We start from the raw sequence: 60,948 nt of genomic DNA on the forward strand, positions 1-60,948 counted from the left end.
TAAAATGAAAAAAGCCCAAATAATAAAGGTGGTTACAGTGTTTGACCCTTAAGTGTCAAGGAGGGGATTTTCTGGGTTGATATAATGTCCCTAGTCTTTCAGAGACATAAAAGGAGGTAATCCTCTGTGGATCTGGGAAAAAAATATACATTCTCTTGGTGCAGTCAAAGTCATTAAACTTGACCTAAACAACTCCAGCCTTTCTCCCTCCATTGCCCAGTTGTGGGGTTTTCAGTCTCCCTTCCCAGGTTAGCCATGTGCCAGGCCAGCTGCCTGATCCTATCCACCACAGTAGTCCTTGCTTACCATATTTTTGAGTCGCCACTGGAGCCCTGATCATTCACGCAAGACAAAGTTTGAAGAATTGCTCTAAACAAATCAACAAATGAAATGTAGGTACAAATACACACTTACTATTGAAGATGTATACATACATGAAAGCTGATGATGTATAGGCTCTATAGTAGAAAATAAATCATTTGCTTTTGGCATTTTCATGCAGAGATCAGGTTTAAAATCAGCATTACATTATGGGGCAGCTTCAAGTTCTATAGCAATTCTAATCTAGTTGCATTTTTTGGACCCAATAATTGGGGATCAAAAAGGCCCTGAGGACATGGCTCCACATCAAAGTTAAAAAAAAGACTTACATTCAGATAAGGTGGGAAAATATGAATTTGAGGTCAGCATTACACTGACAATTCAGTAGCTTGTTCTCTTTTACATGAGGTATGCCAACACAGTCTCAGCGCCTGTTGACCTTGCTGAGCTGATGGGATGCCTCCATGATTTATCACATCTTCTTTGTCTAGTTTAACACCCGTTTGCTGGTTATTCAATTTTATTCCCAAACTTCATTTACTTTGAGAATTGAATTGCTTGTAAAAGCTGTGCTCTCACAGGCTGATCTATTTGAAAAGATACACCCACACAGGTATATGATTATACCTTTCATCTAGTAAAACCGGCCATGTTGAACTTCTTTGTATGTAACATAGACTTTATACATTTGCAGGATTATTTTTGATTCCTTTCTGTGCTGAGCCAACAATTCTACAAATAACATAAATATATTAAACAATAATTTATTATTTCTTGCATTTTACAATACCTCAAATCGTTTGGCTAACTAGGGATTTGTAAAGCTTTTATTCTGTTCAATACAATACACCATAAGAAAGGGAAAAGGCTACAAGATTTGCTTCAATAAGCACATATTCTAATATTTCAAAGTGATAAACATCCTTCTCTAATGTTATGTACATAAACAATAACATAACCATACATCTTTACTGAAATTCGCAAAAGATGGTAAATGACTGAAAATATAACTGTAAGACAACTGCAAAAAGTGTTTTGTAACTTACAAATGTCCTTTTCAAAAGCATTATGTGTTATACCTTGTAGGAAAATAGTACTGTTTCCATGAAAGCAGCATAACTGAGAAAAGTTATATAGTACAAAAAAACATGTAAAGTAATGGAAATGCTTAATTTTTAGGGGGAATATTGTGTTTTTGTTTCAGAAATTATTTGACAGATAAGTACAAATGTAGAAAAAGTTATTGAACAAAATTGAAAACAGGTTTTGGAACATATTCCCAGAGCAGTGACCAAGTCATTTCACGTTCAACGATCATCTGAAGGACCTTCTTTTCACCAAAGTGGTGGAAAACGATTGTCCAGAAAAACGTTGCCACATTGAACAAGGCAGTATAGGCTACCTGAAATTGAAGTGCCTCTGGTAAATCACACTCCAGTACTTCCTCCTCTGACTGGTCTTCCTTCTAAACTCACACCAGGACTTACACGGTGGTCACAGACAGGAGCGAGTTGTAAGACCTTGTACCATCTGGTGACTTCGTACCATGGGTCAGCAGTTCCTGGATGGTCATCCAGTTGTCAAATATTTTCTTATTCCTCTTTTTCATCAACTTTTTGTGGCTGAGTTCAATGATGTTGGGCTCCTTTTTTTCCTCCAGACCTTGTGTCTCCTTTAGACAATCCGCCCGGCTCTGTTTCATGAACTCGCGGCGTTGTCTCTGCTGTTTGGCGCGAACTGCATGTTGCTTCCTTTCCTCCTTGCTCCAGTAGCGGCCCATCTTGAGCTCACTTATAGCGTCATCATCTGTGGTCAAACCACTGCGCTCTTCATGAATGCGCAGCGCACGCTCTCGGAGCAACTTGTCCCGGACAGGTCGTTTGGTGATGTAGCGCGTGCCATCGCTGCGGACCTTCACCTTCCATTCCATTTTAGGGTCCAAGTCACTTGGGATGATGGAGTCGCGGCATATGCTGACCAGACTCAACTGGCTCTGGGCATACTCCACGGCTGATTTCTGCTGGATCAACTGCATGTAGCTCTGATAGTGCTGGGCATGGGCAGGGATGTGGGCGTGCTTGTAAAGTGAATGTGGCTGAGAGAAGTTTTGCCTTGGCTTACTGGACTCTGCATGTTTCCTCTCCCCACTCTCTGCCTGCAGTGCTCCATCTGAATCCTTGGAGGAATCTCTGCTCCTGCTAGGGCCAGAGGCTTCCTGAAGAGGGGACAGGAGAGGTTTGAGCACCCCGCTGTTGGAGCCGGTGGAGCCGGTGGAGCCGGTGGAGCCCGACGCCCCAGCTGGACCCTGAGTCCCCGCTCCTCGATGTAGCGAGTTGTCTGGTGACAGCTCCAATGTCAGCGGCGTACTGCGGCAGCTCTCGCCAGTGTTGTAAGCACTGGAACTGTCTTTGTCTGATTTCTCCGGCAGCTCTGTAATGTCTGAAAGCTCGTGTCGACGTGCGTCAATGCTGGTATTGTAGTTGCGGAAACCGCTGTTGTGAAGCATCCAGGACTCGTGGCACTGCTCTCTCAGCAGTTGCATTTTGTGAGCACGGACAATATTCAGGCACTCCAGTTCGATGATGCGCAGCTCCTCATTCAGCAGCTCCAGTTCTTTGTCCACACTTTCTTGTTCCTTGGCAACTGCAACGCCATCAGTCTGGCCGTATGGAGCTCTAGTGTTCCTCATCTGGCATTTCAGCTCCAGGAGTTCTCTGAAACGCTCACACTCATCAGCTGTTATTCCAAGGAGGTCGGTGTCAGTGTAGTCTGGAGAGATGAACGATTCACAGCTTAAGGGTAGGTCAGCGCTGCCTAGAGTGTCCTGGCTGTATGTCAGCTTTCCTGAGCTACCGAGTGTGTTGGACGCCGTGGTCTGGTCATCGCCCAGGTTTTCCTGCTCTGAGCTCTCATCATTTCGCGTACTCTCATCTGTGCGACCAAGACCACTGTCCTTCTCGTGGTGGTTGGACAGCAGAGTGGCTGTGTCTGTGCTGCCTTCTTCCTCTTCTTGCTTTTTCTGTAAAAATAGACGACAGAATAACAAACTCTGAATCCTGAAAGTCAGAAAGTGCATTGATTTTAATTATGAACAACACGATCAACGTTATCTTTTTTTATAGTGTTGTAAAAATAAAACATTGGAGAGTATATTTTCTTTTTCTTGCCTTTTCAGCTAATGGAATGCTGCTGATCTTGTTAAATTGTGTGAAATACAATTGTTGATAAAAATGTAATAAAACTTAAACAACATTTTATGACATAGAACAAATTAGATAAAATAATCCCAACTCAAAAACAACAGAAAAACAAATCAAAAAAATGATTCTTGCAGCTTTTTAATTTAAAATGGAACTACAACAAGGCGTAGCGAGCTGTGAGCCTGTATGTCCTAAGAAGCGTGTGTACCTGCTGCAAAATGCTTGCCGTAAACTGCATGGCCTGATGGTGCTGCTGCTCAAGCATATCCATATGGAGGTCATCCAGGAAGTCATTCCTGTCGTCATCCATCCAGCCCTCATCCAGCTGAGATCCGGTGGGGAGAAGAGATGCAAATATTGATTTTTTTAGTTTTTAAGTTTTACTTAAAAAAATGAAAATAACCAAGACTGCTATAGAAAGATTTACTTTGGTTTGAGGGCATGCAAATAGGACAACAAGACATTTCGTGTTAAAACCTTACTTGGTCACTTTGGGAAACAAATATGTCTGTTAAATTAAAACCTAAGCTTTTGGTTTGTACCAAAGAAGACTTCTGAATTACCTGGGTCTCTGGCCTGGCCACCAGCAAAAAGATATTCTGGCTCCCCTCACTGGTCAGCAGTGCTACAGCACCCTCCCGGTTTTGGATCTCAACACCATTGATCTTGATGGACAGAAGGAAATATTGAGACACATGATCTTATTTAAACACTTACAATCTTTACATTTCTGTTAATAATTTCTTGACAGCCACTTGTAGAAATCATCTACCCAAGTTATTTACATTTCCAAAACTGATAATTGATTTAAAAACAATTAATAGTAGAAAACTACATTAAATGAGTAGCAAGGAGATGAGTTAGAGTGCTGTGATTGCAGTGAGCGAACCTGAATGATTTTGTCCCCTTCTCTAATTCTACCATCCTTTGCAGCAATGCTGTTTGGATCAATCTAAAGACCAAAGGAAAAGAGTAACAGATTAAAAGCTGGCATTCATTTACTACAGAGGGAGGTTTGTAATCCTACCAGAGCTGCATACCTCACTGATGTAGATTCCAGTCTCGTCCTCATCATCAGTCCTGTAACAGATAGTCAGACCAAGCTTGTCCTGGATGTTTGCTCTGTACAGATGAACTTCCTGTAAAGACACATGCACAAATAAATATTTCATCATACAAGTGAAATGATATATCGACATTATACATTTGAAATTATATTTGTATCTCTGCAGTATTTTAAAAAATGTGTGTATTGTCTTTCGCTTGTTTGTTTGTTTGTGGACATCCTAATTAAAATAGGTACGTAAATGGGGTCAAAGAGCAATGATGCTCCATTAATCCATGTACTGACTCTTTCAGCTGGATGCAGAGCAGCCATATTCTTTCTCAGAGGTCGACTGATAGAATGTGAGATAATGCTGTGGACTGCATATGGACCTGCCTCGTCAACACCTTTTATCTCAAAGATAATAAGAAAGATAACTTTATGACAAGACTATTAAGCAAATAAAATGAAATAAATGTTTCACAATGTTCGGGATGATAGGGAAAAATAGGGTTCTACTTATTTTTTCGTCCTTATATTTATGTTTTGTAAACTACTTTGGACTGGTTTTCATGGGGTTACAATGAATGGGTTTAAGCTGTGTTTTATTCTGGGTTGTCCGTTAGTCTTAAATGCACCATTCTTGAGGAGCGCACATAGCGGTGCTGTGTCGCCTCTAATATCAAGTAATCAAGCTACTAGACTCGATAGCTGACACAAACCCATGAACTTGTTGTAAAACCAGCGATGTATCTTCTTACGGGATCCAAATACAACCAAAAATGATATCTCATAGAAAAAGCCTGGGAACATCATTCATCACAATGCCGTCCAGTGCGATCAAGGCACGCCAGTGGCCTGGCAGACCGGCGTGTAGGTGAGCTGACCCTGCCTTATGTTTTCCCTGTTGTGAGAACCAGTACTTTCTGTCACAGTCATCTCTTCACCTCTATGTCACACTTCCAAGTTTTGTTTCATTTATATGTGTAGCTGGTGATAGCTCGTAACACACAGTTAGTATGATTTATAGAGTTTAAATTGTGAGCAAAATTTCTGACCATTCTAAAAAACAACCTTTTGTAATTTAAAACTTTTACATCATTATTCAACAGTAATTAGACCCAGTGTTAGTTAGCGAACTGACCTTTGCCTTCCTCTCACTCTTGATGCAAACAGATACATCAGTAAGGCTCAGTAAGCTGCAGTTAACCTTTGCAGTAATTGGATGTAAAAAAATGTATGACATTTATAACCACAAACCTATTCAACTTAAATAATGCATGGGTCTTCACTAAGCACATTTGCAATTTTATTAGACTCAGAAGTAACTCCATAACTAGGTAACAAACAGCTATACCTTTTGCTGTAATTTTTCAAAATGTTTCACAAAAGTAAAAAAAAAAAAAAAAAAGCTGATTTGAAAGGGAGGACAGAATATTATGGTACAGTTCTTTATTTTATTTATTATTTTTTGACCTCAATTTGAGGAATAAATGAGAGTCGTTCTATTTCAGTATTCTTTTTCACCACTTAATTTTCTTTCCTTTGGAAGAAACACTACAAACGTTTGTTTAGTGTCTTGAAATTATATTTATTGTCTAAATTACTAAATAAATCTAATTTCAAGACTCTAAACAAGTGCTTTCTGCATCCCCCGATATTTTTTTACTTATAACTTATTATTTTTATATTTAAAATAAGATGTTCATCCGGACTTGTGAATTGAACATGGCTTATAGGGAGTGTTATACAATGGTGGCTTGGATTTAATGATAAGGGGGGTGGGTGGGTGGGGAACTAATAATAAACCCCTCTAATTAGGGGGGTGTCCCTAGAGATAGGTGCAGGAGCACAACAGTAACCTACACAACACCTAACCCTAAATAACTGTTTTATTATCAAGACTTGTGGTCAATAGTAAGAGTATTGGACCGGAGAAACAGAGTGGTTGGACTCACAAAAGAACACTGCTGTCAACGTGTAGGATTAATTAATGAAAAAAACTTTATGTTAACCTCATATTCCAGCTCCTCTCGCTCTATGTCCTGCTGCATGACCTCGAGGAAGTCATTTGAATCAAAGTACTCGTGTCCTGGAGGATGCCTGAGAGAAGATGTAAGACAAATTAAAAATGTGGACTATAAATATAACAACCATAAATTCAAAAGGAGAGAAAACATGTATTAACATATGAAAGCAGATACGGCTACTGAAAAAAGTTGATCTATTTATTAACTTTGACATTTAAATACTCTGACTTTAAACTCAGAATTCTGATTTTAGTCTCAAATCCTGGTGAAAAGAAAAACGAGACTTCTGACTGTAATTTCACATTTCTAATAAAAATAATGTCTGAATTATGAAAAAAGGCTGTACTCATTACATTTGAGGAGTTTGATTTTCTTATTACAAGAAATAATTGGCAATAATTAGAATTAAATGTAGAAATCATGCTTGTATCAGATCTAAGTAAAGTAACCCCCAGACATAAAATACATCAAAATGTTATTAATTTCATTCAGAAATATTTATTCATAAAGGCATACTGTCCATCTGATTTTAACCAATCAGTATTTTGAAAAAAAAATAAAAATCCAGCAACCAGTATATTTTCATTTTTTTTGGCTGGAGATATATTTAACTGTAAGGCCTTGACTGTTCTTCTAAACTGGACAAAATCTGGGTCAATTGAAATAGTTGTCAAACCGAGCAGGCTTACTCCTCTGGAAGAAGGAATTCATCCAGCTCTGTCATCGGGAGTGACGAAGGTAGGTTTGTAAGGGCCACTATGTGCTGCAGGGTGATGTCGGTCTGAGTGCTGACGTCTAAGATCTGGGAATCATCAGCCTGGCTGACCAGTTTGCCGCTTGGGGTCCGGCGCAGAACCTGGACCACAACGGGCTCCTTCGCGGTGCAGAAGGTCTCAACTGCCTGATCATGGGTGGACTTGGAGAGATCCTTGCCATTGACCTTTGAGAATAGACAAAGAACCAGGAACAAATCAAAAGGATGCATGACAGATACAATTATTTCCCATTAGGTGAAGCGATATTCTTGTCGAGAAATAACACATCAGTCACATCTTATTTTTTTAGGGTTACAGTCAGGCAAGGTAGAATAAGACCTTAATTAGGAAGAGACTCTCTTTAAATATTAAGGTCAATAGCTGAGGTTATAAAAGGGGCCCCTCAGCAGAGGACATGTTTGACCTATTGTCATAGAGGATGGAGTAAGTGTCTCATGCTAACCTCCAAAAATTATTTTAAGCAAAGGGCCACAGCAGAAAATAGACTTATTTTGTTTGGTTGAGCCAATTGATGCCTGCTCTTAGTAGAATGTGTTAATGAACTGATTGCACAGACCAATGAGACTTTACTTGACTTGTCCTTTTGAGCAGAAATCCACCACAGTAGTCCTACTCTTTTATTTGCTGACTTTATTTTGCTAAAGTCGTGCTAAACTAAAATGTATTTCCAATGAAAGGCATAGATCAAAACACTCTGCCTGAAGTCCTCCGTTATTCATTATTTATTAAAGGCACAACATGTCCATGATCAACAATAACAACAGTGATTCAACTTCAGAAAGAGTAACCCCACGACCTGTTCTACTGAAGCATCATATGAGACATGTACCTGTCTCAGAGAGAGAAAGAGAAACAAAACCTGGAAGTTGAAGGCAAAGTCTCGGCTTGAGTACAGACACAGGTAACAGTATTTTCCTTAGACCATTTATATTGTATTCATTATTTCTTATCAGCCTTATAAGCATATAATTCACTCATACGATAGTAACACATGTTTATATCACAACCAGAGTTGATCAGCTTTCTTTTAAAGCAAACAACATTTATTTAATTTAAACAATGTTTATTTTATTAACAACCATCCATTACTATAGTAAAAATAGGGTAATGTAAGAGCTGGGATACACGGAGGTGTTAGTTTAAATAAGTTTATGTGACATGCAACTTATATCGTTAAATATTCATAGAGAATTATGTCAACTTCCTGAAATTATTTGGGTTTATTACACACTTAGATTTCATCATTTTTGTATTTTTGATAAAAATTTGTGTACAAAAATAAAAATCTTCCTTTTTTATTTACTCTCAGCTCCATCCAACCATCTGCATAGACGGGCTGCAGGGGTCCTTCTCTGAATATAGCCTTGGGGGATACTACAGCTTTTATGTGGCTGGAGGCACTTTCTGAAGTGTGTTTCATAAATAAAATTATTTGTTTAAGTGAATTAAAAAAAACTGATTGAAGCCAGAAAGATTAGGAAAAGTCATGAACATGTATTTGAAATACCTTTATATTAGACTATATGAGGTCTAATTAAATGTATTTAATTTAAAAAAATATATAATTACATATCCAATGAAATTGAAACTAATGATATATCGCCCTAAATGTTTTCTTTTTGTTATCAAGATATATTTTTCTTTCATTATACAATAGCTAAAAACAAAATCTATAATCTGCTTGATAAAAGTCAATGTTAACAAATAAATGAGCATATAGATGAATTCAATCAGCACTGATAGAGATAATACCCAGGTAATGTTTCAAAGAGACATAGAAAGATAAAAGCTCAACTGTTCTTACTCTAGTAAGCACAGTCTTCGTGTTAATGATGCATTTTTAACACACCTGCTACACACCACTTTTCTTCTGAAGCAAAAATGCGCAAAACAAGCACAGGACTGTTAAACATTAATTCTACTGAAAGTCAAGGGTTTCCTTTGACGGAAACCTCAGTGTCAGCATTCAGGTGAGAATGAGTAAGTGGGCAGCGATTTACAGACATTAGCAGAAAAAGTATTAGCCCTAAATCACCTTAAAAATGCTTTTTTTTTGTGTTTTCAAAAAGCATACATGGTTCGAAAATCAATTAATCTGAGGGTGGTGACAAACCACAACAGCATTGATGCTGTAAAATCAGTAGCGCTAATCTCACATTCCCGTGTAATGGTGGTTCATCTACTTGAAGGATACTCGACCAAGTTTACTTCCACTTTTGATAAATATTAATTGTTTTAGGTAAGATGCACACGGCAACTTCTTCTTCTAGTTGGAGCCCAGCAATAACAAGTCCTCAAATCCCTTCCTGCAATCAAACCCCCTATACACAGAACGCTACTCAACTGCTACAGGATTGCAGGATAAACGACTTCACAACATTGCTCCTGGATTCCATGCTCGTACCTTTTATACAATACAACACACCTGAAGAATCGCACAACATTCCTGCCCGTAACAGACTAAAAGATCGACTGAGAGAGCTTAACTAGTTTGTTCACAGTACCTGACATACTTGGTAGAGTAGTTTATAATGCTCCTCAGGCTTCTGCAAGGTACAGAGGCTGCATCCCATTGTGGACAGATTACACCATCAAGACTCTCCGAACAGCAGCTTAGAGAGAAGCACCATATATTGTTTTTCCTTTACCTCTCTGAATGCAGTCCCTGTCATCTCTACGTCTGTCAAACAAACATTTTTGACTGAAAAGATTGACTTCTGCCAAGGTTTTGGCTGTATCTCTGCACTCAGCCTTCCCTCTCTCTCCCACACCCCTTCTCGACTCACATTCTCCCTCCTTCTCTGACGCTCTTTCAGCCGTTTGCTGAGCTTACTGAGGTCAGTGCCAGGGTTTGGCTATCGGGTTCATAAAGAGCTACTCATTGATTATGCATGTTTACAGCCTTCTGGTCAGCGTGACGACAAGAGATTCATCTGTGACAACAGATCAAACCGTAAATATTCGGGACTAATGCTTCCAAAGCTGTGCACTACTTTGTTAAAGCATATCCTTTCTATACTTCCAATGAAATTAACTCATGGCTCCAGCAGGAAGACACACTGAACATTCTTTCCTCGTATATCTATCTTAAAATACAAGTTCTCCACACTTTTCTTGTTCAGTATTTATCGGAGAATGCTGGATTAGTAGTGTGGTTCAAAAGCTTCTATCAAGCAATTTTTATTTTTCTCTTATGCCACAACAACAAAATGTGAAGCCTGAGGTCCCATAATAAAAGGTCAAGCTTACATTGAATGCTTGTTTGACAGCATGTAACAATATTCTCATTAATGCATAGATTTGTTTTTTTTTTCAGGGGAAATGTATGTTTGGGCAAAAAACACTGATGCTTTAGGCAAAGTTTTTGTAATTTTCCTATAATTGTTCTTTCTATTAGGCTTCCCATCTCTTAAAATCATTGAATCACTTGGAGGGGAATGAGGCTAATGAGATTTCTCTTTTTTTATTTAATCTCTGTATTTGTTTTCAGTCCTATACATTTTTATTACATAGCTGTTTTCTTCAACAAACAAAAAAAGAAGTGAGAATTCAAATGAAGTCCCTGAAGGTGGAAGAAGAAGAGGCAATTTTTGAAGGTTTCTGTGAACTCACAATCATTCATAAACCCCCCCTGGCCTTACATGAGCTAGGCTCAAACTTTCATCCTTCAGCATTAGGACATTTTTTAAACTCACATTAACTGTACTGCTCTGCCTGGGGCTGGGATCAGTGGGGAGTTTTAGCCTGCGTTTTTGCCAAGCTAATCTTTCTTTAACTCTTAGATAATCCCTTTCACAAAATACAAGGAAGAAAGCACTCTTATATAAACAATTGCAATAAAGGGTTAGGATTCGTTTGTAAAGACAAGAAACGTTACCGCCTTCTATCCCCAATTCATTGTGGTACTTGGATGCTGTGGATTTGATCTATCCTGGGCTATATCATTCATATTCATAGAGCCAACTTCATGTTGTTTCTGCATTCTAATGGGACCATTGTGAAGTCATGGCTTTAACTCCAGCCACAATGGAATCAGGTGGTGATTGCTGTAGCATTAAAAACACTTGAGTTTTAACATATCTCCTTCCTTCTCTGTAAAGTCTTCATGCTCCCTCGTACAAATTATGACATCTACAAGCTAAACTGCAGTTACAAGACGGGCTGAGAATAATAACTATTTTCCTTTTTTTCCTTTTAATATAATATATACTAATAAAAGATTTATTACAGAAATGTTGACTCCAAAATCAAAGCTCCTCCCCAAGATCAGTAAGGCTAACAGGTGAAATATTACACATACTAACTTAGACACATGTGGGCTGATGCAAGGAGCCTGATTACTGTTACATGATTTTAATGTGTTATGACATGATGGGTAAATCATGGTTCATGTGTTCCTTACTAAACATATCAGTGGTATTGTCATTAGTGAAGCGCTTATTTGTAATTCTGACTACTGTCATGTCTTGGTGTGCAGATCATATTAAAAAAGATGCAGAGGTGATCTGAAATTGCAACATGCATAATATCAGTAGCTGTAATTACTGTTACACTGTGGCCTTTAGATAGAATCAGGTTGAGGGTATGTCCTTGTTTATGTGTGGGCGCCCAATTACATCACAAATCTGTCCTGAGCCCCTGTCCTCTGCCAATACATGCACCAGAGATTTGGATTGTAGAATCCTGGCTCATGGCATACACACAAATTCACACACGTGTTAGAAAGCACATTTAAAGACATTCTAACACTGATGCGGACACAACAATCTTCTTTCCCTCAATAAGAATAATAATAATAATAATAACTTGGATTTATATAGCGCCTTTCAAGGAACCCAAGGCCGCTTTACAATGGTAGAAAGGAGACGGCAAAAAGCACACACACACACACACTCGATGGGGAGGGGGATGGGTATTAGCTAGGCCTCAGATCCGACGTGGCCGAATAGGAGGTACGGTCCAGGAATGAGGCAGACGAGGGTTCAGTGACCACAGACTGAAAGTTGTGCGAGAGCCAAACAGCTGATCGGCGACGAGCAGCTAACTGATTTTGAGTAGCTGTCTGACTACACAGAGTGAAAACAGCAACAACGTGTATCTGTTTGCAGACTCATTTAGTAGTGGATTAAGTAGAAGGGAGAGGCAAAAGTAGCACAAGAAACACGATTTTTGTCACGGGTTGCGAAGCGGCGACATACACGCCAGTGTCCTCGCTCACCCTTGAAAAACAAATATGATAAGAAAACCATGCAGAGGTAGACGCAGGACCAGTAAGAGTACAGCTACAGTTTAGCAGTCATACTGTTTGAGACAGACAAAACAACCCTTTGCAAGCTGTGATCATATGACCATCTCTAGTTAAGAGACGTCATGCTATATGAAAGCTAGAGAAGGAGATGTCAAACTTAGGATGAAGTTACATGGTCATTTCACAGATGGGGAAAAAAGATAGAACCTTTATGAGAAATAATTAATAATATAAGTATGCCACTCACACAGACTCTTCAATCTTGTCAACTTCATCCAAAATATATTTCACTGGGATATGTAAACCCACATATCCCAGTGAAATATATCTTTACAGGCTTTACTTCAAGTAACTTTTTTTACTAGATGCCATGGGATAGGCTGGATTTCTGAATCTGAATTAAAATGTTTATACTGCAAGTATTATATCCCTGTGACATACAGTTTGCTCAAGGTACATAAATCTCTCACCAACCCTCTATAGGATGTCCTTCATTGGCACAGACAAACTCCCTTTGGTCTCCATTGTATACATTTGTGGATTTTTTTTTTTAAATTAGGCACTATGTCCAAATTAGGTATATGCACTTTAATGGTTAAAGTTCTATTAATAAATATATAATATTTGGCCATATGAAAATACATCATATTATGAATTAACCTTAAAGCCAAAATTTTAAACACATAATCCTAAAATAAAAAGAAACAACTCATATTAATTAACTTTCAAAAGAGAAACGGCAAACCAGCTGCAAACATGGAGTCCATCATGTTAACGTTTGGGAACAAAAAGAGGAAGGCCTTCTCCTGACCTCTATTTAAAAAGTTGGAAGTACTACCCAGTACCCCTAACCACTGCATGCTGTCTCCTGGTGGGGTAGATGGGAATTAGCCAGCAGTTTCTTATAACTCTCGACATCACATGCCTCTACACTACACGAGCATACTCCATGACGGTGGGTTAAAGGGTTTAGATTTATTTACAAGACTGCAAAAGCAAATTCAATCCTCTTTACCAAAAGATCTTTGATCTGGCTTAATTTGTTGTGAAATAAAAATAGTCCAGCTGTGAAAAGGATATCTATTTGCTGGTTTTACGCACGAGTATGGGCACTGTTTGAATAACATTTTTTCTTTAATCCAGCCAATAACACACACTCGGAGAAAAAAATTACAAGACAAACTCCAAGGCGCTCTCTTTTTAACAATTAAAATGCCTTTATTTTCCCAGCGTGGTCATGTGGATGTTAAAAAACACACTGCGTGGTTCAGCATCACGCCTTCATCAGAAAGTCAAACAATAACACACATTGTCTGAGATTATAAAATGATACAGATTCATATATGACAACTTCTGCATTCATTGTGGAAATTCTGAAACACTCAGATTTCCTCTGTTGAAGATTTAATAGTAACTAGAGTTTACATCCAAGTACAGCGACGATAGAGTGAACCCATGTCGTGTCCTAGACATGGGTTATGAAGGAATAATGGCTCCAAAGGATACAGACAACAACTTAATGCTCTCTTCAAGTTTTCCCCCTATTTCCCTTTAATAAAAGCCTTCCCATAGCCAGTTATTTAATTTGTGGAGGATCTAATCTACGGAGGACTCTAAAACTGTATTTATGAAAAATAGATTTGCAAAACGAGGGGAACCCATCACTGTGGAATAATCAAGCATATTAACTCTGGCCCTCATAAAAGAGTGTGAAAAAGGAAAACAAATTCTCTGCAACATGTAGGCCTATCACTCAACCCTCTACCCAGTCAAGCACAATATGACAATATGATATGTTTTTAAAAAAAAAAACACCAGCATGTCTTAAAGTCAGATAGTAAACCCTCTTGTATTTAACAAAAACTTCTCTGCTAGAAGTTAACAGAGTGAAAAACATAAAGGTGAACTCAGTCATGACAACAACATGCCACTTTTTTATCACAATGAGGAATCCTGGCAGGACACACAGAGTCTGTGTTCTTCCTTCATTTTTTCAACTTATTAAGCTTTCATTTTAAATCATTTCCAATTAAGATATTGAGTGACCTTTTATAGTGAACTGACAGCTGTAATCTTTACTGTTGCTGACCTAGAAACTAGTATTTATATTTGGTTGGGAGACATATCAGAAAGTGGTGAATGTGGGAGTCACTGAACTGTTTTAAGTCTGGCAGCCTTAAATTGACTTGCCTATTCTTATCAAGTTGATTTCTCATTGTGCATTGCATGTATTTTTTTTTTGTATGAAGTTCCCTTCTCGCCCAACTTAATGTGTCTTTTCATATTTTTTGGGAAACACTTAACTATGGCAAGTGGCAATCAAATTGAATTTGTTGTATATTTACTGAAAAACCTTCTGTTCTGCAGAGTGGAATACTCATTCAGCGAACACGCAATGTCGTCATTCAGTGTTTCATCGACCATCTGGGAGAAGATGCACGTGCCTTGATCAAGGACATAGAGGGTAGTAGACAAATGTTAGGAGAATATGCTGTGTATATATATGGAGCATGGAGTATATGTTAGTTCTGAAGTTATATCATGTTTCCCACAGATTTAATGTTATGTAAATTAAAAGGCTGGTGGGGTACTTTAAAGTAGATTTTTTACATTATTCTTTTACGATTTATCATGCAGGTATCCTACCACAAGGCCATCTGTGTCTGGTCAACTGGAAACATTTCAAAGAACTATTAAATTAGATTATTTTGTATTTCAACAGTTCTTTTTTTCTGTCCCCTTATCAGAACCTCCCAAACAAGTTTGTAGTCGTGTTTGGATGTTTCAGAGGCCCAGGTGGTCATTTTGGCAGAGAGAGAAAAGTGAGGAGGAATAAGAGGCAAGGGAGCTAGGGGAGCCTGAGCCATGGCTCCAGTATAGCGTGACTTAGTCTTCATGCATCCATGCCCCTGGGGAAAACAGATATGTACCAAAACACATTTATTTGAGTGTTCAGATGCTCACTTTCCCCTTTTTAACAAGCATGTCCGTGTATTTCAGCCAAGCTGCTCAGAGAGGTAAGAACAGCAATGAAAGGTGGGCAACTGGAAGGGCATTAGTGCGGTGTCTGTTTAGGCTTTCCTGTGAAGAGAAAGTTTAGATTAAATATCTCTGCTAGACTGCTTCCAAGCAAGAATGCGACGCCCAGGAGAGAGCACAGACTGGAGGACATAAGAAAGGCCAGAGTGTTGACAGTCCTGGAGGGGAAAACCCACCTGTTCAAACAGCCTGCACTATCCCGAGGAAATTAAAACTTCCATCTCTGCAGGCAGAGCAGTGCACATCCTCAAATCCCTTTCACTTCCTCTCTGGCTCAATCACTATCTTCTGTTTCCACAGCTGGCTCCAGGTCTCTTTCCTGCCTATTAACCAATCTTCATCCAACACAGAACCAAATACCAATACCAATTAGAGTCTTTCATTTGACATTTTTTCTTTAAGCACACAGTCGCCTGACTATATACATTATGGTGCAAGACAACTTAAAGCAGTCGCCCCAATGACACCATTTTCATTCACCAACTCTGGAACACAAACGACAAAAGGTCCTATGCGGTACATGACCTTTGTTGAGAAGCTTGAATATCTGTGGTCCAGCAGAGGTGAAATCCTGAATTGAGTGGAAGACAGGGAATTGATGAACTGTCACTGACCTTGACTTGTCACTGCTTACCCCAAGGCGTAGCATGACAGAAAGGGGTCAAGTCGATAACGATCATTCTGACCTTATAATGCATAAAAAATATGCATAATGTGTCACTGTCAAAAATGTTCAATCCTTTCTTCAGAGGACACAAAGAAAAGAGGCTCTCTGTTTTATGCTTCAGATGATACACTCAAATTGACTTGACTAAAATTGTTTATTATTATTATTATTATTATTATAATTATTATAATTATTATAATTATTATTATCTGTTGGTGTTTTTCCTGACCTGGTCTAATAGTGTCTGATAACACCAATCCATAAAAATAGAGATAAATGTGTCCATAATAATTATTGTGGTATCTGTGTAAATAGTAGCCTGGGGAAAACTCTCTGTGACATCCATAAGAGGATTCTCAGCTTTATCACAAAACACCATATTTTACATTAATTTGCAGATTTCGGACCACAGATCACATCTTCACCCTCCACACTCTGATAGAACAGGAGTTAGATAAGAAGAAAGGAAAGGCAGGCTACATTGATTTAAGAAAGCCTTTGATAAAAAAAAAAAAGGCATGAGGGCCTTTTTTACACTCTCTTCCAGAGTCTGTGTCATCTGAGGAAAAACACATGATGTGGTTAAATCTACGATATACAGATAGTGAATGTGCTGTTAAACTCTATCTCAGGGTTGAGGGGGGAGGCAAGGATGTAACATCAGTCAAATCCTTTTCAATTAACATATCAATGAATTCACAAACCGATTAGACCAATCCACTTCACCTGGCCTCACCCTGAACAAGACAGAAATCAAAGGTCTCCTCTATGATGATGACTCTGCGACAAAAAGGGTCTACTCTCCTAAATCAGTTCATTCAGACCGAGGCCATGACTGTAAACCCAGGGAAAATGAAAATTATGACTTTCTGGAAGCAGTCCAGCAGCCAAGAAAACATTTATCATTCAGCACCTCTAAATTACAACTCACGAAAAATTACACATATCTCAGCCTTAACATCGGCTTCACAGGAAGGATGTGAGAGGCAAAGCAAGAAGAGCTTATTATGCAATCAGAAGAAATATTACATTTGACATTCCAATGAAAATCTGGCTTTAACTTTTCAATTTGTTTTAGAACCAATTATTCTGTACGGCAGTCAAATCTGGGGACAAAAATTAAATCAGGACTTTGTCAAATGGGACAAAACAATAATGGAATAATTTCACGGCTGTAAGAATCTCTAACATGTTCTCAGAAAGATTGTTTAATATATATATATGATTATTACTCTTCTTGTTACATCATTACTGATAATAGATATTGTTACAATTGAATCATGAATTACACTAATCATTATTGTACTTTGGTTATAATATGCTTTGTCAATATTTTCACATTCATGCCAATAAAGCTTTTTTAATTCAACTGAATTGAATTGATAAAGAGAATATATAAAAACATCTCTCTCTGTGAACTCTTCACTTCAACCACAGGTTAACCTAAAACGATGGGCATCAGAGGGGGAGCAAATGAACACAGCATGCTCCCTGCATGATTTGACAACTACGAAACACTTTCATACAAGCTTGTGTGTGAAAGTGGACAGCAATTAAAATATTCCAATCAACCACCAGTGACATGCTCCCTTCACCTGAACTTATCATTTTTACATACTTAAATGAGTAAAATGGCCCTGAAGCGGTAAGCACACACTATGACCACCAGGGGTCACTCAACGCCTCGAGATGTGTGTTTAAAATACAAGTGAAAAGACCAGCTGCACCAGAGTAAAGAATGATCTTCATACAAAAGTGCTTCTATCCAGATACAAAACCAAACCTGTATGTAGGTCAGTCTGCAGTCTAATTAGCCAAACTCCACAACAGAGCTCATAAAATAACATAAAAACTCAAATTAATTATTTTAGGGCACATTTACAAACTTGTATCTAATCTCTTTTGTAAAAATCTGCCAAAACTATTTATTTTTTCAGTCTGTCTTTTATGTTTTATATATGATATATATTTTTTATATATGGAGGACCCTTTAAAAACAGCTGTCGCCCCATGTATGGAGGCAGTAGTCCTCGGAGCGTGTGGCCCAGGTTCAAATCCGACCTGTGACTCCTTTTACGCATGTCATTCCCCACTCTCTCGCTAGAAACGCACAAAAATAAACCTTAAAAAAAAAAGACTGAGAGACATGCAAAATTAGATGAAAAGTATGAAAAGTCATTGTAACGGGCCACATAAAATGATATGACAAATATAGAGTACTCTACATCTCAAATGTATCTCTGTAGAAAACAGAAGTACAGCAAAAAAATGTCAAAAAGGGTAAAAGAATATCAAGAGAGAGAAAAAAAAAACAGTTGTAATCTGAGGAAACGTTGCATCAGTGCGAGCCTCCTGACTATGCGCGTCATGAGCACACTTAAACTTTTCATGGAGGCAGACAGGAAAGCACCTTTGGTGAAGAAGAAGTATGGGGGTTCCAAGCCCCAACCAATGCAACACATCATCATCTGGATGATGGATCCTGTGCAAGTTTTAAAGCTCAAAAGAGAACTCCATCTGCCTGTGTGTAAACAAGCATCCATCCTTTGTATGCAGTAGAGTCACATGCTTTCTTTTTACTTCAACCCTCAGGAACAGAAAAAACAAAGAAAATATTTAATTTTGTTAAACTGTTGGCTCTGAGACGTGAATATTTTCATTAAAACGTTTTTCAAACTACATTTTTATGCTGAGATTATATTGAAATCCATACTTTTGTGCAAATAGAAATGAGAGAAATCAAACTGCGGGATGGATGCAACTGATAACTCTGCGTTGAACTAGTACTAGTAAGCACTGGGTTGCTCTGCAGGTTGCATTTTGGTGACTGTGTGGCCGGAGGGCATGAGACAGTTGACAGGGGCAAGTTGTGCAAAGAAAACAGTAAGTTCTTGTAGTGAGGCTGACAAACTGTTTGAATTGCTCGTCGTCACCATGAGGACGAACAGAGAGTTACAGAAATGGTTTAAAGGGTTAAATGGCGAGGGGAAGGCACTGGAATAGAGTGAACAATTCAAAACGTTCACATTGATCTATATCTATTACAGATTCCCAGTGAAAGAATAATACATAGAACAGGCCCTGGGCAAGGAGTGTAGTTCAAACCAGTTAAGCACTCTAAAGCTGCTTCTTGATATATTCCCTGTTCCAGAGGTCATAGGCAAATCTTAGATACTGACGAAGAGCCAGAGGGATAAAAAAAAAGAAAGAAGTAAGCATAAATAGACATAAATGTTGTAGTTCTATCTCATGCACCTATGCCTCTGACCTAATTTGTTTAAAGACATAGTTCATGTGGGATACTAGATCCATCCTTAAGTATTCCGAACCCAGGCTATAAACAGGGGAAAAAAAAAACGTATTGAGGGAAATGTAAATGTTTCCTTCTCCATTCTAGCCAAACCGAAACATTGTTTTTTGCTTCTGTTGATTATTCTGATGAGTTTCTTCTTACCCTTCCCTTTACCTGATATAGGCCACAGCCAATTGGTGCCTGTTTTTTTGCCTTGACAAGTGAAAACTACTTGGGTATGTCATTCTTTAAAAGAGCTTCAACTGATTAGTGCAGTGCTGAAGGGCGATGGACAGTTATTCTTGATCCCTTGGCAACCACTCATGGACTACCTCCCCGCGGAGAGTCTTATTGTCAAAAGGATTCTCTTACCTGAATTGGAAACCCTCTGGACTGAATACGGGCACTGGACATTCCCATTCAGGCTGAGGCCGGATTTAAATTAAACCTTGCAGTGAGCATGATGAGGAAATGGGGTATTTTATGGTCCTACTTTATTTGCCTTTTCTGGTTTTAATTTTGGTTTGTTTTTTGCAGCTGTTGATTTCAGTCCTTTTGGTTGTCTTTGTACATGTCTTCTAACTGTTACATTGGTTGGAAATTTCAATAAAATTGTTATTGAAAAAACAAAAACAAAGAGCTTCAACTAACCATAGTTTGAGTTACTCGTTAACTTTGAGTAACTGGTTACAAATGTATGTGAATGATAAAAGAGATATTCTGTTAAACATTTCCTGTCTTCTTTTAATAATTCCCACAGGGAGCCAAAAGTTGGAAAAAAATCCCCCACAAATGATCCCTGCCTTTCCTCTAACCTTGCTTGTTGACAAATTACCATTCTTTCGAAATTATCCAGGCTTGGGTAGCAGTGCCGGAGCAGAAATCCAGTCTATGGATTAAGGCTCTTTTATACTGTATCCAGATTACACAGCTCACTGTAATAGAGGGTGTGGAAGGGAATGCCTTGAGACATTCAGAGGGGGGAGGGGCATCAGGTGTGCTCTCACAGATTAGCAATAACTCCTGGTAATGAAAGAATGGATGACCACTGATCCTCGCATTACCTTTAAAGTTCGACCAGGACGAAAAGTCTTCATGCTCTTTAAACCAAAAATGTAATTGAATTTCTCACATTGACACAAAACCACTGACAACTGCCAAAGGTGAAGACTGAAACTTTGTTCTTCTTCATTTTCGTTCTTCATTTAGTTTCAAGTTACACATCTTACGCATCTTCTGCTGAACTTTGGTAGCACTGCTTTTATAGAATCAGAATAAAAGGCATTTGCAGAGGGCATTTGATGAAGGGACATTTTTTTTTTTCAAGATTTATTTTTGGGTGTTTTGTGCCTTTCCTGTAGAGATAGTGGATTGAGTCAGAAATCAGGGAGCGAGAGAGTGGGGAATGACATGTGGGAAAGGAGGCACAGGTGGGATTCGAACCCAGGCTGCCAGCTCGGAGGACCACAGCCCCCACATTTTCGAGGGGGAAGTGGGATAAAGGGAAGCTAACCTGAAGAAAAAGCCGGAGAAGTGGGAATAAGGAGGTAAACGGTATGAAAGGTGAAATTTGGATCGCAGATTGGCTTAGGACTTACCTAATGAACATCAAGGGGGGATAATGATATCCAACATTGTACTAACAAGCAGCCCATGTAGTTTAAAGCACAAATATACTGAACCACGTACACATGGGCAAACAGAATACACGGCACACAGACGAACATTTCTAGTAAACAGAAATGACTGATATCTAAAGATCACAAAATTGGGTTGGATTGATGACCATATTTGGGCTTGTGAGCACTCCATATCCACCCCCTGCTTGATAACACAGAGACTGGTCTCATAGAGTTAAGAGTGATGTCCCACTAGGAATGCATCAGATCACAAAACTCACAATCCTGATCATTTCAATTTTGAGTCATGGATCTGCTGAAACAAAAAAAAGTATATTTCTTGCCATGATTTTTCAAACACAAAGAAAGCGATGACAATTTTAACAAAACACTGATTTGCAATGCATTCTCATGCTTCTTTATAAAGTATTGAATTCTAATTTGTTATACTGCACATTTTGCACACGATAACAATAAGAAATAGTAGCAGTAAGATAAACCTAAACTCTCTTTTTTCATTATAGGATTTTTAAAATGAAAGAGAGGAGCTGTTTGATCAAGATCCACATGTCCGGACTTCTCCAGGTAAAAGTCACATTTAAATACACGTACTAGTAGTAGATGTAACTTTCTGGGCTAAACTTATTGTTTTTCATTGATGCCTTTTTGACTTGACAATCAATAGCAGAATTAGATCTTGGAACAGGCATGCTGCATGCTTATTGGCTCACTGATGCTGATGAGATTTACTCGTCATCTCTACTACCTCTTTTAACTAAAGGGTGCTTGATCGATGACAGTGGGAACTTCTTAAGGACTGCCATGTAAGTATTATCTTAATGCAAGGTCCATGGCTGATTTAAAGCAGTAGATGGCAATATTGAGACATTTTTAACCCGTGAAATAACAATTGTTAGACATTTTGTAAAGAAAATTATATATTAACACCAGCAGTAGAGTAATGAAACTGGATCGGAGCCGTACTATTTTTTGCCTTTAATGGTCGGTCTGTTTTTGTGACTTCCTAGGGGGCTGCAATAGCTGACATCCTGGAGGATCTTGGAGTCTCCCCGATGAAGATTTATGTATCATGTTTGTTTTCAGTACACATTACAACGTAAAACATTAATTTTAAGTAAGTTGGATTAAAAAAAATTGGGCACTAAAGCCAGAATTTTTTCAGTAAAATAAAACTGATTATATTTATTCCCCCTTACTTAAATCATACATGTAAATCAAAAGAGATAAAATTAAGTAAATCCAAAACAAATATTGAAAATTGTGTTGCCTTTAATTAAAAATTAATTATTGGATTTACTCAATACAATTAAGTTGGAGTTATTGAGTAGCATTACACATTTAATTAACCTGTACTTAAATTTTGTGATTATATTAAAATATATTAATTTGAATTCATTTTAATTAAAAAATGTATATGTTGATTTTAATTCCAAAAATTGGCGCAAACGATTGCCAAAATATTTTTTAATTAAAATGGAAGTATTACTTTTAACAGTGTATGTACAGGGGGACAGTCCAACATGACATGATTATAGTTATTTGTTGTGTTGAGTGTGCAGGATGAGCACATGTCTGAGCCATTTTGTACATATATATATTTTGAGTTGGGTAAGATGAGCTCTATGTAATACCGTGTATTGAATTCATTGTAAGTTAGTATTTTTGGACATTGTGAAAGTGTTCTGACAGATACAAAACCAGTATTTGGCATTTGGGCTGATTAGCAGGTCATTCTGCCATTTTTGAATGGAAGTGATATTGTTGTGTCTAAATTTAATAAGAATTTATATAGTTTAGATAATACTTTTTTGTGCCTTCAATCTGTAAGTTATTGCTTGTGATATTGATTTTTGATTTAAGAACAGATTTTAACTGGAGATATTGAAGGTACAGGTCAGTCATAATGCCATCAATTCTGACAAGGTTGTCAAACGAGATGAGGTTGTTTTCGTGGAAGATGTGGTCTAGGTGTCTGATTCCCTTTTCTTTCCAAGTGATAAAACTGAGAGGTGAATTGTTTAGTGTGAGGTTGGTTTTCTGCCAGATATGGGTGTATTTACAGGGAGTCAGTGTAGATTTGGTGATTTTGTTGATTCTCCATCAAAACTGTCAAAGTTGTAGAAATGGAATTAATTTTAAAGCAATTGTGACATTTTAGGCTGGTGTTCCAGAATAGTAAGTGTAGTAGTATAGATAGTGAGATATCTTTACGTTGTGATTGTTCTATTTCTGTCCATGAATAGTTTGTGTTTTATGGTTAATCCGTTTGGTGGTATACTGTTATTGGTTTACGAAGAAGTAAAACTGAAAATTAGGTGCCTCCTGTGGTTTTACTTTTTTGCAGTGCGGTGAGTTTAATCCTCAGTTTTTTATTTTTCCAATAGAGCTTATTTATTTTGAAGTCCAGCAATTGGAACCAGTTGGTGGTGGATTGGGTTGGGATCATTGAGAAGAGATAATTTATTTTTGGTAATATGATCATTTTGACTGCTGCTATTCTACCTATAACATCCAACGTGTTAGGTCGCTCTCTAAGTTTTAAAACAGTGGGTTTAAATGTAATTTTAAGATAAGGGAGCTGGTATATTTTGGGATGAAGCAGTCCAGCCCCGTCCACATAATGGGACAATTGTGGATTTTGTCCAAATTATTGAGTAGTCTGATATCTTTGCAACCGGGTTGAAGAGTTTAGTGGATTCTTGTAGTGAGTTGGATGTGGATTGGAGATATAGTAAATAATCATCTGCATAAAGACTTATTTTGTGATTGCTGTTGGAGATGTGGACACCTTGGATATTATAAATCTGGCGGATAGCAGCGGCAAGAGGTTCAATGTCTTGTTCCCCTATGCAAAGTAAATGGTGTTGAGGTTATGTCATTGGTTATGACTGTAGCCATGGCTGAAGTGTATAATGTCTTGATCCAGTGTATAAACGGTTCTCCAAAGCCACATTTTTTAAGTGTTGCGAATAGGAATGTGCGGTTTACTCTGTCAAAGGCTTTTTCAGCATCAAGGGAGGAAATTATGGTCTTAGAATTGTTTAATTTTGAGATATTTATTAGGTTAGAAAGTCTGCACATGTTGTCGGAGGAATGCCAACCTTTAATGAAACCAGTTTGATCAGGGTGTATTATGAGAGGGATTTTCTTTTTGATGCGAATGGATAGAGCTTTACTTATTATTTTAATATCGATAGGAGTGTGCTGTAACTTTAAAAACAACTACACCATGTTTAGAAATGTTTGCATTAATTTGCGGTTCACATAATCATGATTAAACTGTGATCAGTTCCACCAACAGCCCCATTTGAGAAAAGATGGTGTTAAACACTGTTGATGCTGCTGCAGATTATTTACAACTTACTGATACTTCAGTATTCGGGTCCTTTGTCTTTTATTGCTGATTTTTTATTAATTATTACACTGCTATCTTTTGATTTTTTTTTTTAAATAATCATTAAAAATTAACAGTGCATGTCTGTAATGTACAACCCCAATTCATATGAAGTTTGGACGTTGTGTATAATGTAAATAAAAACAGAAATTGATTATTTGCAAAACACTGAAATTCCATATCCAATAAAAAATATTTTGAAAAAAACACAATGTTGAAACTAATGTTTTTGGGAAATGATGTGTCCATTTTGAACATAACTCCTGCAACACGTTTCAAAATAGTTGGGAGAGGGTCATGTTTACCTCTGTGTTGCATCACTTTTTCATATAACAACACTTTGTTAGGGTTTTCAAACTGAGGAGACCAATTTATGTATTTTTGAAAGTCAAATGTTTTAACATTCTTGCTTTATGTTTGCATTCAGCTGTTCAACAACCCAGGGTCTTCTTTGTATTATTTCATACTTCTTAATGCTCCAAACATTTTTCTATGGGTTAAGGGACAGGATTGTGAAAGGCCTGTCCATTAACCCATAGCAGACTACTACAGAGCCGTAGTTGTAATACATCCAGAATGTGGTTGGGTATTGTCTTGCCAAACCACAATAAGCAAGGCAAAAGTGCAGGTTACCCATGGGACCTTAGGACCGTCTTCCACTATGGCTCAGTCAATTTTTTTGTAGATTGAGGGCACTGGGGAAAGATGCATCAGGTTGACTAATGACTTCATGTTCTGTGACCCAGGATTGGTTGATATGTGGTCGTCTTGTGTCCCTGTCTTGGCCAGAACACTCTTGTAAAAGAGATTCTTGATCTCAACAAGGCAGTTCGTGGTTGAAAAAAAAAAAGTAGAGTTTAATCTAGCATTTGGGAATGCAGCAATGACAACAATGGTTTTTGCAAGTGTTCCTAAGCCCTAGCTGAGTTTTAATGAAGGGCCGTGAAGGGAAATGCTCTTTTTATACACAAAAGAGAAGGTCCTTTCATGTCTACAGCAACTCCAATGGGTGTTTCTATATTTTAGAGCTGATTTCTTTCTTTTTTGGCTTGTTACTTTTGTGAATTGTTACACTATCCCAGCCCTGCCTGCCTGCATCTCTTTAGTAGCAGAGCAGCTTTAAACCAACAGTTCACTACATACCCTGCACCAAACAGCCAGATGAATCTAGTGCATCTAGCAATTATCCCCTAAAGATCCAGTTACTTCCCTCAGGATTTCTTGGAGGCTGGATACAAAGCCAAAAGAAGAGAAACATTGTGAGAAATATGTCCTTAAATGAATGCTGATACTGTGTGTATATTCTGGATCTGTAAACAGGCCACTTCATGCTGAAAGTTTAGTTTTGCGAACATTATAGGCTAAGAAGATAACCTGTCAATGTTGAGTTTGTATCTTTGCACCGCCCCCAATTGCAAATAAATAAATTACACACTAGGGCTGGGAAATGAATCGAAACAGACATTCAGAACCTCTAACCGACGTAATCTTGCCCATGACGATTATTTTGAATATTTTCAGGCGACACGTCCAATCCACGACATGGAAGCAATGTCCGTTGTTTGGACACATTTTATCTTTAGGGAAAACAACACCGAACAAAAAGAAGTCAAATGTAAACACTGCGGAAAAAACTGTTAGCAAGGAATGCAAGTTATTGATTTTCTTCTGTTTTAGAGAAGTTCATTTCAATTTTAAAACTAAAATGTGTCATTTTCATTTCAAGCGATGCTTTGATTTCAGTTCGAAATATTAAATAAATAACCACACAATAGTTCATCAGATATGCACTCTTTCATTAGTAAAAAGATCCCAGCTTTAATAGTTTACAGTAGAGACCATGTCAGTGAACTATGAGGGCAAAAAACAAATAATTGATCATTAATCGTAATCGAGGAAAAATGTTCAATTAATCATGATATTGATTTGAGGTCATATTTCCCAGCCCTATTTGGTATCTATTTACTTTCAATGCTAATATTAACAAAACAAACAATATGATACACTTAATTATGTTGCTGAAACATATCAGAATCATCTTGAAATACCTGCTTATTTGTGAATTTGAATGTTAATTGAGATATCAAAAAAAAATGTTAATACTGCTTCTGTTAATGATGGAAACAATTTAATAAACAAACTAAAATAAAAGCTCTAAACATGGGAACTGTCTGGTTCCAGTATACCAGGCACAAAATTTGTAGAAGACACATAGAAAGGGGATGGGCGTTCTCTTAGTTCTCGGCCTAATTACCCGTCCCCGACCCACTCCAGGTCAGACCCTGCAGGTCCCAATCTAATCTCCTTAGCCCACATCAAAGGGTCCTAATTACAGGGGAAAGGACAATGAAGCAACAGACAGGAAGAGGAAAGAAATGAAAGATAGAGGGATGAAAGAGAAGGATGGAGCACAGAAGAGTGGATTGAGCCAGAATGGAAACATATCTTGTCTGTCTCTGAACTATCTGCCTTGTGAGGTCTGTTTAGTTCCCTTCTTAGGATTTTTAGTGGGCTTTTCAGCACATGCACTCAAAGCTCTTTTTCCACTGTCACATTCACAGCAGGCTGATGCAGCATGACAAAAGTGCTCTTGTAAGAAGATCTGCCTTTGTTTTTGCGCTTCTTCCAATTTTCCAATGCAACTGTCTAAATTCTCCAATCTATGACATGATTTAGGGAGCAAACACTACAGAGGAGATACTTATTTTATCATAACAAAAACAAACAAAGGTCCTGTGTCTACCATGGTTGGTTGAGGTCAGATGAAATGTGAGTTAATAATTGTTAAATGTCGATGTCTGTGGTTGAACTTGTATAGCGCTTTTCTAGTCTTCAGACTACTCAAAGCGCTTTTACACCGCATGTCACACCTACCCATTCACACACTAAGCACAGAGGTTGCTATGTAAAGTGACCATCGGAAGTAACCAATCCCATTCATGCACATCCATACACCACTGATGAAGCAGCAGGAGCAACTTGGGGTTAGGTGATCAAACTCCTGACCTTCTAGTTGAAAGACGGCCGACTACCAGCTGCCCTGTGCTGCTTTGGTTCATCTTATCATGTACATCTTATCAGGTATCATCTTGGTGTCCAACATTTATTTTTTCAGAGAACGGACCATCACTATTGTTCTTTGTTATTTTATTTCTGTGAAACTTAAAATGCCTCAGATTAAGTGTGAGATGAGAAAACATCCCGCCACTATAAATGCAGAGGAAAACTGTTTTTTTATTTATATAGAAGGACTGTTGGACAAATGACCAACAGGGAACCGTGCACAGCCAATCTATTGTTCAGCTATCAGTCAGTTGCAGGAACATATAGGAGATGCCTAGCAATGGTAGAATCCATATTAATGGTAGCCTTAATTGGTAGCCTCTTGTTTCGTTTGGCCTACATACAGTACATCAGGCCATGTGGTCATTTTAAGGTGTACAGAGGCAGTTAATACATTACTTTGTGTTATATTTATTTCCTGAATGAGGATAAAGAAATATCCGAGTATGGAGAGTGTTGGTAACAGTGTGCACATCTGCAGTAACCATGCACTTGTTCAGAAAGCCAATTGGTCTGTGTAGGTTCCTTATACAGAAAGCTGAATGTTCCTGCCTCTCCTGCAGCAGGAGAGAGACTTGAAGAGGTGACTTTCTAGGATTTTCAATGTTTATTTAATATTTGTTTGACTTGCTTAGACGCTGTAGAATAGTGAGGGTGAACTCCCAATAGGCAATACTGTGCCTAACAATCGTAAGCACAGTATGGGACAATGGGCCCTCAGACACAGAAGTAGTTATATTTCAAGTGTGTAAATGGGTTTAATATTTATCCCTGTCTCTTCTTTCGGAAAGACTTTTGAGTTGGATCTATTAGCATCTGGAATAAGCCAAATGTATTTGTTAAAACTTGTTGATAGTTTGTTTGAAATGGAAACACTTCATAGCCAAAAGACAGTTTTAAAAGCATTGAATGGTCAGTAAATCTTGCTGGTACTTTGCATTCAGCTCTACCCTTAAACATACTTATTTTCACCCACTCCTGCAGAGACTGGAGGCTGCAGAGACTGATCAAATGTAGTTTCAAAGCAGGAGGTTAAAGAAGGAACAAGGGAGAAAACAGACGAGTGGAGTGAAAGAGAGGAGTGGAGGGAGTAAGAGGACAGACTTAAAAGGCCCGAAGCGTAGTCTCTTTCTCTCTCTCCATGCCATAGATGATCAACCGCCGGAATGAAGCTGGCCACTGGCTAGACTTGTCTGTCCACAGGTTTAAATTTAGGCTGGGTCAGACACAATGCCTCAGTCCTCGTCCTTACAGCCTGCCAGCCAGCCAGCAGGGGCGTCGTAGTGGGGGGGGGGGGGGGGGGGAGTGGGACTGACTACCCAGGGCCCCAGGGCGCTTTTTTCTCTTAGTTATAACCACAATAAGATCACTAAAATTGTCTGAATAAATAAACAAACATTCAGAATTCCTTGTTGGAAAAATGTGGAGTCTGTCTCAAAGGCCCCTCTCACCCCTTCTGAATGCGCAGAATGGTTTAGTCCGCCCCCGCACCTCTCGCCTGGATTGATCTGACGGCGGTCAGTCGAGTCAAGAGTGAGAGATGTGGCACGCTGCAGATTAAACCAGATTACGCCAAGAATATCGTTTGGATCATATTTGTGTGTTATGCATAAATTCATCATATGAATCCCCTTCATAGATACGACTTCATATGACCCTATTTTGTAAAAAAAATATTACATTCCGGTAAAAAAAAAAGAGTCCACTTTGGAGCGATATTTAGAACAGATTCTTTGTAAATTCGTATGATATCAATGTTGTCGCGCTAGAATCAAAACTGAGTCCGCTACTTCAGCCCAAAAAACAACGTCAGGTGAGACAAATGGTAATGCAGTGTACGAAGAAGTGAAGTCAGAACTATTACTAATTAACTATTATTAATTTGACTCTATCTCTGGTGCCACAGGTATTGTGTGCCACAATATCTTCAAGTTAAAACATTATTTTATTGTGGGAAGTTTTTACACTCAGACCAACAGTGTAGGAAAACGGCTTCTGTTGCTTCGCCTACACTTTCGTTCTTTTTTACATCATGTCTTTCCTCAGGAGACCCCCCCCCCCACACACACACACCCCCCTCCTGTCTGACAGGGATAGTCCGCTGCTGTGAGGTCCATTTGTGAACAGCTAGGTCAAGAGAATTTCAGGAGCAGTCCTCCTGAAATTATCTCGATCATTTCAGGAGTGCGTATGTGAAAACAGCTTAACCTAGCCGACAGCCAGGGCTTGTGCCTCGGCTGCAGCACCCAAGGCACAAGACATGCCTGTCAGCAGCAGCCGCCTCATCGGTATACTGCGGCTCGTAGAGATAGCCACGAACATCCGATTCGAGCACAAGAACTTCAAAATCCCCTTCATCCATATCAGTTTGAAGTTTAAACATACTTTCATCGTACTGTCGTTCTTCTCAACTTTCTCCACAGAGTCTGTAGCATAGTTTCCAAGAAAGATGGCGGACATTGAGTTTAGATTCTGCGAGTGAGGTCCCACCCACTGATCTGTAATAGGTCTGTAGCTGCACCCAAATGTGCATATTCATGCTAGGTTGATAAGAGAATGATGAAACAGGGACAGCATCTCACTTAAAAACAATCTGATTTTAATTATGCTAGCGCCCCCTTAGCTTTTCTCTCTCAGTGTCTTAGTGTGCGAGTGTGTGTGTGTGTGTGTGTGTGTGTGTGTGTGCGCGTGAGCTGAAACCTCTCCATCACAAAAAGGAGACACAGACAGCGTGGAGTCATTGCAGCTGTTTTTGCAGAGGGCAGCATCTAATTGAATGTGAATGCAAGTTGCAAAGGCTTTTAATTTGGCTCAGAGAGACACACAGGCTGTTGGGCTCAGTTTGGGTGTTTAGCTTTTTGAGAGATCGAAGGAGAGGCAGCCCCCGCCTCATCGACAACAAAGCATCACGGGTTACCTCACCTTTTTTTCCAGGACAAACATCAAACGCCTCCGAGCGACGACAAAGCTAGGAAAACAACATTTTACAACGCACAGCGAAGAGAAGAAGAAATTGCGAAAAGATCAAGCCTTTGACATCTGTTGTGCTCGAAATCAAATAAGGGAACGTGGAAAAATGCAGAGAGAGGAGAGATTCAGCTGTGTGCTTGCGTAATGAGCAGAGAGTTAGACACAGATGGTGGGGCGAGCAAAGGGTTACTTTTTTATTTTGCATGCTATATTTATTTGAGAGGGTAAATTCTGAGACATACTACCTCAATAAAAGGTATTTTAGGGGGCTGTCACGAAGCATGGATTATTTTGACTCATGGCACTAACAGGACCTATGGACATGCAGTAATGGGGATGTGTCAGAGTGGTGCACGACAGAGCTACTGAGGGTTTGGTGCCTTGCTCAAGGGCACCTCCGCAGTACTCGGGAAGTTACCTGGCACCTTTCCAGCCACCCGGACCAAATTCCATACCGGACCCGTACCGTGACTTGAACCGGCTGCCCAATTGTCAAAGCTTATCCTGTACGTTACAGGCCATGACGTCAACATTTAAATGGATGCAATTGTTTTGTAGCTCCTTCACCAAGCAGTGACACAGAGCAACCGGGGAGGACCTTCACTTTTCTGTCCATTTCCCCCATTCTACTCTTTAAGGTGTGCATGAGAATTAAATAGAAAACCGTCACAGAGTCATTTTTGGATCAAGAAAACAACAATGCCTTGGCAATTGGCGAATATGTTGAAATTCTGCTGTCGGTAAAAGGGTTGGAAAAACATGGGGGAGCTGGAGAATTAATACCAAGATGATTTCCATCAATGACTTGTGCAAAGGGTCCTAAAAGTGCCTGGATGACTTGCACAAACTTGTAATATGTGGGAATGCAGAGGAACAGCCTGTTCTGTTTACTTTCCTAAAAAAAGAAATACTTTTTAATGTCGCTGATGAGTCCAGTTTATTGTTGTAGCACTCCTCCCCTCCCCCCCCCTGCATATGTTTGTGCACACATAACCAAACAAACACACGCACACAAGCTGGGAGAATGCGAGCCTTGTTTACCCAGCCATGGAAAGTGCACATACTCAGCTCCCCACCACACTGCTTGGCCCCGAGACAGAGCACCTTTTCAACAGACAGACAGCCCCAGGCCATGGCAGTGGTTTGAGAGCCGAAGGCATGTAAACAAGCAGACGACAATAAGCAGACTGACCAGACCTTCTGTCATTCAAACCCTCTTTTACAACTCTGTTCCCAGAAGACACAGAGCTGATGTTTATTTTGCATAACTCACATTCTGTCAAGCTAAGGTGGTTGTAGAGTTTAAAAGTGTGCATGAACTCATGGTAATGGTGCCCTGCTTCACATGGCAAGGACTCTGGGCTTGTGGTGTAGTGGCAGGTAGGTGCATAGGCTCCACCCAAAACAGCTGCAAAACCCAGCAACAGCTGAAATGCACTGCAAATGAAACAAACACGCTGTAAAAGACGAATCAACTACATTTATATCAAACGCTCTGCAAGTATATAAACAAATCAAAACCACACACATGTTCAGAAAAAACTGCAAACAGACAAACGCTGCATGTTTAGCCTTTTCCAAGTTGTGTTTTATTTTCATTTTAGCTTTTGCAACGTACACCTATGCTAATAGAGCCCTTTTGAATTGAACTGAATGTGCCCAGCTTGAGCACAGGACAAGACCACTTGGGAGCCTGAAGTTTATCAGGCAGGGCAGGGGAAGCTCAGGACAGGGAGTAATGCTAATCTGCAGCCAAGAGATTAACAGCGGGTTCAACCTGTACTCTTGACAGCCGGGATGACGAAGACATTGTGGTGAAGGGCTGTCCGAAGACGACCCCGGGGCTGCAGCCACAGAAAGTACCAGTCGGCTGTCTTGGCCCTCGGTGTCAAACCCAGACCGGACTTGCTTTAAATCTCCCTGTTTCCGTGATAATAATGTTATTCTGTGTAAGTCAACGACGCAATTTTCCCATCTAAACAAAACGTTTTGTGCCTGCTCTTACTCTCTAGATAAGACCAGGCAAATAAACGGTCCCACAGAGCGCCCCTACAGGTATGCACTTCTGTTGAAAAAGGCAGAACTTGCAGCATTTCTCTCATTGCAATTGTTTCGAAATGTGTGTTTTTGACTTGTTTCATTTATGTATTTGCAGGGCGTTTTATGTTGATGTTGTTGTTCCAGCTCTTTTTGCAGCGGGGTTTATTTCATCTGCAGCGCTCTTCAGCTGTTGCATTTGTATTGGATGTTTATTTTGCTTTCGAATGTGCAGCACTCCTGGAAATGCTTGAAAGTGTTTCTCTAAATGTACGTTGTTACAGCTACTGCTGTGCCTTTTTGCACCTATCGCCACTGCGTCGCAGCGTCAGAAAGGAAAGGCGATTTTACAGAAAAAAACTTATCTCAGAAACCTCTTGCATCTATCTGTTACAGAAAGAGAAAAATTACCTCAAAGCCTTGAGTAATTTCTGGGATCCTTTCAAATTACATCTGGAGTTGTTTAAGTGTCATTTAAATATGTGCTGGCTGGGCTGAATGGGTTGGGCTCACATTACAGCCCTCATATGGCTGCAGAAGCGTGTAGGTCTAGCAACTTTCCTCATCATAACTAATTCAATACTTAATCACACTCCTATTGTGAGCGGAAAAACAAACTATAACACCGTGGTATTGTGAAAATGGTATAAGGAGAAAGCAGATCAATTATTTCCATGTAAATGTATGAAGATTGGAGCAGATGTGGACAAAGGGAGCATGGGGGAAAAAGGTATTGATGGTGGGTGGAAAATCTTAGGAGCCTCAGCTCTCTGAGTGTCTGTGCGCAGCCCTTGCCAAGATAAACAAGGCCTCAGCGATCTCGGATCTTATTTCAGCATGGAGGCATGGCAGGAAACCAGTTCCTCTGGGGGTTGGTAGTTGGGCTACACTTTATACTTTATGTCCTTTCACATGTAAAAGAAAGACTTAAAGACAGAACAACTGTCTTCTATAATCACCAGGCTTATTGTGATGATGCTGGATGTACAGTCACTATTTCTATGAGTGGCTTATTTATAAGTTTAGAACTCTTTATGGCTCTCCTTGCTCGGAACATTTTGGCAGAAATAAAAGGGTCCGATGCAGTGAAGAGCTTTGAATCTGCATCTAGATCACAACTTCGCTGCTGGAGAGCCTGAGGAATACACTTAGCACATGTGCAAAGAACTAGTCCTGGTTCTGCAGCAACAGGAGGCAAAGACATTACTTGCGACTTAGCCTCGATGTGACACACAACTCTGTGCACGTACAGAAGGCTTTATCTTATTTGTCACTCGCTTTGTGTGTATAACTTTGAGGCAGATTTTCATTGGCAATAACCGTCAGCGAAGTTTAATTACAGCAGGAAGCTCCACAACCACAGGGACCGGGTTCAGCTACAAGAGATACAAGAGAGTCCTGTCTCAAAGACTGTGAGGTATGGAGAGGCCTGCTATAAACTCAAGAAACACTTGTGTGAGGAAGGGTAATACAGTTCATAGAGTATATGTCCCAGCTTCAAAAGTTGCCATACATTCTAAATCTCCCAGTTAAAGATGCATTTTAAAGTGTAGGCCATTAAGGTGTGGTTTTGTTACTACTCTAGAAACCTAATTCTTACATCCTTCTATTCTTCAATCAAAAAAGATGTAAATACAGGATGAAGCAGAAATGTTGTCCAAAGACAAGCAGATGAATTAGAACTTGGTCCAAACCTATAAGGTGTTTATCGTCAGGCTTTTACATTTTAAAATATCAGTATTAGTATTTTTTTTTTAAACTAATACTCTTAAAAATGTATAAAGTCAAGACTATGTGATCATAGGCGTCAAGAGTCAAAGTCAGGGCAACTGATGTAAACATTTTGATGCAATAGTGCAATTGAGGTATCTGCAGGTGCTACACGTTCTTTTCTAAAAGATATACCACTTAAGTCGACATGTGCAAACATCAATCACTGGAGTAAACCATCAATAATAGGAAAGGACAACATATTGTTATAGTGATCTTGTTTTTTAATATTTGTAAGACATTTGAATTGAGAAATTTAATATTTTTTCTACCTAATTTCTCTGTTAAAAAAAATTACTTTTCCAATTGGTACATATTGTCAAAACAATTCTCTTATTAAGAGCCATTTTATTGTGTTTTAAACACTACGCCGTCTAATATTAAAAGTAAGACAAAGAGTAATTTAGCTTTAGTATGTTGATTGTTTCAATTTTTGACAAAATGGCAGGTTCCTCAAACGCTCTAAATCAGGACTAAAGACAAGACACCTTAAAAAAATGAAATGCCTTGTCATGTAACAATTTTCCAGCCCATCATGCCAAAAGAGAAAAAGGGAACAGAGATCAAACACAAACACTGGGGACCCAGCCAGCAAACACAGCAAAGGCCTTGTTGCTTTAAACTAAAGCCTCACATCCAAAACCACTGCCCTCAGTCCACTCCTTAACCCTCTCCACCAATACCCTGACCCCCCCCCTCCCCCTCCCCCATCTCTTCTTAACTCTCAAAAAGCCCAACATGGAAGTAATGATGCCAGATGTGACCAATCAAGCTGATAAAGAGCAGGGTCTGCTATGGACCATTGCACAGCTGTGAGTGCAGCTGTGCACAATTGTCAAGCCAGTTCGCTATAGCTCAGAGAGAAAAAAAAAAGTAAGAGAGAAGAAAAGACAGATAGCTGGTGAAAAGAAATGGTACTGTCCGCTGAGATCAAAGCATTTACATCTCCTCTAGATTCATCTTCCTGCCACTTTAAACCCAACAACAATTTAGTCATTGTATTCCAAAAAATTCCTTCTTTAAAAAAAAGAAATGTTCTCCTGTCTATCCCCCCCCCCCCGCTCTTCACTGTTTTTCCCTGCCTCCATTCCTGCAGGAACAGAGCCTGCTCAACACATTAACAAGATATCCTGTTCTGACAGCAGCTTTAGTCTAAATCAAACCATTATGAAGACTTATGCCATCTAGCTGTAGATTTTTGGAGATGTTATATCAATCAAACCTAGAAACACAAAAAAAATGCTCCTGCAAAAACAGTTACAACAGAAAACTTCAAGAATTGGACCTCTCAGGTACCTCAACTCATTTGCAAAAAAAACACGTATGTGATGTAAAATGCAATAATGTTTGAGGTTTCATAATTCTCTGCTCAATGAAATATACTTTCATTGTGCAAAAAAAATGTACAAAAGTAGTGCCAGAAGGGTCTTTAGGCCAATTCAGTGCCACATCATTTTGAAATAGAACAATTTAAAGTTGAAAAACTATTAATGTCCCCATTGCCTTATGCTAACACCATCTGTGGTTTCTCTTGCCTTCACGACCAGTCTCCACTATTTTCCCTTTGATTGATTATTTACAAAAATCATGGTAATGATTTAATCCGTTAAAAATCTTATTGTCTTCTTTTCCTGATGCAGCGGCCCATGTATGGAGGCTACAGTCCTCCAAGGGGGCGGCCCGGGGTTCGAATCCAACCTGTGGCTCCTTTCCCGCATGTCATTCCCCACTCTCTCTCTCTCTCCCTGATTTCCAACTATATCCACTATCCTGTCTCTACATTAAAGGCACAGGAAGCCCAAAAATAAATCTTGAAAAAAAAAAAAAAAAAGTGTCCCAAAAAACTAGCAAATTTCGTATTTTGTTGAAGGCTTTGTACCAGTCTTCACAAGTAACGTGTATTGCTTACTGCTGACTCACTCAGTACCACCAAATGTTGGGTGAACTAAATGTTGCATTCACAAATTAGATTCTTAAACGAAACATTTTTAAAATCCTTTTTTTTTCTTTCCCAAAAGAGCTGATGAAGCTTCAGACCAATCAAAGCGCACAACAGGCGCTCTGTTGTATGCTTTGGCTAGCCACAGCCACCAAAGGGCCTCATGGATGAATGTGTAGCTTTAAGAGAAAACCATACATACACACAGACCCCCCCCCCCCCCCCCCCCCAACACACACACGCAGGTAATAAAGTAAAAACAGTGGCTACCAGAATTAACTGCAAAAACAGCGACAACTTTTCAGAACTCAAACCTTGTGTCACATTAAGAATGTCTGGATATTAGTTGCTTGCCATCTGCAACTTCGGGGACCAACCCCACACTGTGTCTTTCACTATATGGTCATATACCAGAAAGTACTTCAAAAGGTTGGACACAGCTCTTACTCCCCTTCAGCCCTACTGCTAAAAGCAGGCCTCCAAGGTGTAAGGATAAAAATGACCTATTCCAGGATAAACATAGGTGGGTGGTAGAGAAGAAGGTTTATATGTCTGCACTATGGAGAGAACAGCATACCAGTGTCTTAGGCAAAGTCCCCAGAATACCTCCAGGTTGCTTTCAGTGGAAATGGGAATGTGCCTGCTATTAATATAGATTGTTTATAGGCTGTCACATAGCCTGTTGGATAGACATGTGTTTTTTTTATGCCCTCAGCACTAGTTTAAGCAGGAGGTTATCAGCATTCAACCACATGATAACATGTAGAGGCTCGAGATGAGGTTTCATGGCTATGTATTGATTCCTTAATCATCAATGCTATTAGTTTTCACCACAGTTGTTTGCTTTGACACTTCATGTCATCCAAGCGTGCAATAAAAGAGATCAGTTCCGCTCATGCCAAGTTAAAGGCTAATATATAGCTTCACTTTAGAGTTGAGTTATCCACTCTGCCTAAGAGGATATAAATCAGATTCAGAACTTTTGATGTTAGGAAACAAGAACCATAACTTCAAGAACACACCAAGGGACAGACAGAGTGTTTATTTCATACAAGACTGATCATGATTGAACAGTTTTTACAGAGCGTAGTGTCTCCTGGTATGTACGTAGTTTGATATGATTTTATTTATGTGGCCTCCCTCAACACAAGTAACCATCTTCTATGGATCATTAGGTATTCATTCTCTTTAGTTTTAAATTAAACTTGGTGGGGGCACCGGTGTAGCTCATGAGATAGAACAGGTGACCCGTAAACAGAGTCACTAGTCGCTGGTCCCAGACCTGTGACTCTTTGGTTCATGTCTTACACTCTCTCTACCCCACATTTACTGTCTCTCCACAGCTGTCCCATCTAATAAACGCAAATCCTAAAAAAAAATTCTTCAAAAATAAACGAGGCTTGGCAGGGGACATCGGCCATTTCCAATTAAGCCCAACTATTACAGACAAACCACAAATGTTTGATGTAGATTTACAAGTAGTTTGAATGTGGTTCAGAGCGTCATTGCAACATTGAAAATAATTAAGATCGTGATTGTTGGAGACAATAAACATTGCTTTCCTTCATCCGACTGATGAAGTCAAACTCCGACAATAAAGTTCCACAGGGAAATGGTAAAGATGCCTGCAAATTAGGCCAACCCCACACAAACATAGTCTGCTTATTCGCTCTGGTCTGAGTCAGACAGCTCCAGCTGAATGCTGAGGCAAGCTCTTTCTTATTTAATCATTTCCCCAGCCTAGTTCAGCTCATAGGTCTGCACTGCCAAGTCACAAAATGGCTGCCCTGCACAGTGCCTAAATCAGAACTGATTTAAATCAGCAACACTCCGGAGAAGTGGTGCTTCATTTTCAGACCGACTGTGGGAAGGGAAGGCAGAAGTAGTGTTCTTCTTCAAATGAAATAATCATGGCATAAACACATGACATGAAGATAATTCACAGCAAGCTGCCCCTGCTCTCACTTGGAGAGCTTTAGGATGATTTATAGGCTGCAGTTGGCCAAAAAGGGGGAATTTTTGACTAGGCTCAGTCATTCCTATTAGGGGCTTATTACTAGAGGAGTTGAGCAGCAGTCAGAGGACGGTGTGATTTTCTGTATGCATGCTACCACAAGGGATTGTGCTACAAAAAAATATCTCCCTGCCTAACATGGGAAAAGGTAAATGGACTCAAAGTGCCTTTAAACACCATCTGTACCACATTAACAAAGATGGCAGAGGGTATGACTAAGCTATGTTAAATGGCCATCAGTATTACACATTCACATGCCACTGACGTAGCAGTGGTGAGGTGGGGATCAAACCCCAACATTCTGGTTGAGAGTTGACCAACAGTACAAGTGGGCCACAGTCGTCCCATGGTAGCTAACAGCAGTGTAAAGTTCAGTTTAATCCTAAATATGTTTTTTTTTTTTTTTTTTAACATGAATACCTTGTCATTTCCAAGTATGATTCTCTTGTTGTAGAGAAGCAGCCATCTCTACAGCATTCAATATGCAGAGCACCTACAGAGTCCAATTATAGGCTTCAAACAAAATGTAAACTCATCCATGCATAATGTCAAATGTCAAATGTCAAATGTCAAATGGCAACGGGCCTCCTGCTAGCTTAGCTTTACCATTGATTGCCATTGGAAACAAAGTTCTAAAAAGTGCATTTATTTTCTAAGGGAAGACATCTATCGATCGAGTGCACAATCTTTGAAATTAGCATTGAAACATGACATAAAAAATGAATTTAATTTCACTTGTTCAGCCTTTATGAACATTAATCATCAGTCAGTCCCAACCACTCGCCCAGAGGCTTACACGCTACACTTGATAATTTTGCAGGCAATTGATGTTGACGAGCTGTGTTGTGACACAGTGACCTCGGCTTTCTCAAAGTACATGGACACACTTTCTCCAATTAGCCCTGTTGTGTTTAGCTATCAGGTTTTACAGGGCCATTAGAGTGGATTACCGTATGTGAACAGCCTACATGGCTCTAGTAAGAACTACAGTGACAAACAACTCTACGTATATAAACAAATGCACTAAAAGTGTGTCTTCATAAAAGAAGTAATAGGTCTATTAATATCTATTCCGGTACGAACAGCGATGGCAAAAAGTAGCTTTTGTAGAATCACTTCATTGTCCATGCTAAACTGATGTCAGCTCCTACATATACTATGGAGTCATAACAGCAAAATTGTTTTTGCATACCCTTGCTGGAAGTCTTAATCAATTCAATCCGTCAATTGGAGTACAGTTACGAAACAACAAGAACAAGAGGCTAAGCTCAACCAAATACCAATCGTTTCCTATCACAAGGCTTTTTGTATACTGTTGGCAAAAACACTGGATATGCCTCCCATGCATCGTAACTGGTATACTGTAAGGATGTTTCTTGTATTCTCTCATTTCAACTCAAGTTTTTTATGGATTAAAAAGAAACATTTTGTTACAACTTTTCTAGAAATGTTGTGAACACAAATGATCTTTAACTTAGATAAGAACTTTTCAGTTTCATTTAAAAATGACAATCCTTGTTGCAGCCAAACCTCTTCATCCTTAGTGTGTTAAGACTGTGATGCACGTTCTTCATCCTTTTCCTTTTGCTCATGAAAGTTCAAGAAACCTGTGTGTCATCAGCAAGACTAGTGCAGTATAGAGCCACAACACTTGCTGTGTGCTGCGATGCTGCGAGCTAATGCTTATGTCAGCATGCTGTATTGACATTGCAATCATGTTGATGTTTATTTGTTATTATGTTTGTCATGATTACTTTCTTGAGTGCTGCCTTTGGGTTGTATGGTTCTAAAATAACATAATAAAGTGAAGCTGGCATTAATAGTACATGTGACCCTTACAGTACGGAACTGTATGGATCCTGAAGATGTAGTTGTTCCTTACTGTAAAGTACTTAAACTTCAAAATAATTTTTTTACAATGCCAGTCCTTTGAGTTTTCTCGGTTATCCAACAAGCTAAACCAGTACTTTCAGTGTGCTTGTGTGTTTTAGAGTGTTTCCTTCAACCCAACCCCCTCTCTTGTCCCACCTCTCCTCTCCCTCCCAGACATGCTCTGATGGAGAGATAAGTTGAAGGTCATCCTGAGAGAACAGAGGCTCGGCTCAGGAATTTGTGGAATAACATTCTCTTGTTCACTGAACAAAAAAAGCACATCAGAGGCTGGTGTCATATAGGCCTGTGTCATCAATGGTAACAACTTGTCTGGGACTGATAGCTTGATTTAGGAGACCACTGAGAGTGACACAAACAGTCAGCAGCAAATTACAACAATTTTCTGTTTTAGTAACTGTTTGTTAAAAATGAAAGGAGATAAGATTTTATATAACATTTAACAGTTACACTTCTTACCACTGATCATGAACTAAATACGTTTTTTTAAAAGCAACAAAATCAGTTTTTAGGCCTTGCTTCAAATGCAAAACCTTTTTAAAAAAAAAATACAGCTTGGAGGTTTTTTTTTCCACTTTATGCAAACTTGGATCTTTCAAAAAACATGACAGATCCTTATATCACAAGAGAACACCGACATGAAAATGATATACTGTAACTCAATTCTGATGCTGTTTGGTGCATGTCATCCCCCCCGCCATGTTTCCTGTCTATCGTCAAGCTATGCAGTCCAAATAACGTCCATATGCTTAGATTTGGAACCAACGCTAGAAACGATTTAATTCCCATAGTTCTAGGGCTGCTAGATCATGGTAAAAATCCTAATACATCATTTTATTGATGAGATCATGATTATTAATCCTATTTACTCATCCATTAAACAACATGCATTTATTGAATTTAAACACTCTTAACACTTTAACACTCTGAACATGTGGAAAACAAGTAATGTTTATCCCCAAATAGGCGATTGAGTCTCTTGCAGTTGAATGTTTTCATTGGGGATTTATACTTTATTCAACCAAGATTTGAAGAAGAGAGAATAATGAGTACTCAAGATGTTACAATGTTACAGTTTACTCCAAAATGATGTACATCTGAGGGTAAAAATACACAATTGTTGGAAGAGGGGAGATGAGGAGAACCTTCTGAGAAAACACTGTAAAAAAAATAAAAAAAAAACATGTTTTTTTTGCAGACTGAAAAATGCAAAGTCAAGAGCTTCTCATTCAGCAGGATGGCATTGGAAAGAATGCATTTAGAAAGAGCTAACTGGAAGAGTTAATTCACTGCACATCACCGCTGAGTGAGTGGAGTCTCCAGTCTGCCCCCCTAGAGTTTCTGCATCATGTAGTTTAATTCATGGGCTGCAGAACACAGCCAGGGGGAGTCAAACAGGATGAAGACACATAACAACAGCAGCCATTTTTGAATGAGGGGGGAGCTGTGTTTTTACTGCTGGAAAAATGAGTGAAACAGCCTAAAAAAACATTTCCAGTTATTTTTAGAGCAAATTTGATCCCCCGTGGTCCGTAAATTTGGAGATAAGAGGCAAGCTTTCATCGTCTTATTTCTTTCGATACCAGCCATTTTATATTACTTGACATCTCAGTATTTTTTAAATGCTTTTTAAGTCAAAAAGGTGAAGATTTGTTTGTTGTTGTCAAGCAGCCTGTAAAAAGTTTTCTTGATTGAGGATTTTTAAGGTCAGTCTTAAAACCTCTGTGGACTGGAAAATGACGCCGTGTAAACATATTGAGACGAAGATAAAGCTGAGCCTGAGAGCATCCACAATAATCCAGTTTGAAGGTTCTTCTTGGGTTGAAAGTTGGTGAACAACCATGGCAGAAAAAGCAAGAACTGACATATTCAGTTAAGCTGCATGATAAGTAACTTAACTAACAGGTTGTGACCCACATAGGGTTCAAACTGAGCCTTATGTACAGTAAGGGCCAGACGTGAGACTCATTTTTGCAGAAAGCTTCTTGTAGCTAAAAAAGTGAAGGTGAGTTTTTTTCTGCACAAAAGGAATAGAAAAAAAGTTACTCTGGTTGCAGATGTGCTACAAGTAAATGAGAGTTAGTTTTGGTTTTGGATGGTAGCGTTTGCCCCATGTTGGTGCAATATTGTCTTCGAACACTCTGAGTAGCAGCAGGACTGTTCAAAGAACACCAACTCAGACTTTCCAAAATCAGATAAAGGCCTTGTCTCCAAGTTCCAAGGGACAACTTGGAGAGGTCTTACATTGTTTTGGCTCTGATTCAAGGAATTTGAGTCCTTGAATCACACCCTTTCCCTGGGATACATGTTGTAGGGTAACAGTCATTCAGCACAGCAAACACTAGAGTCACGGTTTGAAGTGAGACAAGAAAACATGTGTTTTTATTTCTTCTAAAACTATTTTAATTAGAGCATGGGTTGCTTAAGAATCCTAAAAAACGTCTTTGTGTAAGATCCGCTTTGTGTAAAAGCTAAGCAGTCAGTATGCTTTGCTGAGAGACATGCAGCAGCTGTTGGCCTAATATAGCATGGCTATAGAGCAGAAGGGCCCCAATTAAAATCTATGTAATTCAGAGTACAGACAGAAAAGTAGGCCATTAAAGACCACAGGTAGGCTTTTGTCATTTTGAACTGGAAAATCAGGTAATTCCCACAATCCTCCTGACAACTGATGTGAAAATAAGAAAGATTTGGTGACAGAAATACAAGTTTAGCTTTAAAGTGTTTCAAAAACAAACAGAACTATGCAAATCCCTGACTCTGGTCAAATTCAGCTTTTTCTACATCAGACCTGCTTCAGCTGGCCGGATTCCTGACTTCTCATATTTTCCATATCTTGTTTTTGTTCTGCTATCACTAAGGGTACATGTCCTGGCAGAATGAGGCGAAAAGATGCCATAAGATATGAAAACAAAAGAAAAATGATATCAAAGGTTAATCTAGGTCATAGCTGAGAGACAGTTTTGACAGTGTGCTGAGCATAGTCAAGAAGCAGATGCAAAAAGAGAAGGCAGGACAAAGTATTTCACTTATTCTGAGCAAAAACACAAAAAAAATCAGTGTCCTTTTGGACCTAATCTTTTAGCCTAGGAAGACTCTCCACAGACTTTGGATGTACAAATAAACTGATGAGCAACCTAATTATTTTCAACCTTCATTTTTCAAAGTCATGGCCTCCTTTCATTTATTATTACTCACCAGATAACAGACTGTGTGGAAACAAAAAGGCTTAATTTCCTTGAATTGAAAAGAAAGCCAAAGGCAGTTGATCTTCTGGTGTTAAACAAACTTTCAAATATATTTAAAAAATATTGTTATGTCAAGACAGGATAGACATAAAGTTAAAGACATCAGAAGTTAAATTACATCTCGTTTTCTCTTCTCTTTCAATGGGTACTAAAAACATCTTATTCAAGGGGATATCCTATACCACCATTATGGCCTTGGGCTTTACATAAATGCAAAGAAAAGAAGGGAGAAACATACCTGGATCTTACTCCAAGGTGCAGACACAGTGGCTGCCACTGTGCATTCACGAGCATAACTCTCTTATTAAATGCTAAATATTATTGCAAAGGTTTTAAGCGAAATACAGCTCAGTTTGTAGGAAGAAGAGGTATCTTTCGTGACAACTTGATGTTGACGTTGGCAGAGGCTGTGCTCTGTGCTCTATGCGGGTGGTCCTGAACGTATCCTGAGCATGCATGCCATTTATTTATTTTCTTTGCCTAGGCAAAATATGTCAAAATCCACAGTAATTCGGTGCACACAACCTTTTCAACCCCGGGGAGATGTACCATGTTAAGGATAGGAAAAGCTACTGAAAAACGTTCCTCTCATAGCCCTGTTTTGTTGAACAGCAAGTGTGTATGTAAGTGTGCCTGAGTATGTATGTGAAGTCTTGCTGGTGTTATGACAGCAGAATTGTGATAGTTGTCTCAAGTGTGTGAAGATGTGCCTCTTAGAAAAACAAATAGGGGATTAGTGACTTACATGCTGTAGTTTGGATGCATTTCAGGGTGCCACTAAAAGGAAATGGCCGGCCATTATAGGTCAAATAAGGAACTGTTAATGAGCCTATTAGGATTCAATTGAGGGTAGTTATGGAGGAGTTGGTGGACATTCTGTTTTTGGGGGTCTGGGGCTGACAAGAAAATCAGCTGGCACTGCAACTTATGCTGTTCCATTAACAAAAGGCCAAGGACTGATAGGCAGGAAAATTAGACTGAATTCCGACGGTCTATTTCTGCCCCTTATTTAACCTTTTATGAGCCATAAATTAGCCCATTAGCTCTAATGAACAAGTAGTCGCTGGAGACTTTGTTGGAGCAGAGCAAACACATTCACAGTAGACCCAGGCTCTATGTCTCCACTGTTTAAACTTTAGGGAGAAGACAATATTCGATGTATGTTGAAGAAGTAGAAAAGAGCTTTTCTGGCTTGAGCAAGGCACAAGCCCGATTTCAAGACTTTAAAGAATCTACTTTTTGAAAATCCCCCAGCCCCCATATGGAGCAGTGGAAAACAAAGGTGTGCTTGTCCTCACTCCCTAAAACCCGCTTTGTATAGGGCAGTGGCTACCACCAGAAGCTGATTATGGACTCTTTAAAGTTAGATTTGATTTAATGTCCTGCTTCTGCCTCAGCAAGAACACGCGGCACAGGAATGTGGCTTGCTGCTAGGATTGGTTTGCTTAGCCTAGGGTGGATTCATACTGTCAAGGGCCAGACGGGGAAACACAGTGGGGCCAAAATTAGCTTGCCTATCTAGGGAATGAAAACACTGCCTGCACACGGGACAAAATTAAATAGAAGGTCCTCACAAAGGCCTATTTCTTGCCTCAGAATGCTAAACAACATGTGATATCCCTTAGGAAACTAGCCTCCATGCCTGTTCTTAAGAGCCCTTTGGGTCAGAAACCTAAGAAACATTGAGCAAATGTCCTAACGAGGATCCATGTGCAGCAAAACTAATTAACAAAAGTTTCTAGCCAATAAGACAGTTCAGTTGGAGCTGACATATACACTCCAGCAGGACTGAAGACTGTGAGAGGTTTGAGATGTTTAGTAACTCACTGTGGAACACCTCGCAACTAATTCAGCAAGTTCCACCTAACAGAGAACTTCCACCAGATACATGTGCATTGGGTGTCCGCTCTGCTCCGCTACAGCTCTGTGCACCCTTATCCATCAACACCCAAAGGCTGCGTTCAGCAGACAGCTGGAGTGCCAAGACCAAGGAGTTCCCGCGGTAATTATAGATGAGATAATACAAAGTATGCGGTATAAAACCATATAAAAAACCATTATGAACGCATCAACAAAACACATAAGGTCATTGTTCTGAACCGTCAAAACAAAATGTTTTATTCTGAAAATTAAACCGGATGTGTTCATGTCGTTTTCGACGTCTGACTTCTTGTCCTGCTCGATCTGCTATGTGGTAAATTGATGAGCCATAAGACAAAAACTGAAGCCTTACATCTCAGCTGCAGACTGCAGGAGAGCTGGGACTGAGCTGAGACACAGCACACATTGAATTAAGTCAAAACCTGTCAGCTCTGCTGGCGTAACGGAGAGGAGACGGACTGAACACGCATCTGTTGGTATTAATGGTTGAGACACTGCAGATATTTTGTTTAATTGAGTGCCATATTTTTTAAAATCTCCTTAGAATTACTTGCTGCAATCTAGGATAAAGTTGCATTATTTTACAGAGGTCAAACTCTTACTTACTTATTCATTTATTATAATACAAGATGTGGCAACATGGTCACTGGAACAGGTTGCCACACAATAAAGCTTATGTTGCTGTAGTTAGGTTACAAAATCTTAAATGGTTTTCCAGACGTTAGGCTTTCTCTTACCACATTTGTCCTTCTTTTACTCAAGCATATCATGCAAAATATAATATGCATCTATAGAGGCCTTCTGCAAAATATGGCCAACATGCAAAGAGTACCTGCTTTCTTGCAGCGTCTTTTACAAAACTGTGCCAACACAGACATGCCAGCGAATTTTGGACCACTCCAAAGTATCTTGTTTTATAGGAAGTGGCGATAAATGAAAGGTTATTTAGCTTAATCATATAATTTATAGCCCCATGTCTGTATCTATTCTATTACAATGACATCAAATGGATATATTATGCCAAGACTGTCTTAGTAGGGACACATTTATGTCAGCTAGCCACTTCTCCATCCAAAGATGCATACAACTGAAATTTCCACATCTGTTTACTTCAAAGTTCTTGTTGCTGTTCACCCTCTGTAACCTAAGAATGTTTGAGGATTTATAAGGCAACATTAACAACAGCAGCTGAGGCATCTCTATTGTCTTCCTATTTTCACCCTAAGAGGCCCACAGAGGCCCTTCATTCTGTTTAGTTGGACTGGAAAAAAACGATCGATGAAAGCGAGAAGTCTTCTTGGTAAACAACAACTAACTTATACCAGTGTTCCAGCATTGCTCAATGTGAAGTCACACATAAGAAAAAAAACAAACTATTTCAGCTTGCCAAGAGATCAGCAAAAGCAAAAACAGACTGAGGTTTTTATGAGACAATGTCTGAAGAATGAATCATTCATGTACTCTTTCATACCAGCCTGTAGCTCAGTCAGAGGACAGCAATGTGCTATCACACCCCCCTCTAAGAGCCTGTTATAGAGGAACAAGCCGTAGATCATCATGTTCATGTTACATCCATATAGACTTACTGGAACTAGCACCTCTATAACAGGAAGGGAAAACAGCTCAGCACCTGTAGTTTTCTGCCTCGACAGATGAACTAGCTTTTTATTGCACAATGTAACATGATTGTCCCTTTACAGTTGATCCACATAACATGGCTATGATATACTTTGAGAATGGCTGTCAAAATGACCACCTCTGTATACTTGTCTCCTGTGTTGGACAAAAAGAAACTAAATGATGGAACAATAAGTTTCTGTCAGTAGTGAATCAAATGACGGGGTCTTAGGTAAATGTGGTAGCCTTTAGTGGGAACCCCCCAGAGAATCCCACCCTGTGATTAACCCAGCCCAGAAGAAGCCAAAAACTAGTGAACATAGTAGAACAGGAGAGTGAACAATATATAATGATATACTGTTGTCTAATGCAGTAAAGTGAATACAGCTTTAAAACAAGTTAATCTATAACAAAAGTCTGACTAGATGCTTGTTAAAATGTTAAGAAATGCTGGTGCTAACGTCTTTAAAGGGATACTTCACCCGTTGAAACATGAATCTGTGTAGAAGTTGGGTCATATATGTAGTAGAAATGTGAAATACATTTTGAAGTTTTATGCCTTCTTGGCCGAGAAAAAGTGTCTTTTTGGCTCGTGTGGATAAAAGACAACAACTCCCAGAATGCACAGCACCGCAGGCCACTCCCACTGAAGCTAGGGTGCTCTACTTACCGACATTTACTACAACACATACGGCCCTTTCCTCAACTGATTGCGAGATTTCTTCCAGAAGTAATTGGCATCTTGGAAATTCCTGGCAGCAAACGGACTCTATGTCTGTGTCCATAGGCAAACAGTGAGAGCACTTTTTATCAAAGATTAGGCATGAAAAACAAGAAAACTGTAATGAGAAAACACCTCCGATAGCACGTCCTGCAATGTGACTATTACAAGTGCACATCACCATTGGGATGGTAAACTCATATATAATGTTCAGCCCTATCACAAAGGTTCCTAAAAAGGACAGAGTAACAAGCTGTTGTTTTCAAAACTTGAAAACTGAGATGTCATTCCATCCCGTTCTTTCTTTTTTAGGTCTGACAAACCTGACATCAACTTCTTGCTGTAACACCCTAAAAAAAGAGAACTTGGAAATATGAACTACCTCCTCTTCTATCAGGTTTCATATCTGAAGTGCTACTGTATATTCTTATTTCAATGGCTGAATGATTTATTGTCTAATAAACCCTCAGCTTTTTGAAAAAAAAATGTCACTTAATATGGTGCTTTGCTACATCCGTAGGCCGTTTGTGTTTCAGCTCATGTGCTTTCCTCATTGGAGATGTATTATAACTTTAGCCACACTAGCTAAAAACAAGACAAACCCAAGTAGGCCACTGTCCAAAAGCAAATCTGAACTCAACTCTAATAAAGCGGGGAACACACTGCAAGATAATCGGCCAATTTTATTTTTTATCAGAAATCCTGATGTGTGGGAAGAACACTGAGGACGGCCGAGCGCGGACTCTGTGAATTGCCACGTGGGACGGAACAATAGCCAATAGGGAAGCAAACTGGCTGAAGCAGGAAGCTCAACAAACATTACCATGGCAACAACAGCAAACGGGAAGCATAAAGTTAGATAGATGTCATAAATTCAGGACCAAACAAACTACAATCCAACTGACGAGGAGAGGAGTAACGCTGGTGCATCAAAAAAACAACAACACACATTTAGCTTGACCATCATGTTTGTTTACTCTTAAGTCGCATTTGACTGCGTGAGATGACACGTTTTGATAGTCGAGACTGTTGGTTAATGAATCGGTTAGTGTGTGGTGTGCTGAGTTGCTTGTCTCGTTGCACACCACACACTATAACAGGGGTCTCCAACCTTTTTTCATCTGAGAGCTACTTTCAAAAAATGAAAGTGGCCAAGGGCTACTTGCATAAAATCGCTTGCATTTATTTACATAACTCACATCAGCTGAATTAAGCTACTGTTTGTGAAATTGCAATAAGCCAATGCTTTATCAACAATCTTAAATTCACATCAATGTCCAAGAAAACATTCGTACTTCATACGTGTTTTTATGGGCCAAATATATGAATAGTGGGAAGAGGTGCATTTACCGTCGTCAGATTTTTGTTTTTATTTTTAACACAGTCGGTCAACCTATAGGCGAGCTACTGAAAACCTGCCTGTGAGCTACCAGTAGCTCCCGAGCTACCTGTTGGAGACCCCTGCACTATAAGAACTGAATTGTTCATCTGCCATGATTTGTCGTCATGTTTTGGGTCTCTCACATTTTAAAAATCTTTTAGTGTGTGCCAGGCCTTAGACAATAAATAGTGCCTCGCTATCTCAAAACCAGATCCGATGCAAGAGATGTTCTTTGGTAACACAATACAGAAACTTGCCCGTTAAAGCCAATCCAGATGATTTCCTATAGTCCTCATACATGCCCAAATCAACATATACACACAATTATAGATATATATACAAAAACCAGAGCAATGCAGTGGCATGCAAAGACCAAGCAACAACCCCCATGGATTAAGCATATATGGAAGTGCCAAAGACTGTCCCTCGAGTAGCCACTTAAGGTTGCCTCCAACAGCTATACTCACCCTATTAGGCTCCAAATAAAATGCCAAACTGAACAACAGAAATACCAAGAGATTACAGCGACAAAAAACTGGTTTGTTCTCTATGGCTCATGTCTCTAATTAACTGTAGGGGTTCATACAAATCATGCCTTTAAGTTACATTTATGCTTGCGACTTTGAGTTTATACATGTGAGACATTAACACAGCTGATTTAGTCACTGAACTTCACCTTTCAGCAGTGTTTTTTTTTTTAAACCATACAAATACTATGACTTATTGTACAGTTTATTGAAATGAGCATGGGTTTCAGGATTGCTGTTGACTTTTCAAGTCGATAAAAACATGTCGCTCACCAAAAAACTCTTCCACCAAACACTCGCTCACTGGAGATTCAGCCGAGCAAGCGGCAGCTCTGCTACTTTCAATAAGCTCTTGGAAGTTAATTTAGTTTAAAAGATAAACAGAACTACGGTCAACTATCACCACAAAAAGGAATCGTACACTGTTGAAAAAATGATCACAACCCAACACATTCACCAGCAAATGAGTCAAGGGCACAGACTGTTTAACAAAATATGGTCTCTTGTGGCTCATGAAAACCAACATGGTGGCAGTTGGTATGCCAAATAGGCAGCTTGAAAACCAATGTGTGATGTCAGTGTGGCTATGTCCATAATTTATACAGTCTATGGCAAACACTGCAGCCTCACATATACAGTACTGTACATGTTCACACAACATATGAGCAAATCCGTCTTGCTCATCATACGGCCTGACTAATTCATTCTGCTTTTGAAAGGGGACAAGTTAAGTGTGTTACTCTAAGATATATATTTAACTGAGGACCAGCATGTCACATCTTAGCTATGGTGTTGCAGTACTTAGAACCACAACGTTCTGAAAAACAATGGGAGGCTTATGGTAGATTGCTTGTTGCACATTTGTACTGGCTTCAGGATAGGATACAGTGACTACAGTCCAGATGTGTGAGTTCCTGTCATGTAAGCAAATTCTATTAACATCTCTGTAAGACATGTAGCTACTTATCCAAAAACTACAGTGCAATTTTACTGAGGTTTGATAATAAAGCCTGAGACAAACCATATTTCTAATCACAGTGATGCCTATTGCAGAATGTTGAGCTTTGTAACGCATCCCTCTTGTTGACCTCAGATGAGATGGCCTTTCTATGACTCAGTTTAAATGCCAGGAGAGGATGCTATACTACAGCTCTATCATAATATAAGAGTTGGGAGTAAGCAAACACAGTGCGATTTCACTATGCCCTACTTACATATTTTGTCAAATTAGTGATTGGTAAATATCACTCAAATAAAAAGCAATGATCTAAATTCTCATTTGTTTGCTGTCATTCAGCTGTAGTTGAATTTTCGAAGTCAAAGTTACTTAATTTTCAGGGATGGTTGTGTGTAACCTCACTTTCAGTTTCATAATGAAGACAGTGTCTGTTAGACAATCCAGCGGTACAAAATAGTAACAAAAATAACTCTTTCTTCCTCTTTTTTTAAATGAAACAGAGTGTCTGCCACATACCTCAATGATTCTGTCGTGTATCTGAAGACCTCCTTCCTTGTCTGCTGGACCTTCTGCAACGATCTTGGATACGAAAATCCCTTCATTTGAAGTGCTGTCATTGTCATCCTATGAAATAAATGGCAGTTATTGTTTGCCACATTGTACAAGACGTGTTCAGATTGTTTGGGAGAATATTACTTTTAAAGATCTGTCAAATAATAGAGATCTTATTGTGTTTCTTACTGACCAAAATGAGTGTAAGGAAGATTTAATTAATATCTCAATTAAATTGGTTAGCTACTTTAAAAGGTCTGGAAACATAATGAAGAAATTCACATAGTTAGCCCATACCAAACAGATACATTCCTAGTCTCCAGTCTCCTAAATTAGAGGTCCTTTCTCAAACTGGACCCTACCCACTGGACCTCCATCATGGAGTAAACTCAATGAGATTTTTTAAAGGTAATAAAGGTAAGAATAAAAAACATGCATTTAATCTAAATAGATCATGGCTTTATTGGTATGGGGGGGTTGAATTTTTATATACATCTTAATGGTTTTGATCATATTAAGGCTAAGCGTTACGCATAATAAGGGATGTGACTGATCTGACTGACATGCAGGTATGATGTAGCTTTGTTCCAGCAGGCTAAAGACTTGTCTCAGCTCCACCTATTTAGTAGGTTGACCAAAAGTTAGTTTTAGATAGCATTTCCAATATGGCAACCACCATTGTTGGGCTTCAAAACACCACTTCAGAACTGGGACTATTTCCATGTTGTCCACAGGAGCCTCAATGCAAGGGCACAGTGTGTAGGAAGAGGCCGTAGGAGTGTTTTAAGAAAGGCCCAAAGTGTCCATTAAAAGGCAAGTAACTGAATTTAGTTTGTGCTTCTTAAAGCTTTTAAGAAGTAATTACTCATGTATATATCCACGACTTTCACTGATACATAACAAGGGAAATCTCTAAGTCTTTTATACTTAATCAAACCTATCCTTTAACCCCAGAGTCAAGGATAAACTTTAAATTTAAATACGTAACAATTATGGGGACTTTTTAAGAGGAACTATCCATAGGGATTTCCCTGAAAATTGGCCACCGTGGTGATGGCTGATATGAACCTTAAAGCAACGTCACTTACATGACAACTGAAAACATGGAGGACGCCATGCTGTGAGTTTGTTTGTTTTCTGTGATTGGGTTAATGAAACTAACTGAGTTTGAAAAGAGACCTAGATGAGGCATTTGAGCGAGTAGAAGCAAAGAGTTTGAAACTAACATTTACAGTGAGATTTAAGTGGCGGTTGGTGGTAGAGGGTTGTCTCTTGTGGTCGACCAATCAACATGCACTAATATTGGACCAATCACCATGCATGCATGTCAATCAAGGTCCCCCTTGTCCTGAAAGAGTCACCCCCTCTGAAGCAGAACTAAAATAGTTCATAGTTACTGCGGTGCGGAATAAATAGAAGAGGGGAGGGTTCCAAAAGTTTAGAACTATGAAAAAGTTCCTGCGGCCCCAAAAACGCCTATTGTTGACATGTTCACATGTGAGATGGACCTGAGGTACTCTACATTCAACATGCTGGTCATGAACCCAGAGTCGGAACATAGACTGGCTTGAATAAAGCTTTAAACTTCTCCCAAATCATTTGGACTCATGAAGCCTCAAACACGTTTAAATGGCTGCTGAGCTCTGCAACACAGCTACACAGGATACTGGGGAGCAAAGGTGAATGTTATTCAAAAAGCTATTTATTTGACCCACAACCATCCTGCCTTACAATTAACCCTTTCTTGAGAACTGCAGACAAAGTAGTTCTTCTAGGTAACACAAAACTTGGCAGCTGATATCTCTAAATAAACAATGCCAAAAGTATTGCCACATGGAACACGTGTCAAAGCAGGCAATGGGGACATTAGCTATTTTCATTTTTTACAGAGGGTGCTGATTTAAGGCTTTCAGAGAAGGGAGGGGCAAAGTATTATCTATGCTCTCTAATGGTGGAGTTTGAAACATGGTTCTGTCACAAGAGTAGGAAAGGTTGCAAATCTACAAGACTGTGGACTGGGGTAAAAACATAGCTTCTTATGTGTCAGATCTTTTTATAGATTACTGTAATAAAAAGTTCCACTGTGATAATCTACGTTGCCCAAGAGAAGCACTACACTTTGACTGTGGAAAAACACTTCAGCACAGTCCCAATGAAACAGATATGGAGATACGGACACCATTTCAAATGAATCTGCAAAACACCATGTAAGGAAGGCAGAGTTGTGGCCCATTTCTAACCTGCCTTCATTAGTTACTTTCAATTCAAAGCCCTAGGTCAGAAAACCTTTAACGGTTAAGTAAGGGATAAATGAACCATTCCTCTCCTCCATGTTTACCTCACCACTAAAATCCCCTCAATTAAATACGAAACAACTGCATTTGAAGCTTTAATCCCATATTTAACTCTCATAAAAGTAAGTATAGCTTTTTTTTATTTTTTTTATCTGTAATGCCAAATCCACTCAACCAGACCAATATACTAACACAATAAATCTTGATAGATGCGGTCCATCTATCCACAGACTTGCAAACACATGCATGACTGTCTAAGCTCCGTCAGTAAGTACAGGGACAGATTGTGGTGCTTCAAGCATGAGCTATTCATTCCTGGGTGGCCATACGACAGTTTGCTGATAACTGGGGGATATGGAACTCTTGAGACACTCATCGTTTAACCTACCGTGCTTGGCCTTCCTCCAATGATGTTAAAACCAAGAGATCCGCCCTCACGGAGAAGGACAACAGTCAAGCTTTTAGTGTCTCCTTCCTGGAGACAGACAAACACATAAAGAAATAGAAAAACATTCTTTATAAATCATTTCCAACTATCCAAACTATCTACCATTTTAGCAGATTACAGAGATGATACTCTTTCTTCACATTTAGGGGAAGATGAGGTGATTTAAAGGATTTTTTCTACATCAATAAATCTCAGCCATGTTTACTTAAAACCAAATTATTCTCCAGCTCACTGGTTTTTAACAGTGATATCTGGCATGGCATCGACAAACTATTATTTCCTTAAATTTAACTAATGAAGAAACAACTTTTCAATTATGCTTGGTAAAAATTGTCTTGTCAAAAACTGACAAGCTTTATCAGCTTTATCTTGAATTCACCAAAAATGAGTAGCAGCAACCCCAAAATTCTTCTGATAAAAAAGCTTATTAGAAATGTTCCTAAAATAGTTTAGCTCAAACCTTCACTGTTATCCTGTTTCTTTGCCAGTCCAAACACCTAAAGTGACCACTTCAAAGCATTAACAACTCTTTCCTCTCATCGACAGCTCTCCAATATAAATACATTCACCAGATGACCTCTTACTCTCGGGCAACAAGACATGAAAACCTCTGTGAAACTTTGAGAGTCAGCTCTTAATCTGTTTCTTTAAGCAGGACTTATGAGGTTATTAGGTAACATAATTTCAGCTGCCACTGTAGTGCACTGTGACATAGAGCAACTAAATATAAAGCTGATATTATTGGCATGTACAGTGTCCTGACTGCCATAGGCTAAAAGACCATCTAGCATGTCAGGCCATTCAGGAATGCGTGCCCCTGCACTATGTCACGGCAGCATTCATGACACATGTTTCTGCATTATAGAGACTGTCATCAAGAAGACAGCTGTACATGAGGTGAAAATCAAGTTGAATTCGACTAAGAATTTAACAAAGGGGAAAATAATAAATAATTTTCCCAATTAATTTAATTTATACTTGCTCTTCCAAAAGTCAGAAAGAAAATGTAATTGATTTCCGAAAGGTATTTTACACCATGTCTGCAAGGGCTATTAAAAAATGCACCAGTAATGACAGAGCATTCATCCACATCTGCAAATACTTAAGCAAAGGTCTAACCGCTAAGAAATGTAGTAAATCTCTTCAGGTTTCCATTAGTTATTTGAAAGGTACGCCTCATAAAAAGCAAAATGTTGTTAGCACCAGAATTGCAAAACAAGATGACAATGAAATCATTTTTCAATGAAACACGTACACTATGTTGAGTAAGTTCAATCTTAGCAAGTCCTTGGAAAAATATGATCAGAGCAATTTCTTAAAGCAGGAAGAGGGCAAACATGGCGAATGGTGAAACATTTGTCTGCTGCTCACTGGTCACTTGGTACAGTCACACTTTCCGAGTCTGCGTGCCATGTAACTGCTTCACAGACTCTGGAGCATCAGTGTTCAGCCCTTTTAGTCAGGTCTGCGTCGGTCTTAAAACCGTTCTGTGTTTTAACCCCTCTCCAATTACTCAAAACTAAAGTATGTCTCCAAGATAGGTAGCAGCCTAATAAACTGCTTTATTAGTCCGTTTACATGAAAATTAGTAATAGCTGTTACCCCTGATAGTTTCCATTATTGGGGTCTCTGGGGTCTGCTCTATTTCACTGCACTCTATGTGAGATATGCAAGATGCAACATTATTCTATTAAATCATCACACACACAATCATGCTTTGAACCAAATTAGTCTCATAAGATTAGGACTTCGATAACTCACATTTAATTCACTGAAGGCACAACCTGTTTAATATTAAGGGGATTCTGATAGACAGACCTTATTGTATGAAGTATTGAAGCCAAGGTTATAAAAAAACGTAGAAAAGTAAATGTATTAGAGATAGTCTGAAGCTTTTTCCTAAAAAAAATCTAATATAGACTTACACAAAAGTATTGCTATTTGTGGGATTTCCATACAAGTGTGGTTGTGACTGCAGAGACCTTGTACTCTGCCTGGATTTTAAAGTTTTGTCTTGTTGTCTTGTTTGGGTTTACTCTGGACGCTTCTGGGTGGGGAGCTGGTGTATTTCCTCAAGCCAATGACAGCGCAGAGGTGAGTTTGGGAGTGGATACATTCTGTACCTGCCCCCTGATTTCAGGAGTTCATACTCTGACCAAAGGGGGTGCAGAGGGTCAGCTGAGACCTTGATGGCTAAATTCAGTGTGTACCGGCCTGTCAGGAAAGAAATGCTGTACATTTGCTTCTCAGTTATCTTGCTGCCTAGTTTAACAACTTTGTCCAGTTTGTTCTTATTTTGTAAGGACAGCGCTCCTCCCCGACATTGAACGCAAAAGGTCAGCACACTTTCGATAAAAGTCTTGTAAAATAGTTTCAGCATAGTGCTGTCAACATTAAAATTTCTAAGTCTCCCCAAAAAATAGAGGCGCTGTTGAGCCTTTGCATATCTTGAATTTGTGTTGGAGTTCCATGAAAGTTTGTTCTCAATTATTGTGCCAAGATACTTATACTCTTGTACAATTTCAATTTCTGTGTCCTTCATATTTACAGGGGAGAGAGATGACTGTCTTCTAAAATCAATAATAATTTCTTTAGTTCTCTTTGTATTTAAAATCAAAGAGTTATCAGAGCACCAGTTGTAAAAGTTGTCTATCTCAGCTCTGTAATTGGTCTCATTGTCATTTAAAAGACAGAGCAGCATCATCTGCAAATGTAATTCCTTTACAGTTATCGTGATGACTTGTGCAGTCATTGGTGTACAAAGTGAACAACAAAGGTGAGAGGACACACCCTTGGGGTACTCCAGTGTAGAGTGCTAATTATCGAAGAGTTTTTCTCACGGACTGGAACAAATTGTTGCCTGTCAGAAAGGAAGTTATGAATCAACCTAATGAGGGTGTGGTTAACTCCCATACTACACAGCGTCACGGCCAATAGTTCTACTTGCACAGTGCTAAAGGCAGATGAGAAATTCAGCCAATTGAACAGGCTAATCATAGTGAGGTGAAACACCAAGAAGATAAAGCTTGTTCCAAAAAGGAGGGTGAACCTTGGGTTGGCTTTCACAACTTGACACACTTTGGTCTGTTCATCAGCTTGTCTCAACAGAAACACTAGCCCTATTCAGATTTCCGTCCTGAGGAGTGATATTTACATCCCTGTGACGTTTTACATATAATATGAATGTCGTGGAGGCGTAACAGGGGGATGAAGTGATTCCTACTTATGTACTGTCTTCAGAGCTAGTGACAGAGGCATGACAGGAGCAAGACAGGACCAGCTGAGCCGGCGGGGGAGCGCAGCGATGTGTGCATTTCTGACTGTGTCTGTATGTCTACACATGGGACCTTCTGGTTGAGAGGTGACGACTCTACCAACTGAGCCACAGCCGCCCCAGTAGAACAGTGGTTGTGGTAGTTTATCCTTTGTATTTTAATAGATTTTGTATTACTGTATGTTTACTTTGTCTGGCCCTCCTGACAAGTATTCCAGAATCACAAAAAACAACAACAGTCAAACTAATAAAAACTAATCTGAAACTAGCTTAAGAGCTGCATGGTTCAAAATGGAGATCTAAGACCTAATGGAAATTGTGACAGCAATTCTTGCAGCTCTGAAGGAAACCAGAGCAAGGACTGAGCTTTTTGTTTTGACTTTGTTTTATAGCTCTTGCTGGTCTCAGTGCAGAAGTCTAAATAGTGTTAGGACTTTTATTGGAAACTCCATGTCAGTTATTCCACATATCCAGGTCAGACACATTTCCCTTACAGCCAATGACTGGATATTTAAAGAAGATAATAAAATCCTCCATCTGGCTCAGGGATCCTATGCTGAGGAGTGTTGCAGACACCTAAACAGACTAAGTAGTGATTAAGGTAACAAAAATGGCAAAACAAATCTGCCTATTGTTATCATATAAATGTTGAAATGTTAAACACATCTAAAGATCAATGCACTCCATATTGTAGTTCCTAGTGCACAGTATTGTGAATGCTGCCTCTCACAGTACCATGTCCTCATTAATGCCATTACCTGGGCTTTTGCTTTTGCTGTTTTGACAAAGTCAAAATATTCCTGCAATTAAGTTAAGTCATTCACATGACAAAAATGAAGTTAGTTTTGCTGTCTGCAAGTCATCCACTTTCAGCAAGTAATCCCTCTTATAATGTTCTGTTTGTATTCATGAATGTGTTGTGTCTCTGACCAAACAATTCTGTTCACTGCATCCCTGTCGCCTATACTGCAGATTGAGTTGAACATCTTTTAGTTATCGGGCTACACTGACCCTAACAAAAAGGTGCTTTAGCGCGAAGAAGTCACACAAAAATGGTTGTCAACTTAATAAGCAAACCCACAGTTACTATGAGCACTTTCACATAATCTCTCTCTCTCTCTCTCTCTCTCTCTCTCTCTCTCTCTCTCTCTCTCTCTCTCTCTCTCTCTCTCTCTCTCTCTCTCTCTCTCTCTCTCTCTCTCTCTCTCTCTCTCTCTCTCTCTCTCTCTCTCTCTCTCTCTCTCTCTCTCTCTCTCTCTCTCTCTCTCTCTCTCTCTCTCTCTCTCCTCATCTAGCTCACAGACCGTCTTGATCAAGAGTCTGATTGGACAATGGGCGTGTTTTCTACAAACTGATCTCTTATCTCAAACCTTACCTGCTCCAGAGCAGGTAAGGTTATCAGCAAAAGGTCACTATGGTGATTTACCCCCAAAAGAAGTGAACCACCAAAACCCTTAGTTAACACTGAAGTTAACTTGGTAACAACAAATCCTGCTTCAGTACAAGACTCTGTACCCAGTGTAAGAGTGTCTCTTGAAAACAAACTTACAAAGTAACTATTGTGAACAGAATAATTGACTCTTTTAGTTAACACTGAGGTATCATGGGATTCAATTAATCTATACCTCATGAAGGAATGAATATCCAGCTGTGCTACAGGCCCATCAGGCTTTAGTACCCCAGCGTGAGCAAATTAGTGAATATAGTTTTTGAAATTTAAAATTTCAGAAATAACAAAACTTTATAAAACAATTTCATCAGTGTGACCCGATCTCAAGTTATTGTAGTGAAGGAAAGCTCCTCCCTCTGTTCTTGGACATATTTTATAGCTAAGCCTGATAAAACACAGCAAGACCACTCCCCTGCTGATCCCAGCAGCAGTGCCAACACTGGACACTAATTCAATTTATTAACTGATTTATGAACTTTCGCTGATGTGGAGAGGCACAATGGCAACAATAAAACACTTGCGCAGGGTTTCCTCGGCTTTGACTCAACAGGAACCTATAGGCTATCTGTCCACGTATTTTTGATACATTCAACAAGTAGCAATCCCCCAACTCTGATGTCACTGTAGGCTGAGGAAATAACTCTAAAATCCGACTCATCATCGCAATGTCCACTACACCACAATACACTGGAGTTTCAAAGCCCTTTCAGACTTCTGATGTCCTGGTGGCCTTACATTTCTACATCATTGATTCCAACTTATTGTGATCACAATGAGGGACAAACATCTGATGAACGAACGCTTAAAACAAGCATGCTGCTGGTAGGCAACATACCTTCTCTTGTGTACAGAACTTGCAGTAAATATTTGGCCCTCCCCCATTGACTGCCAGCTGGCCAGAGGCACAGCTGCCCTCAGTGACTCAAAGTAGACTGAAGAAACAAACTACTTAGCGCTGATAGACTTCTGAACATTTGACTGAATGAAGGAGAAACCTTCAGATAAATCCTGCTGTTTTTTTCTGGTGGGGATTAAAAAAAAAAAAAAAACTGTCAAGCGACGTGGGTATCTGAAATAGTTAGTCCTAGATGTAATGATTCGTTCAACACTGAAAGACGGGGAGATGTATTAAAGATTTGAAAGAAAAAGGTTCCCTGAAAACGGAAAACAGTGTTGTTTACCTTGCAAGAAAAAGCCACGGTCTTAGTGAGGGATTCGATCCTCTCACTGTACTCCGTGAATTTCTTCTGGTACTGCAGAGCTGTCACCTGAAGTTCGCTGTGCACTGCTGAAAGTTGTGCCAAGAGTGTCTTCTCCCTCTTGTTGGCTTTGATAGTCTGTTTCTTGAACTCTCGATCCAGGCTGATGATTTTGCTCTGCAGCGCACTGTTGTGTGCCCTCAGAGCTCTCACGCAGCAGTGGCTGTTCGAGTTCTGCTCCCTATGGGTGAGCGTCAAACCGCAGCCGCTCTCGCAGATCCCCGCCGGCCTGTAGTCACACGTCTCCCGCATATGCTCATCCATATCCCTCAGGTCGAGCACCTCTCTGCATCCTCTATTCCTGCACTTCGCCGGGGAGTAGTCGCAGATCTCGGCATGCTCGGCCAGATGCTGGAGCTTCACCACCGCGTCGCAGCCCCTCGCGTGGTTGTCACATTTGATCTCCAGCTTCAGGATGAGGTTCTTAAGAGGCAGTACGTGATTGAGCTCCTTGGCGGAGATCCGCTGACATCTGACTGGGCAGCTGCTCTGCTGGACGACCCAGGGCAACACGCAGCCGGAGCAGAAGACGTGACCGCACGGCGTCGTCAGCGGGTCCTGCAGGACTTTGTTACACAGATTGCATGTGAAATCCGGGTCCACGGTCCCCTTGAAGCGGTCCAACTCGAATCCCATGGTTTTCCAGATCCACAATCCAAAACTTGCTGACTCCCCACCCCAGCAGATCTGAGTCGGAGTCGCGGGGGCTCTTCAGCAGCTCATTGGTGGGGCGCTCTCAGAACGACTGTGAGCTGTTCTCCAAAGTCGAACTAATTGACCAAGACTCATGGTGCCTTCACAGGCACCTCGTTCGCCTTAAGTTTAGGTGGTCAGTGATGCTTAGCCCCAAATAGCCTATAATTAAACTACTCTATTAACCAAACGGAAATCTTTTAGCTTCGACTTACTGCGACTTTATTCTTTTTCTGAGGACGTTTAAAATGTAAAGATAAAATCCGGATAAAGTTGATTGGATTTTAAATGCTTATCATGGAGTAGCATA

General features: G+C 39.4%; 1 protein-coding gene across 2 annotated transcripts; it reads right to left on the bottom strand.

Annotated features, from left to right (window-relative positions):
• Nucleotides 1–1,065: 1,065 nt before the first annotated feature.
• pdzrn3b (PDZ domain containing RING finger 3b) lies at nucleotides 1,066–60,702 on the bottom strand. Of its 2 annotated transcripts, XM_061041371.1 has the most exons (10): nucleotides 59,868–60,701; nucleotides 53,903–53,989; nucleotides 51,185–51,292; nucleotides 7,286–7,536; nucleotides 6,582–6,669; nucleotides 4,562–4,660; nucleotides 4,411–4,473; nucleotides 4,085–4,186; nucleotides 3,730–3,846; nucleotides 1,066–3,340 (listed from the first exon to the last, which is right to left on the bottom strand). In XM_061041371.1, the coding sequence occupies exons 1-10, from the start codon at nucleotides 60,579–60,581 to the stop codon at nucleotides 1,805–1,807; spliced, it is 3,165 nt and encodes a 1,054-aa protein (XP_060897354.1). In that variant the 5' UTR covers nucleotides 60,582–60,701; the 3' UTR covers nucleotides 1,066–1,804. The 2 variants fall into 2 exon arrangements, with proteins under 2 accessions (XP_060897354.1, XP_060897355.1); XM_061041372.1 differs by lacking the exon at nucleotides 53,903–53,989 and having other exon boundaries at nucleotides 59,868–60,702.
• Between the last annotated feature and the right edge of the window lie 246 nt (nucleotides 60,703–60,948).

Source organism: Labrus mixtus, chromosome 7, assembly GCF_963584025.1.
Source record: "Labrus mixtus chromosome 7, fLabMix1.1, whole genome shotgun sequence".
Lineage (NCBI taxonomy): Eukaryota > Metazoa > Chordata > Actinopteri > Labriformes > Labridae > Labrus > Labrus mixtus.

Coding starts and splice junctions, on each gene's coding strand:
- pdzrn3b (XM_061041371.1), bottom strand. CDS start 60,581: ATGGGATTCGAGTTGGACCGCTTCAAGGGGACCGTGGACCCGGATTTC. Junction 7,537..51,184: donor TACACGACAGAATCATTGAG/GTATGTGGCAGA, acceptor CTATTCTCAAAG/GTCAATGGCAAGGATCTCTC. Junction 4,187..4,410: donor AAGGGGACAAAATCATTCAG/GTTCGCTCACTG, acceptor CTGTCCATCAAG/ATCAATGGTGTTGAGATCCA.